Raw genomic sequence first — 72089 nt, 5'->3', positions numbered from 1 at the left:
CACCGAAGTGCCATTCAAATGATCCGTGCCTATAGCCCTAAAATTAAGGGGTCAGCGCATATAGCTTTGACATGACACCGCAGCGCTTATACCCTAACCCAAGTCTTTAGCCAGCAAGTCTAAGGGGTGGTCCGTGCCTTTAGCACGATAACCGAGCACGCGTTGTGCTATCCGCCAACAATTCATTTCCACCAATCACAATCTCATTATCATCGATCTCAACCACCATTGCGCAATGATCACAATACCCATCATCATTCTATCAAACAACATATAATCAACAATAACAATCAAGGTATAATAGCAACGATACACACTACACATAAATTCCTAGAACGGTACTCAAAACATCATACGAGACTCATAAACATCGAACGGGGTATAACGGGACACAGGAAAACAACAAACGGTTTAGACTATATATATATATATATATATATATATATATATATATATATATATATATATATATATATATATATAGGGTAATGTTATTACTAGTTGGGCTAGGAATAACATTTGGGCTTAACTCATTTATGGATTCTAGGGATAAAACCATTTAGGCCAAATAATATTTATTGGGCGTGTAGAATATATCTACTATACTAATAAGAGCCCAAGAGAGTTAGGTCTATAATGGGTAGAAAAATTGGCGGTCGAATTTTTTATTAAATGAATGGCTCAGATTGATCAGATTTTAATTTTTCCTTAAGATTTCCTAATTTATCCTTAATGAATATGATAATCCGTTAACTTTTCCGTTAAATATTATCTTTTTTCGTTAATTTCTGTTAGTTCACCGTTAACTTACTCATTGATTTCAATAAGAAAGGTCTTAGGTTCGAACCCCATCCCAATCAAAGTTGGCATAATTAGTACTCTATTTTACTCTTATTAAATTAAATAATAATTTAGTAGCTACAACAAAAAATAATACATATGCATTTCTTTAATTTAGAATTATGTGTCTACAATGTCTTTATTCAAAAAAAAAAATATTCATTATCAATAAATTAAATAAGAAAAATAATTTCAATAGTTATATTGTATTTATTTTTCTCTCATATAAAAATTCTTTACATTCAAATTCATCAATGGATTATATTCGCTACATTGTCCCTACAATGTCTTTATTAAAAAAAATATTCAGTATCAATAAATTAATTAAGAGAAATAATTTTATTAGTTATATTGTCTTTATGTTTCTCCAATATAAAAATTCTTTACATTAAAATTCATCAATTGATTATATTCACTACATTGTCTCTGTTTGGCAGAGCTTATTTAGGAGTTTATAGCTTATTTTAAGCTACTAATATAGCTCTGTTTGGTAATGTTCCCAAAATAAGCTCCTAGCTTAAAATTAGACCTTATTTTGGAACTCTACCTTAGGTAGCATTTCAAAATAAGCTCCTAGTTTCCTAACTTCTTTTTCATATATATCCTTATTATTTTAAAGAAATGACATAATTTACCCTTCCCAATTAAAACTCTTTTCTCTTCTCCTTTATCCGCAACTTTCACCACAATTATTATTATTATTATTATTATTATTATTATTATTATTATTATTATTATTATTATTATTATTATTATTATTATTATTTTGAGATTTGCAACAATATTGCTACTTCATTATGAGATGCTAGATCATGATTATGCTAATAGTTTTATTTCAAAATATTAATTTTAAAGACAACATGTTACATTTTAATATGTAAACAAACTAATTTAAATTTTATGAAGATGTCCTTTTTAGTCTTTTTACATTTATCAGTTTATGAAAAAGCTAATTTTACCAAACACTTTCAATCATAACAGCTCTTCAGTTTTCAGCTCCGAGCTTATAGCTTTTCAACTTTCAGCTCCTAGCTTATTGCTTTTGAGCTAGGTTTGCCAAACAGAGCCATTGTCTGTTATCTTTTTTTTTTTTTTTTGTGCACTATTTTTTAATTAAATATCAAAGTTATAATACAAAATAATGCAATATATTTATTTACCAAGTATTTTATTAATACCATGAAAAAATTTTAAAAATATAATTAATAAAGCCAATTATATTAACTACTTGAGGGATTTCTTGACAAAGAGAGTATTCAAATCACACAACAAATTGAAGTGAGAACTACCTCGCAATGTCCTTATTTGACAATCAGCAGTTAGCGGTTAGCGTTAGCTGATTTGACCAGCGGATTATATCAACGGTTGGTAAAAAGATATTTGAAAAAATTAGTTGTTTAGATTAACATGTAAATGACCTAAGGGTATACATATATTTAATAATAATAATAATAATAATAATAATAATAATAATAATAATAATAATAATAATAATAATAATAATAATAATTGTTTTTAAAAAGTAAAAAAAATTAAAAAAAAAATATAATTAAGCGAATCATATTAACTACTTGGGGATTTATTGACAAAAAGAGTATTCAAATCACACAACAAATTGAAGTGGAAAACTATCTCGCAATGTCCTTGTTTAACAATCAGTAATTAGCTCATTCATATTATTATATATTTAATATTTTATGCGCTAATTTTTATTTGCTCTCCCTTATGTCCCGTATTTGGTTTCAACCATACCTATACAATTATTTTATTGACAATTATAATCAATCTTGACTATATTATCTTGCATTTGTAAACTTAGAATTGCCTATTTAAATACACAAATTTAACATTCAATTCTTTATGCATGGACAATTTCAATATAATCTTGTCTTGATATACTTTAAAGTACTTATTTATAAAAATTAAAAAAAAAACATTGGACATTATCCCAATCGCGCAATGCGCGTAAAAAACTAGTGTCTATATATAGGGTGGGGTTCAAGTGTAGCTAATTGCTTAGGTAAGGATTACGGTCAAATGACAACCATTGGATGACAGCATCTAACGGACCAGATTGCACAATTAATGAAATTAAGATTCTAGTAAATTAGGGAAGTAACGGATGGTTTAAGTAATAGTGGGGGTAAAAGGGTAAATTGAATATTGAATGTGCAAGATAAGAATGGAAGGAGCAAAAGAAACGGGTCTCTTCAACTAGGGCTAAAACGACGGAATTCAAGGGGGCTGTACGCATTGCACAATCGACCAAGAGATAAAAGATCTCACAAGCGACGACTAGAGGACTAGTTGACGACGACGCAACTGCTACACAAACTGGAACCATGGTCGACGCAACACCGAGAAGAAGTAAGCGATGAGCATCCATTGAAGCGACGAGTAGACTACGTAAGCAAAGCCTTGATTATTTTTGTGATTATGTTTTTGATTTTGATTCATTGCCTGCAAAATGTATTGAGTGTTTGAGAAATTGCATGCTTGTAGACCTTGCTATTGTGTGTTTTTTTGTGTTGTCTGATTTTTATAAAAATCGATCGCCGATGGGTATTGAAGGACAAGATTGTATTCCGCTGTGGTGGAGTGCGGATGGGTGTGTGAGGACGAAAAATTGACGGCGGGAGAGAGGGTGTGGATTCCAAGAAGAGCCGTATGAATGTGGAATTGAAAGGGTATTTTTTTGGTTGTATTTTTTTTTTTGAATTTTTTTTTAAAATAAAAATAAAAATTGGGGGAGGTCTATACTTCTTTAATAGAAGAAAACAATATTGAAGTTGGGCTATTGAAGTGTAAGTGATGGCTGTTGAGAGTACATTGACATAGCATTGTATACCGGAAGGTAAACTCTAGATACAGTAAATGCACAAAAACTTAGGGAATAAAACTATATGTATAATAACTCAGGAACATAAGACTATATAAAAGGAGACCAAACAAACTTAAACAGAGGGATACACAAAGGCCAAAGTATGGACTAAAGAGGTATCAGTAGTGGATGCGATGTTTAAGATAATGCAATTACTTTGTGTGTATTAAAAAAATGAATTTGTCCAATGTATAGTATAAGCTCTATGAGAAGTAAAAGGCCAAAGTATGTAGGAATGAGGTATAAGTAATGGAAGTGTAGTCTGTGCATGAGAATGTATTAATATAGGTCTGTGCATGCCAAGCATTAATACCAGTGCACAGCATCCTATGTTGGTCCGTAACTGATTTAGGGAGTCTGAATGTGTGTTAAGTCAATGTGTGTGGTGAGGGTTGGATAAAAAAAATAGGGGAGCATTGTTTTTGGCTAGTGGGTTAAAGTGTTTAAGTGTTAAAAGTCTAAATGTGAAAAGGAAACTTAATAATTATTACATACAGATAGTTTGTGTCATTCTGTGGAATTTGAATGTGTTAATCTGTTGGTAATAAATGGAATGAAATAATGACTAATATGGTTTTCAAACTATTTTCCAGGGAAGAAGGCAACAAAACCCATACGGCAACCACAAAGATCAAATGACCCCAACCCTGATGATGACTTTGAAAGTCCACCGGTGGTCGCTAGACAACCAGAAAGACCAGAAGTGAATGGAAAGGAAGCGTTGTTTCCAAGATTCACGATAAAACAAATAAAAACTTGCTAGAATTTAATTTAAGTAAAATTGTCGATATAGCGATATTCATGATGTAGAAATAGTGCTCCTGCGGTATATGCTATTGTGCAAAAATGCATAACATCTCAGAATCGGTCCATGTAGCAACATGGAATTTATTTGTTTACAATTAAATTTAAGATAAATGATTACCCACACTTCAGGAATTGTACAATAATTCCTTAAGAAAGAAGTGCAAATTAAATGATTATGAAGTAGTACGACCGGATTGTGCAACGTAAACGTTTATATTACTGCAACTTTAATATAAACACCTAACAACTGTTAATATACCTACATCTTGGTTTTAAAAAACCTATAGCCGAAACAGAATGTGCAACAATAGAATATTCCATTGTGCAAAAGTGTGATAACATGAAAAATGTTAGTCTGCGTTTCTAATAAATGGGAATGCATTAATCCTAACGTCCAACTTGCAGCCGTTACATATTTTGAAAAGCATTTTTCACGCTGAAAATTTTCAAAGCCGTGGTTGTGCGTCCAATTAGTAGAAAATTACGCTGGAAATTTTCAAAGCCGTGGTTGTGCATCCAATTAGTAGAAAATTGTGCGAGTATGTTATAGTGACCAGAAGAGCTATGCAACTCTACACTGATATTGTGCAAGCACTAAAGAATGCAACGGAAATTTTAAAACCAACAAAACATGTCATTTATTTTAATACCAAACAAAATTCCATAACAGTACAAAGTGCAGGGAGCACTAAAGCACAAACAATGTGCAAAAAAAAGGAGAAAACATATAAAAACTTTAGAGGCAATATAATTATATTTTTTCATTGCGCTTTGGGCCGGTATGACTGTTATGGAACCAATACCATAACAATGGCAAATGTGACATCTCTTCTATGATTATCAATGCCAGTAAATGGAACCAATACCATACCATACTTGCAAGAGATAACAACAAATCTAATAAGCATTACAACCTTGTGCATTAAAAAACTGCATGCACAATTAAATAATACCAAACTGCATAATTAAGAAGCCTATACATGCACATTACGTATCAAACACACCCACCACAAAACCAAAAAAATAAATACTATAATTATAGAGAAAATACAATGGTAACACCCCACAAACCAGAACGTTAACAACTTAAAAAAAAAAAAAAAGGAACTTCTTGGTTACATTAAACCATAATTACAAATGAAAACAAAATAAACCATAACACTATAACAGACACAGTTTATATATATGAAACCCACAATCCCAATAAACAAACAAAATGAAGAAAATGAATAGATTTAAAAACAATACACAACGCTACAAGACGAATGAAGCCAGCGAAATACAAATGCACAAAAAAAACTGCACAATACTTATATATTAAAACAAACGAAAACACAAACCTGGAGAATCCATAGCACAGAGAATGAAGCAGGAATAAATAAAAGAGTCTGTAATCTTCGCCAAAACACAAACAAAGAATATGAAAAAGAGGCAGTATATAAAGATGAATAAAGAATATCTTTAATTACCAAATTTAATATCCCTAAAACTATGGCAAATCAGTCGAAAAAAAAAAACAAATAAAGGAAACAAAAATGCAAAGACTAATGAGCCCCTAGATCAAGATGGTGTGAAAAAAGGGAAAAAGTAAATCCAAAAATAAACCAAAAAATAAGAGCCATAGATCCAACCAAAATCAAAGGTCAGATTTCGACCACAGACCACATGACCTCATATGATCCTTTGTCTATATATATATATATATATATATATATATATATATATATATATATATATATATATATATATATATATATATATATATATATATATATATATATATATTGGGCTCAGGATTTGGGCAAGGGTCCATGGTCCATTGTGGGCCACGTCAATCAATTAGGGGAATTCTATCCTTTCTAATTGTTCTTGGTGGAATTAATTACATAATTAATCCCGGGTTTGAAGATCGTAACACGGGTTGTTACACCACCACCCGCGGGTACCAGGTCTGAAGTGGCGGGCAGTTCACTACCCGCCAAACCACCCGCTGGTATGGGTGGGTAGTTTGCCTCCTGCCGAACCACCCACTGGTACGTTGGTGTTTGGCCTCCGATTCCGTTGACTCGTTGTGTACTTGTGCGTCTTGATTGATGTCTCGTAAGTCTAGAGCGGTGTATTAAGTATCCTTTGGTAGGATTTGGAGTCTTAAATCGTGGTTGTAATCCAATCTTGTGATTCGTTGGATTCAAATGAAGTTAGATCAACCCCTTAAGAACTCTTCATCATCTGAGAACTCTATATCATCAATAATTCCATAAATTCGGGCTTGTCTTGCTGAAAAGAAAACGTCTCTGTCTGTGACAACCCGAAATCCAAATTCGGCTAAGGGATTAATTAAGTAATTAATCCTATTTCAATTTGTAATTAATTCCTTAAATTCTTGAAATTTAATAGTCGGGGACTAGTAATTCACTAGTCAACCCCATAGTCAAAGTTGTACCAAAGCTTTGTAAGGAGTTCCCTTGTTCCTTACACCTTTCCATGTTAGTAAGGGTATTCTTGACCTTTCACCTTGTGTTAGTATTGTAACCTAACCTAGTGAGAACACCTCATTTCTATCCTTACACTTTCCAAAATCCTAGCTCCATCTTCTCTCTAAAAAGGTGGATAGCTTTTCTTCCAAGCCAAGTTGGAGCTTTGTCAAGACTTCAAGAGTTGTCTCCAAGACTATACCTTTCATACATTTGGGCATCTAGGAGGGTAAGATCCATATTCATCTTGTGCTTTTAGTGTTTTCTTAGATGTCTTTTCTTAAAGATAGGATCTTTATGATCTTTTGGTATGTTCTTGAAGTGGGTTTGGAAGGTGGGCTTTGATAGGAGCTTGGTGTGGTGTTAAGTGAAGGTTTTTGGTCTACAAGAAGTAACCTATGCTCTACAAAATCTATTTTGCTTACCTATGTAAATATTTCTTGGATTCTACATGTGTTTTGCTATGAAATGTGAGTGTTTATGCATTGTCTTGTGAAAATGCATATCTAGAGCTTGTGTTTAGGGTTCTTGTATGCCATTGCTTGGCTATTCCTTTGATTCAAGTCACTTTGTTGTATTTGGTGAGATTTGGCATGTTTTGGACTTGAATTTGAGCTTGGAGATGAAAATCCCCGAAGGGATTATTTTGGGCACATGGATGTACCTGCGGGCGGAACAGCGGGCAGAGCCCTACCCGCCGCCCCACCCACGGGAACGTGGCTTGTGGGAGTTGGTACCCGCGGGCAGGACCACGGGTAGGGGCCTACCCGTGGGTCCACCCGCGGGGTACACTTTGGTGTACGATCGAGATTTCTTCCCCGTGATTCTTTTGACTCGTTATTTGGTCTTTTGACTTCCCGATGTTCTTTTGTGGAACTATTTGAGCGTCTTCTTTATGTTTCATATGTCTAGAACTATATGGTAGGAATCCATGTAGGTTTTGGTGTCTTGAATCGTGCTAAGTGTTCAACATTGTGTTTCGTTGAACCATGATGAGTCTTGTGTGTTCTTCGGAACTACGTTTGGTTTACCCGTTTGATAAGCATGCTAGTTCGGTGTTTAAATGCTAGCGTGTGTGTTGTTTGTACTTTCCTATTGGTTGATGATAACTTGTGTTATTCATCGTTGTTGTTGTTGGGCTGTGACCCATTCCTTGATTGAGTATGGTTTCATATCTTCGTTGTGATCCGTTGATTGATTCCTGTTGTGGTGTGATGTGTGTGTGGCGTTACCTGGATTGCACGATTAGTGGTATGGGACACTAGTCACCAAGGTATTGCAGTGGTCCTCGTGGAGGCCATGACGTGATTATGGAGTTGTGACCTTTGTGTAAGGTTCACGTATTTCTTGGGTGGCATGTGTTGCCGTGTGTGTGATCGGTACCCTCGTGTACTATGAAATTGGTGGTCTTGTTGGTGGTTTGTTGGTGGGGGACGACGGTCCCAGAAGGGAAAAGGTTGGACTAAGAAGTACAGGGGTCCTGGAGGTAATGGTTGGAAGAAGATATAAGGTTGGGGGTAGGCATAAGGTTGGAACCGGGCATAAGGAAGGCATCCCAATTCGTGATGGGTGATGTCACGAGGGCTTGTGTAGCGGTTGTTGTGAGTTCTCTTCTTGTGACGTGTGTAGTCACAAATGCATGTGTTGTCTTGGCATGTGTTGCCGTTTGTCGTGTCTTATTCCTTTGAGTTATGCATGTCGGGTATTAATCTATTGTGTGATGATAGATTCTATCTCGAGACTTCTTGTGAGTCGTTGTTGTTCCTTGTGGTCTTGGGATGTGTTCCCGTGTTCTTGTTGAGAGTGTTGAGTCTTGTGTTGACTATTACTCTTGGTTTTTGACTTATATATATGTATTCCGTTTCGAAAATGGCTTTATAAACCTATATCTTATCTATGTATGATATTTCACATGTATTGGTGGGTTACCAGCATTATTCGCTGACCGGGCGTCGTCCCATGTTTTATATGTTTCTTTCAGGTGATGCTTAGACGAGTGCGCGGTCTAGTGCCTGCTAGCATAGTTTCCCCTTTGTGTTTTGTGGCCTGTGAGCCAATATAGATGTAGAACTCTGTTGGATGGTTGTAGATGTAAACAATGCAGATTTAGCCTGTGTATTCACCCTTGGGTGAGCGTGGCATAGCACCCCGTTTCCTCGTTTTATATATATCTTATCTTTCAGTCTTCCGCTGTGTTTGGTGTTTTGGTTTAAGTTATCTGCATGTTTTAAGGCTTTAAATAGCGTGGTTTTAGGGGGTGTTACACTGTCCATGTCTCCTGATATGATCGAGGTAGGGTTGCCGGTTCTTTGTGCATAAATCTCTGCGATGTGTTCACGCAGTTTCAACGCTTCTTTCGTTCCAAGAGAAGTTCTCCTGCATGACTCTCAAAAAAAGAAGTCCTAGGTTGATGGATCATTACCCTGATGATATAACAAAATATTCCTCTAGCTAGCATGAAAAAGCGAAGACAAACGATAGAATTGAACAATCGTACATGCATCTTTTGGGTATTGCATATGGCTCTACAATAAAATGGACCTTGAACCCTCCCTTCCATTGAAGAAAGAGAAAAAAAAATAGAATCTATTAGAACCAGATGGGTAAAAGATCAAATTGCCACCCTTCATTTCGGAGAAGTTTAAAAATATGTTATTCGCATAAGTCTTTGTGACTACCCCGTTGGCTTGCATGCTAGTTACGTTGCTTATTGGTACTAGCATGTGTTTTCCTTGTGATTATCATCTTGACTCTTGATTGAATTGGTACTTGAGCCTATCTATTCGTTGTAATCCTTTGATTGGAATCCTTGATATAGTTGTGTAGCCTGTGGAATATCCTATTCGTATCTCTATGGTGAATTCCTTTCTTTGTGATCTTTTGTTGTGAAATTGTAAATTCGTTGTACTCTATCCTTGTTGATTCTTGATTAAGCTATTGTTGAGCTTATTCGTCGTCATGCACAGTTCGTATGGAATCTATGCTTTGCTTTGTATCCTTAGATTCCTTGTGTACTAACTCTTGTGGTGATGTTGAACTTGTGTTGTGATGATTATGTTGGGATAGTGGACAGTGTGTGGACTTATTTGTTATTGATATGTGTGGTGAGCCTCTGCCTCTGTTTGCAATGGGTCATGTTGGTGTGGGAAACCCTTGACAGATCGGTGGTGTGGAAAGCCCAGATCAACCATTGTGAACTGATACAGTAGAGTGGAAAGCTTCGGGTTGCGTTTGGGATATTTGTGATTCGTGGGCAGCTTGGGAAACGTATCCCGATTGATAGAGATAGTAGCTAACCCGTTGGTACTGGATCCCGGGCACAAGTTGGGATTGGATTAAACTTGGAAGTATACTCCCTCAGAGCATCCGTGATCAACTGGCTGCCTTTTCACTATGCGAGGATGAGGATCAGACTGATCGAATCAGCTGGAAAAGAGAGAGAACGACAAGTTCTCTGTTACGTCAGCCTACGAGTTGGTAACTATGTCAGCTGATACTCCCACTAACCCAGCATGGGGTAACATCGGGAAAACCAAGGTGCCAAGCAAGATCCAAACACTGCTATGGCTTGTTAAACATGACCGCATCATGTCTAATGTCACTAGGATGAAACGGGGTTTCATTGAATCTAGCAGATGTGTAGCCTGTGGTAACGATGAGGAGACAACTGAGCACATCTTTTGCAATTGCCCAGAAGCAGTAACTGCTTGGAAGGCAGTCCGATAAGTGTCAAAGACGCACACTTTTAAGGTTTATTTAGGGTGAATTCTAGGCTAAAAGCAATCCTTTGTGTAGCAATATTGTGCCAATTAGCTATGTTTTGCATTATATTGAAAATTACCATCGCACTTTACATTTTACAGGTTTTTAGGTAAGTTTCGGGTTTAAACAAGGTAAAGTGGCACAACCGGAATGAAAGCGGGATAAGAAGACAAGCTATGACCTAGCAACGAGTCCACAACGTGTGTTGCAGCACACGTTGTGGAGAGACACAAACTAGGCTGAAATTCTAGAAACTTCCACGCCAAGAACAACGTGCGTTGTAACGCACGTTGGGCAGAATAAGTTCCGCGTTGTCCGGGCATTGAAGGGGTTGCGAAAGGAAATGAAAGGGGAGGCTATTTAAAGTGGTTTAGATCAGATTTGTAGAGAGAGACACAATTTTAGAAAGAGAAATAGATAGCTTAGCATTTAGAATTAGAGAAAAACACTTTTGTAGAGAAGATTGGATAGATCCAAGCTAGTTCTTGAGAGATTGATTGAAGGAAGAGCTTGACAAACTCCATTTCAAGAGATCTTGCAAGACTTGATCTCATTTTCCTAATCTAATTTTGGGTATAATTTCTACTCTTTTCTATTTCTACTTGTTTTGCTAGGGTTAGATCTATGAATGCTTTTATGATTTCCATGTCGATTGTAGGCTAGTCTTGTTAGGGTTTGGATTGTGAAAGTGTGTGTTGATGATGCTTCCATGACTTAGTTCTCAAATTAGGGATTGATTGATAACATTGCTTCTATGTCTTGTTGTTGAGGTTTGTCATGTATTGAACCACATGTCCGTTACGGGAGGGGCTATATGTGCACCATTTTGATAATTGAGGGGTAACATTTACACCACTCATAATTCAGGGGTGACATTGATAATTGGCATATTATAGAGGGGCATATTTTATAATTTTGATAGGAATTTTAACATAGAATTATAGTACGAATAGGAAAGTAGAAAACAATATATTTTTAGTGTAAATACCACCTATAGTCCCTCGAGTTTGGTGGCATCGCCATCAATGGTCCCTAACTTCCGTAATTACCATCTGTCACCCTCCGAGTTGCGAAAAGTTACCTTCTAGTGTCCTTCCGTTACTTCCTCCCGTCTTAGCCGTCAAAATGGAGGGTAATATTGTCATTTGACTTATACGAAAAGAGTGAATACCAGCCAAGGTCCCTCGAGTTTGGTGGTTTGGCCATCTTTAGTCCCAAGTTTGGGTGCTCAAAGATGGAATTGGATATCTTAGCAAGACTCTGTTGTCAAACTATGGCAGACATTTCGATGTCCGCCATCCAAAAGGTTGGAGGCTGTTTGCTGACCTCTTGGAGAATGCTACTTATGGACTGGAGATATTGACTCCAGCATTTCCCCATCTGTTTGTACATATTGGTGCGGTTGCTGGAGCAGGGAGATCAGCTGCTGCACTAATACAGGTAAATTGTTCAACCCAAGTGTATTTCTCTGCACATATATTCCACCAAATGGGTATTGTCACTGGAGAAATGCAAGTTTTGTTCAATAATGCACTCTGATATCTCTCTTCTGATAGGCTACTACGAGGAGCTGTTTTTATGCTCGCTTTGCTGCTCAAAGGAATTTTGCTGAGGTGAATCCTCTGCTTGGTTATTATCTTTTGATTTTTAAAGCATTTGTCTGTTCCACAATACCTTTCTAAAGATTTTATTTCAGTTGATTATTTTCCCAGTGATTATGGAGGAAACTCTACAGAACCTATGGGAAGAAGTTCGGGATCTAAACCTAGGCATGACTTCTCAAATCGACCGCCTCCTCTGTCCACCTACGCCTCTTCATTTCCTTTGCGACTACGTTTCCCCCAACAAGCCATGCCTCATCTCCTCTGCCATCAACCACTGGCCGGCCACCACTCTCTGGCACTCTACCCAGTACCTCCTCGACGCCCTCTCCTCCTCCACCGTTTCCCTCCACCTTACCCCAACCGGCCGAGCTGACTCCGTTACCTCCCTTCCTACCTCCCCTTCTTCCCTCTGCTTCGCCTCAGCACATGTCGAGCAGGTCCCTTTCCCTGACGCTCTGTCAAAGGTTTTCCAATCCGACAACAGTTCCACCATCGCTTACCTGTAGCAACAGAATGATTGCTTCCGTTCGGAGTATGAGGCTCTCGGTTCGGACTGTGAGCCCCATTTTTCCTGGGCATCCGAGGCCTTAGGATGCCTTCCTGATGCCGTGAACCTCTGGATTGGGAATGATTTGTTGGAGACATCGTTCCATAAAGACCATTATGAAAATCTATACGCCGTGATCACTGGGGAAAAGCATTTTCTGCTTCTTCCTCCCATGGATTTCCACAGGATGTATATTAGAGAGTATCCAGCTGCTCAATACCACTATTCCCAGGTTTAAGTTTCTTCTCTCATTATCATATCATAAAATTTTTTGTGTGTGAATCTATATGAATTCTGCTAATATATAGCCAATGTCGTTGAGAGAAATTGAAGAGGAGAATACTATACATTTGTAAATTTTCTTTAATATTGTATAGGAGAAGAGGGAGTTCGAGTTGGAAGTTGAGAAACCACCAACTTTCTTTAATATTGTTTGACCAAGTTTGGGACTAAAGATGGCCAAACCACCAAACTCGAGGGACCTTGGCTGGTATTCACTCTTTTCGTATAAGTCAAATGACAATATTACCCTCCATTTTGATGGCTGAGACGGGAGGAAGTAACGGAAGGACGCTAGAAGGTAACTTTTCACAACTCGGAGGATGACAGATGGTAATTACGGAAGTTAGGGACCATTGATGGCGATGACACCAAACTCGAGGGACCATAGGTGGTATTTACTCTATATTTTTATTAGAAAGAGAGATTTTTTAGGAATTGGGCGGGAAGTTAAAGTTCAGGATTTTGTTTTTATATATAGTATAGATATAGATAGTATAGAGGATAGTATAGAGAATTAATGTACAAATAGGAAAGTAGAAAATAATATATTAAAATTTGAGAATTTTGAACGGGAAGTTAAAATTTAGGATTTTGTTTTTATATATAGTATAGATTTCACTTTTTAATACTTCGATTTTACTTTTCGAATATCTTGTATTCGAATTCGAGTGGAATTCTTTGTCGGAATGTCCCCTGTTCCCTGTATTTTTTGTCTATCTTTTTTTCTTTTTTCAGATGATTCGCAAGTTTTCATTAAGACTATATATTTGAACCAAATTTATTTTCAAATATACCTTAAGTTAAAATTTGGATAATTTGAATAATGCAAATCTGGCTACTAGTGTTTGTTTCAGGATGATTAAAGTAATAGCTATCAGTTCGCATTCAGTTGGTCACAGTGATGAAATTTGAATACAATGACCCGAGATCGAGTCTCACCAGCCACAGTGTGGAGCAATATCTCAAAGTGATGGGGTTCCTTGTGTATAGTAAGGATACGATTTTTGAGTTTTTATGTTTTTTTTTTTGAGTGACGAGAAAAGCTCGCAATCAATACTCTAGGGTGTGTACTAGGTAAACCCCACCTTCTAACTCTAGCCGACAAAGGATCATAAGAAGGTAAATCAGTCTATGTGCTATAGTTGACCGGCTCAAACTAAGAAGACTGAAATTCGAACTCGAAATTTGTTTATATATATAATTTTTATTAATTTTTAAAAACGAAAAAATTAATATTAATATTATTTTTAGACTTTACTTATTTTTTTGAACTTTGAATTAATATTAGTTTTTATTAAGACTATAAAGTTGCATTGTAAATTCGCAATGTTTGTATTTTTAAACTTTACTCTTTTTTTTTTTTTTTTTTTTTTTTTTTTTTTTTTAACTTTGAATTCAACAAAGACAAAAGCTTTAAAACAAAAAACCGCTGGTCGGTCCGCAAGGTGGATTAGGGTTGCATGAATCCTACCTGGCGGGCCGACGCGCAAAAGCCCGCAAAAAATTAGGCCCGCGGTGGGGCGGCCAGGCCCGCTTTGACAGTATTATAATATATATATATATATATATATATATATATATATATATATATATATATATATATATATATATATATATATATATATATATATATATATATATATATATATATATTCCAGCTCAAATTTAAGGGCAATTAGTAATATCAATGTTATGAATAAATTAGGAATAAAATTAATTGGGAATATTAATATTAATATAATGACTTGATTAGGAATATCAATATAATGAATTGATTATGGCAATACCTTAAATAAATGAGTTAATTTCAGCAATGGTCCTCTGATTATGTTGATTTTCCATAATTAGTACTCGACTTTTAATTTGGACAATTTAGACACTTGACTTTCGAAATATTTCCAATGTTGGTCCTTCCGTCAGTTGAAGGTTAACTGGACGTTAGTTTAAGGGGTAAAGTATTCATTTCACAATTAATTTTTATTTTTAAAGTAATTTTATTCTTTGCTTTTTCTTCTTCTTCTTTGGCATCATCATCACCAAGTCCTTGAGATTCTTTCCCTGCCATTTTGCGGATGTTGATGAGTTCGCTGCCATTCTTTCCCTGCCATTTTTTTTCTTCAGTTTTTGAATCTTGTTCTGGTTGTTCGATATGGGTTTGAAGGGATTTGTTGAGGGAGGGATTGCTTTCATTTATTGCCGGGTGAAAATGCAGCTCCAGGGCGAATCTGCGACGGTGGTTCAGACCCGTGATTTTCACACCACTGCTGCCCATTCTGGTCATATTCCTATTCCTCTGTCGCCGCGCTTGGGACCCATTGCGGTGGGTGTGAGGATCATTCGACCGGTGATCGATTTTCAAGAAGCTAAAGAGGCCACTTCGGCAGTGCGCCTACTCTCCAGGAAGCTAAAGAGGCCACTTCTGAACTCAAAGAAGCCATTGAGAAGTAACATACTTTACATTTTCATATATATATATATATATATATATATATATATATATATATATATATATATATATATATATATATTATTTTCCCTCATTTAATTATAAATATTTTTTTATGCATTATTATGTAATGAGTAAGAGCAATCTCGCTTAAAGATACAATTTTTACATGATCACAATCTCATATTCCTTTATCTCTTGAAATCTTTCTTTGTTTACACTTTACAGGCTTCATGTGATGTTTTCTGTGAGTTTGTGTTTTACCTATGAACTGAAACTTGCATATTCCTTACACATTTTTGTTGTTATGATGTCAATAACACAGACTGGAACAGTTAATAGAAACATACACTCTTACAGTCTTACATGAAGGTGGAGCTGGGGATGGCGTCGAGATAAGCCTGCATTTCGAACCAGATTTGCAGATTTCTTCAAGAAATAGCAACCTGGATGTGAGGGCTGTTTTCCGGCGTGTCTACAACCTCCCTCCACCAGACGCTCTATTCGACCGGGCTGTACGACATGATGAAGCAGAAGTGGAGTGACCCGAAAACGAATAACATGGGTTACATGGCAATGTCTAAGAAAATTGGGGTCGGGCTTATCACCGGTGGGGTCCGAGCTGCCGTGGGGAACCCCGCAGACGTACCGGTGGCATCGAATCCAGTGGACGTGCTGAAAACGAGGATGATGAACATGAAGGTGGAGCCGGGGATGGCGTCGCCGTACACCGTCACCCTTGACTGTGCCTTGAAGACGATCAAAGCAAAGGGCCCCATGGCTCTTTACAAGGGCCCTTCATCCCCACCATTTCACGCCAGGGACCCTTCACTGTGGTGCTCTTTGTGACATTGGAACAAGTCCGCAAACTTCTCAAGGACTTCTGATTCCGAAGAAGAAGAAGAAGAAAAAGCAAAGAATAAAATTACTTTAAAAAAAATAATAATTGTGGAATGACTACTTTACCCCTCAAACTAGCATCTACTTAACCTTCAACTGCCGGAAGGACCAACATTGGAAAGATTTCGGAAGTCAAGTGTCTAAATTGTCCAAATTAAAAGTCGGGGACCAATTGTGGAAAATCAACATAGTCGAAGGACCATTACTGGAATTAACTCTAAATAAACACACTTTCCTTTTGAAAAATCTTACAAATTTATAATTCTCATATTTTTCACCTATAAATACGATGAGTTGATGACTAAAAAAATTATGAGTCTTCATTTTACCTTGCATCCATCCCTCTTTTCCCTTGCAGAGATGATTCTCTCATCACTTATTTATCAATTTAATCATTGTGGTTCAATAGTCACTCAAACTAATATGCATATTTCAAAGCATTAAAGGTACAATTTCTCTTCTAGCTATTTTTATTTCTGTGAAAAAAGTTATTATTTTTTCATTTACATTCTTTATTATGGATTTGTTCGGGTTGATGCCACTCCACACCAGCTGTAGTTGCTCCGATTAAGCCGATGCAAACAAGTTTAATTTTATTAGAAAAGTATTTTTGTCGTATTATTTTTGTCTATAATTGATCTTCCGTAGTTTTGAATTATTGTTTTGTTTTTAATTATTGGTTTGATTTAAAATTTTGCATTCTATGTATTTTTTTTCGTATTATTGCTTTGTTTAAAACAATAATTTTGTAATATTGTTTATATATTTTATTTCCAAGCACGGTTTTTGTTATTTGTGCGATGCAATGGTTACAGAGTTAGTAAGGGATACTACCCGAGTTCACTGTTTTTTGGTGACTTTGTAGGTAAGAGAGAAGCGAAAGCTACGGTCAAGAAGACCATCGCAAACAAATTAAAAAAAAAAAAAAAAAAAAAAAAAAAAAAAAAAAAAAAAAAAAAGAAGCAAAAAAAGGATTCAGCTTTAAAACAAGTTATAGAGAAAAAAAAAATGTCGATGGCAAGATTCAGAAGAATGTGGTGGAATGCGGTTCCTCTTCATCTGATGAAGACACTTCTTCTTATTCTAAGAAACAATTGAAAGCCAGTAGATTAAAATATCCATGTATGTGTATGCTTGAAAGTACCATTTAGTATTTTTTGTTTTTATTGACCTAAACTTGATTTCATGTAATTAAATTCTTATAAAAAAAAACCAATGTTCTTATATTTTTTGTTTTTAGAGTATGGATTATTTGTTCCATTCAATTTTTTTAAAATATATTGTGGGTTGTGTTTTAAGTATTGAGTATCTGATGATGTTTTTATTGTTCTCTTTGTGTTATGCATGGGGATTTTATTTTTTATTAATAGAATAGATTATCATATGATTAATAATACTAAAGTAAGAAATTTATATATGACATATAATTATGGTAACATTTATTTAAAATATAATGAAATTAAAATTTCTATACTATTAATACAAATAAAATTCTCCTGTGTAATTTTCAGCACAAACTTTTATTAATAATATGGTTATTTCCCTTAAAAGTGAAAATGGAGAACAATCAGTAGTATCAAGAATTTAAAATAAAGATTGTGCAAAAATAATAGAACCAAATTGAATATTAATAATTAATCATCCAAATTTAATAATAATAAGCTTATTAAAACAATCAGTAATCTATACTATATATACAAACAAAATCCTATATTTTTTTATTTCAAATTGGAGGGGGGAAACCCCAAAAAACAAGAGTTTAACAGTCTGTATTTAGACGCCACATAGGAACCTGGTTCAGATCATCTAAGAGCAGGCATTTAACATGGTCTGGAGGATTTTCTAAAATATAAAGACCTCTATGGATACGACGAGCCCAAGCTGCAAGTGCGTCGGCCGGGCGATTACATTCACGAGCAACCCATAGAATCTGCTATTCGACAAAGCTTTTGAGCTCCTGCTTGCAAGCCAAAAGTATGTTGCGAGCTTGATTATTGGGGAAGGAATTATTGTTGATACTTGCGACTGCCTCACTAGAGTCGCTTTCAATCTGAATTCTGGGGAATCCCATAGCCGCCGCTAGTTGAATCCCCTTCTATAATCCCCATGCTTCAGCTGTTAGAGGATGCGAAACCCCAATGTTATACATGAATCCCCTGCGCCATTGACCTGTATGGTATCTTATTAGCCCCCCACAATCCTGCTTTTCCTGAGGACAAGTCCACTGCTCCATCCACGTTGATCTTTACGAAGTTTTCCGGAGGATTATTCCAATGAAGGAGTCTCCCATGCGGTGCGTTATCCGAGATCTGTGCGCCCTTAGCCTTATCGAAGGCTCTTCTTGCATCCTGAACCTGCATTGCAATCCATTAGCTTTTAGCATTAAGATGCTTTTCAATACCGTTGAAGGTGGCGTCGTTCCGCCATTTCCAAACTCACCAAGCTGTTATGGCAAACACAATACTGTCGTTGTGGGGATTAATGCCACCAAGAATGCCTTCAATCCCTTTGTCTAGCCAACTGGAGAAAAGGACTAAGACAGTGTTGCAAGCAAGTTGAGGGAAAGATGCACTTCCAAACTTCTGCCGTTGCTGGACATGTACGAATTACGTGCTCTGTATCTTCAATCTGATTCAAACAGCGAAAGCACTTGTCACAGTCCGACATGCCACGCTTGCACCTGTTGCTATTAGTCATGATCCTGTCATGCTTTACTAACCATAGAAAAGATTTAATTTGGTTTGGAACCTTGATATTCCAAATATTCTTCCACTTGGTCGGTTGTGATGGGTGCGCTGCCCCAATTATTGCCAATTCATAGGCCGAAGTGATAGAAAATTCGCCATTACTTTCGTTCGTGCACCTCAAAGTATCGGTTGCTTCTGGGTCCTCGCAGAGCACAACTGCTGCAATTTTATCTAGTAATTCAGCCGGCAAGACTTGTTCAAGTTCATTCCAATTCCAATCAGAATCGTCAGTCCAGTAGGTAGCAACAAACCTGTGAATATCATATGGTAAAACCGAGGAGGTGGCTAGGCTCAGTAATGGTTGATCAACTAACCAGATATCTGTCCAAAATTGAGTACCCCAACCATTTCTCACTTATTTGAAGATACCTTTGCTCAAGATTGGATATGTCTTGAGTATTCCTTTCCATGCATTAGACATCGTCGGTTTAGGCTTCCAGGTTGTAAGGTCTGATGGTAATGCTGCATATTTGGCTTGAAACATTTTCGACCAGAGGCAATCATCATTGTTAGCCAATCTCTAACCAAGCTTAGCCAAGGAGGCCTTGTTCATCTCGTCTAGTCTTCTTATACCTAAACCACCATTTGTCTTGCTTCTTGTAACCACATCCCAACTAACCATGTGGCAATTCCTGGTGTTGCCCGTATTACCCCAAAGAAATCTTCTAATGAGTCTCTCAATAGCCGATGTTACTCCAACAGGAAGTAGAGTAGTCTGCATAGCAAAGTAGGGGATAGAAGAGAGGACAGATTGTATTAAGACATGTCTTCCAGCCAAAGAAAGGTGCTTAGATTTCCAGCCTGCTAGCTTGGTTTGTACTTTCTCAAGGATGCCCGAGAAAGATTCGTTTTTGAGTCTGCCATGGATTGAGGGAACTCTGAGGTATTTTCCCATGTCTGTAACTCTAGGGATACCTATAAAATCTGAAATTATCATCTGCAAATCCAGCTGAGTGTTCTTTGAAAAGAACATGGTAGACTTGTGGAGATTAATCTTCTGACCCGAGCAGCAACAGAATCTATCAAGACATCTCTTCATTTCCTCGGCTTGTGCAAGGGAAGCTTCTCCAAAGAGAATCATATCGTCTGCAAAAAAAAGATGGCTAATTAGTGGACAGTTTCTCTTAATACTAATGCCCTTCCAACGACCAGAGTTAATAGATTCATGAATCAAATGGCTTAGTCTCTCAATGCATAAAACAAAAAGTAAAGGGGAAATAGTGTCTCCCTGTCTAATTCCTCGGCCTGGTTCAAACCATTCGGACTGCTCTCCATTCCAAGTGATTGCAAGTCTCGATGTAGTAACACAATTCATGATGTTTCTAATCCAAGACTGGTTGAAACCAATATCGCGAAGGGTATCTTCAATAAACTCCCATTTCAACCTGTCATAGGCTTTCTCTAAATCGATCTTCATTAACATCTAACCCTTGGCTCCTTTCTTTACCTTCATTGAATTCAGAATTTCCTGGTAGACGAGGATGTTATCTATGATTTGTCTCCCTGGCACAAAGCTGGTCTGGTGAACACCGATTAGGGTCTTCGAGTTTTCCCTTAGTCTATTCGCCATCATCTTAGTCAATATTTTGTAGGATACGTTACACAATCCAATGGGGCGAAGCTGCTTTACCGTTTCTGGATTCGGAACCTTGGGTATAAGAGTAATCAATGTTTCATTGCTCCCTTCTGGAAGCTGCCCAGTATTAAAGAAACTTGTGGCGAACTCAAACAAAGACCTGTTAACGGTGTTCCATGAAGTCTGATAAAAACCTGCGGTAAATCCATCGGGGCCTGGTGCATAAGTTGCGTCCATGTTGAATAAGGCTCTCTTGACTTCCTCTTCTGTGAAAGGCTTGTTTATTGTTCTCCAATCGTCTTCACACAACTCTGGAAAGCAGCCGGTAAGGGGAGACTAGACGGAAAGCAATTGATCCCTTGCAAATAATTCCATAAAATACTTAGAGATGTGTTCCCTGACTTTGTCTTCATCCACAATCCAAAGGCCATCATCATCCTTTAGCTTGGATATCCTAGCGGAGCTGTTTTTTAACTTAGTAGCTATATGGTAGAATCGTGTATTTCGGTCCCCAGACACTATCCATTCCTCTCTTGATCGTTGATACCATAATAACAGCTCCTCTTGGTACAGAATTTCTTCTAATTCCAGGCCCAGTTTCTTCTCTAATTTTAACAATTCAGCACTTGCACGTTCGGCTAACCTTCTTTGTATTCCACTAATCCTTGCTAAGATTTTCTTTTTCTTGTGGAACACATTCCCAAATACATCTCTATTCCAGTCTGTTAGAGCTCTAGCCATACTAGCTTTGTTTGATTCAATATCCCTATTTTGATCCCAAGCTTGTTGCATAAGCGAGTGAAAATTCGGATGAGTGGCCCAAACCATGTTGTATCTAAACCTCTTGCAATTAACCGAGATCTGAGCTGACCTTGTGGTGACAAGCAAGGGACAATGATCAGACTGTACCAAAGGCAGATGCTTCACCTTGGCATCCGGGAATGCTAAAGCCCATTCCAAATTGCCAAGAGCTCGGTCAAGCCTTGCGCCTTTAAATGTGGTTGATTGCAGCCCCCTCATCCAAGTAAATTTAGTACCAAAGTAGCCAAGGTCTACAAGACCCTCTCGGAAAATCCAGTCGTTGAAGTCTGAGCTTCTGGCGGACGAGTAAGTTGCTGGATTGCTCACTTCATCAGGACCAGCTACAGAGTTAAAGTCCCCGATTGTCATCCAAGGGGATTCCTGACCTGTTAATTCAGTAAAGAGATAACTACGAAGGGTTAGGACTGGACTTGCATAAACGAACGAAAGACACCAAGGTTGATTCATCCTATCGTCGACCTGCAGTGTCACAGATTGAGGGTGAGTGTCAATAATATCCACAGACAACGCACTCTTCCAGAGTATCCAAATTCCCCCTAAATACCCAACTGCTTCTATTGTAACCCAATCCGAGTAATTAAAAGAGGAACAAATGCTATCTGCTTGGGAACTCGAGACTTTGGGTTCAAGCAACGCAACAATATCCGGTTTATGGTCCTGGATAAACATTTTAAGAGTACGGCCAAACGCTCGTGAGGCCGCCCCTTGGCAATTTCAAGACATGATAATCATAACAAACAAAAGCAAGCAACACAAAAACGCCCAAGGACGCAAAGAAACCAAAAAGAAAACAGCAGCTCAGGAGCATGAAAGGGCATTTTCCCCAGGGCCAATGAGGCCATCACATTTATCAGCATCCGCCATAGCTTCGTCAGGTGGCTCAGCCAGCCTATCGAAGACCTTGGCGATGTCCGGAGGGTCGTTTCTGCAGGTGTTCTCGAGAACAACCATCGGCGAAATATCAGACTGGTCATTCGCATGATGGACAACCGCTCTGGAGATGTCTCTGCCATGATTGGTGCCACGAACCACCGTATGCTCCGCCTCATCCGCCGCCCTTCTAGGTGGCCCACCTCTGCCTAATCTACCCCTAATAGATCCGTGTTGGGCATGGAAAGGGGCCCTAAGCTGTACGGCCGGTTGTCTGGCCATCTGAGCACCACCAACATCAGGCTGAGATCTTGGTGCTTGACCTTGCTGGAAATTTGTTCTAATTCTAGGTAACATCAGAACTGGAGCTTGAACCGGTTCCATGGGGGTCTGATTGTCATGTACTGGTTCCATGGGAGCCTGATTGTCATGAACCGGATCATCTTCATTGCCATCAAGGTCAGCCAGCAGGGTGAAGCATGACTGATCTCCCATCCCTTCAAACTCTGTTATTCCTCTTCCGGTTGGGCCTTTGTTAAAAATTCCTGGAGGTTGTATTTGCCGGTTCTCTGGTTTATTCGTCACCCTTCGTTGATAACACCTTTCCTTTCTTTGCACCAGCATCCAAGATCCATAGTTGCTTGCGTAATCTTGGTTTGATTTCTTTAGGTGTGTCTTCTGAACTTGACCTATCTCCTCAGGACGGAGATTCTCGTTCATCTGCTCTGCTCCAACTTCCTCCGGTGCAGTTCTGTCCTCTGAGTCAATTTTGCCGCAATGTTCCAGTCTATGCCCATATAGGCCACAACCGAAACATATGAGGTGAAGCCCCTCGTAGACAATTGGCCAGACTGTGTCACTCAGCGTGTACTTGGCCAGGAGCGGCTTTGATATGTCTACTTCGATACACACACGTGCAAATTTTCCTTTGGAAATCAAACTCGTTGTATAATCCACCTTCACGGGACGTCCAACCTTCATTGCTATTTTATGAGGAATTCTTCTTCGAAATACTCGATTGAGACCGTCGGGAACGTAACCCAGGCAAGTATCTTCTCCGTTACATTGTTTCTTGGATCAAAATTTGGCACCCACTCCTTAACAGTTAGGTAGTGATCAAGAATAACCCATGGCCCTTCATATTTGGCGATGTCATAGTCTCTCATAGATTCGAATTTCGCGATATAGTATTCGTTTTCTAGGGCAATTAGCTCGAACGACGCCTCTGGTTTCCACAGCTTCTGGAGCCTTTGAACAAGATATGCGTAGCCTACTTTCCTTCCGAAAACCCTATTTATTAGCGTCTTCCTCCATGGACGTCGGATTCGTTCTTTCTCCTCTCTTGTGATTGGGATTATCGGACAGGTTGGGTTGCCTTCGTCGTCCATGCCTTCATCATTCGAAACCTCGAATGTGTCATTCTGATCGGTGGCGAACAGTCTTGCCCAAGTCTTGTTGGGCGTGTCTGCCGGAGTCTTCCACTGGGCGGATTCCGGCGATTTCAAATCGAACGCATCGGGGGTTCCTTGAGCCCCTCCTCCTAGCCTTGATGGCGATGGTGATTCAAGAGCACTTCTGTCTCTCTTCGACTTCTTGGCACTTCTTTCAGACATTGCGTGATCCTCCGGCGATCGATTGATCGCCGTTGATGAGGATTTTTCAGAGAGGGTTTCAGCGATTATTTCCATCGGACCATTAGTACAAAATCCTATATTTTAATTCCCGCACAAAAGACTCCTACAGTATTAAGGTTTGTCTAATATTGTAGAATATATGGTAATACAATTTCTTCTCCCAAAGGTAATACAATTTCTATTCGTACTACAATGGTACAAATATGGTAATACAATCCCTACTACAAATATTCTTTCATACTTTCCTATTCCTACTACAATTCTAAATTAAATTTGATATCAATTTACATTATGTAAGATATCATATGACATCAATATATTCTTTCCTCTTCTGTTTTTCTTATTCTATTTATTTATCTTTTTTAATGCCAAATAATTACCATAAATAATTATTAATAATTGTAAATTTATATTGAGAAATTATATTAATAATTAATTATTAAAGCAAGTATAATTTTTTTGTACTGTAGACGCATTATTTTTAATAATTTTAATTTAAGCTACTCAAGTCTCTATGTTTTTCATATACAAAGCTATAATTGTAATACTTTCATAATAATATGAAATAAATATTATCCAAATATTTAAATTTATTATTATTATTATTATATATATATATATATATATATATTAATCTAATATAGTGATGATTAATACGAGCAAACCATGTAAGAGCATAATCTAATATAGGAAAACATTCATTACTAACCATATATAACTTAGGAAATAACTAAACTTATTGAAACTTAATTATTTATAATTTCACCTTTAATTTAAATATGTAGTTTTAATATCCGAAATTAATACATCAACAGTGTTAACAATATGCACCAACAGTGTAAGAAAAACACACCAAAATGAAATGCAATAAAACATCAAAAAATACACAACAGACCCAAAAAAATACACCATATAACTCATCACCCCCAATGGTGTATTTCCGAACACTGTATGGTGTTTTTACTCACAGCTAATGGTGTGTTCTTGGTGATGCGTACCTAATTTGTCTCTATTTTTGTTGTGTATTTTCCTAACGTTGATGGTGTATATTTGTTAAACTATTGGTGAAGCCGCACCGCCGCACCGTAAGACACCGCCGCACCTAAACTCGCCTATATATATAGTCAATTAATTAATTATGTTATTCGTAATACCGCGTAGAACAGATATTAATTAGGTAGTAACATAATAGCGTAATGGGTAATAATATGTATGGTAGTTTATAATGTAATTGGTAATATAATTATTTGGTAATAACATATTCAGTCAGCTGCACGAATAAGCATATAGATTTTATATTTAAAAATTTAAATTTATGTCTTTTGTTTAAATTGAAAGATTTAATGGTTTTACATTACTTTGAATATTCATTTGTTTTATTCGTTTATCGACACCATGTTCATAGGTGAAACTATAGTATTTAAAAGAATATTTAAAAAATAATTATTAACTGAGAATAAAAACGACACGGAATTTAGGCCAATTAAAATAATGAATGACTGTTAATAATTGACTGAAAATTAAAAATGTTTCAAAATTGACTCAAATGCAAAAAAAAAAAAAAAATGGAATGAATAAATTACCAAACACCCCATCACTTTGAGAGGTAGCTCCCACACTACCGCTAGTGAGACTCAATCCCTAATCATTTTTCCAACTTTTCACCTCTATGACCAGTTAAGCTGCCATGCGGGTTGGTATAAAATGTATTAATAAATATGTAAAATGAAGTTTGCATCATAACGTTTAGCTAAAATAGAAAGAAATATTAATCTCGATTATATATTTTATAAAATGTAAAGTTAGTAGAAATATATAAAAAAAAAACTGTTATTAATAATTAACTAATTAATAATCTACAATGCAAAAGCTCTCTTGTTCCATAAATAAATGAGAATAACACAACCCGTAAAGCTATCAAATGCGGCTCTCTCTCTCTCTAAGCCGTTCTAGAGGGTTTTTCTCCCTAGGGTTTCTGGGGTTTTGGGGTTCTTTGGTACGCCGGTGTTTGCCTCGTGTTCAGGTTTGCGTTAGCAATGGATGTGCATGGGTTATCAGATGATTGTGCATTGTTATCGTTGCATGAGGAGGAGGAGAGGGGGGCTGGCGGCACCGTCAGTAAATCCGGGAAGCAGTAGTGTCACATATTTTGAACTGGTTGGCCGGTTGGTAACGGATCGGGATGTCAAGTATGATCATATGGAGCAGGTCTTTGCGTCCGTTTGGAAGCCGGTGATGGGGGTGAAGTTCGTGCCGTTAGATCATAATTTGTTTGTTTGCCAGTTTCCGAGCAAGCGGGATATGCAACGAGTGTTAGATGATGGGCCGTGGTCCTATGAAAATCAAATCTTAGCAATCAAGCAGGTGCCGCCGGGGGTACGGCCTAAGGCCGTAAGTTTGGGAACGGTCGATCTATGGGTCCAAATCCATGATCTCCCGAATCGGTTTGCGTCCGCAGATTTCATTGAAAGCATTGGGAATTATGTGGGGAAGTTTGTCATGATTGATGACAATAATTTTGGGGGTAATTGGAGGAGTTACCATCGGATTAGGGTTATGCTAGATGTCCAGGTCCTGCTTCGTCGTCGTATGAAGTTGAAGTTGGCTAATGATGCCTTCCAGTGGGTCAACTTCAGATATGAAAGGTTGACAACATTTTGTTTTTGCTGTGGCCTCATCGGCCATTCAGAGAAGTTTTGTCGCAAAGCAACGGAGGATGATATCCTCCCTAGGGATTATCCGTATGGAGCCTGGTTAAGGGCTGGGGGCAGGCGACAAGTGAAACCAGTGGGTGCTCGTTGGATTCTTGCGGATCTCCCCGACCGGCCAGTTTGTGTGCCAAATACGCCAGCCATTCCAACTGTGAATCCAGTTATGGAGGAGCAGTCGGTGGTTTTGCATGGTGAACATAAGCGCAGGAGGGAGGAGGACACTAGTGGTGGTCATCAAGATGAGCCTGATGTGAGGATGGCGGACGCATCAATAAACTTGGAAGCGGCGGGTTTGGAAGGCCAAGCCCGCCCTCATCAATGAGCACGATCAGTTGGAACTGCAGGGGGTTGGGTGGCACCCGTACAGTTCGAGAATTATTAGGCTTCGTGGCCTACAAGCGACCCAACTTCTTTTTTCTTATGAAAACGAAGGCGCAAACGAGTAAGTTGGAGGAATTACGAGTACGTATGGGGTTTGATGGTTTGTTTGTGGTGGAGAGGAATGGGTTGGGAGGAGATTTGGTTGTACTATGGAGGGATTCTGATATGGCCACTTTAATTGGGTATTCTGATAATCATATTGACGTCGCGGTGTCGTTGCCAGGTGAGCCCCCGTGGCGTTTAACTTGATTTTACGGCCACTCAGAAAGATCACATCATCACCTTTCGTGGGCATTGCTGCGTGAATTAAAAACACGGTCTAGTCTGCCTTAGGTGGTGATTGGGGACCTAAATGACATAGCCAACCATGATGAGAAAAGGGGTGGAGCACCACATCTGAATGGGCTTATTGCGGGTTTTAATGCGGCATTACAAGACTGTGATTTGTTTGACTTGGGGATGGTTGGTCACCTGTTTACTTGGGTTAAGGGAAGAGGTACTGCGAATTGGTTGGAAGAGCGCCTTGACCGAGCTTTGGCCACGCCGGAATGGTGTGAGATTTACTCTTCAGCTACAGTGTTGAATATGCTAGCTAACTCCTCGGATCACAGCGCTCTTTATCTTGATCCGAAGGGAATTGCTATTAGAAGAACTTCCCGAGTTTTCTGGTTCGAGTCTGCATGGCTGCTAGACGTTAAATGCAAGGATGTGGTAGAATCTTCATGGCGTCGGACTACGAACTTGAGCTTCCTGGATCGTATAGACGTCTGCGGACAGAGTCTGTGGCGTTGGGGTAAGGAACATTTTTGGCTGTTTGGCAGGAGAGTCCAACAATTGCGGGATAGAATGGAGGTTTTACGAGGCAGTTCCGCTGTGGGGGATGTTGCCATGTTCCTTAGGCTTGATGTTGAGCTTAGTATCTTATTGACGCAGGAGGAATTATATTGGCGCCAACGGTCTAAACAATTATGGTTGCAGGAAGGGGATCTAAACACAAAATACTTCCACCATTTTGCAAGCCATAGGAGGAAGTGTAATCAGTTATTGCGGTTACGTGGCCAGTCCAGTGTTTGGGTCGAAGGGGGGGAGATGAATTCAGAGATTATGACTTATTATTCTAACATTTTTCAGGCTGCTAGTTGTGATCTCGGGATTTTGAGCAGGTTCCCGGCCAGAATTACGGGGGAGTTGAATGCTAGATTACTTCGCCCGATAGAGCCAGCTGAGGTCAAGGACGCCCTGTTCTCTATGGCACCGGATAAGGCGCTAGGCCCGGATGGTATGTCGCCTTCGTTTTATGAATCTTTTTGGCACATCGTGGGACATGATCTTACAACTTTTGTTTCGGATTGTTTTGCTAATTGTTGGATGCCGGATGGTATTAACAATACTAATTTAGTCCTTGTCCCTAAGAAGAAAATCTCGGAGAGGGTTGGGGACCTACGGCCTATTGCGTTATGTAATGTCGCTTATAAAGTACTAGCGAAGGTCATTGCAAATCGCATGAAGGAAACGTTAGATTATGTAATTTCACCATCTCAGAGTGCCTTTGTGCCAGACAGGCTCATTACGGATAACGTCATTGTCGCAGGTGAGGTGGGACATTATTTGCGATTAAGACGGGCTGGGAATGTAGGCTGGGCATCGTTGAAGTTGGACATGACATACGGGTGGCGAGAGGAGCACTCGGTTGGGTATGTTGACCGCACTCGGTTATGCTAGTGGCTGGGTTGAGCTTATCAGAATGTGTGTGGAGTCGGTTTCATATACCATAATGGTCAATAGAAGTGCAGCTGATACAGTTAAGCCCACAAGGGGTATTCGACAGGGGGACCCCCTATCCCCATACTTGTTCATTGTGTGTGCGGAGGCCCTTTCGTTGTTGTTGCAGCAGCAAGAGGCGAGGGGTTTGATTCATGACATACGGGTGGCGAGAGGAGCACCGCCGGTTTCCCACTTGTTTTTCGCCGACGACAGTCTGCTCTTCTTTAGGGCAACGGTGGATGAGGCACAGGAGGTAAAATCCTGTTTGGCTTTTTATTGCAGGGCTTCTGGCCAGTTGGTGAACTTTGACAAGTCCAGCATCATGTTAAGTGCCAACACGAGGGAGGAGGTGCGTGGTCATGTAGCCGGTATTTTTGGTGTTATGCAGATGACTGATTTTGGCCGGTATCTAGGCTTGCCTTCTGTCCTGGGACGGAAAAAAAGGTTACTTTTCCAGTATATTGAGCAGAGGTTGAGAGATCGTATATCTTTGCGGCAAAAAAAGTTCCTGTCTCGGGTCGGGAAAGAGGTCCTGGTTAAGAGTGTTGGCCAAGCAATGCCAATTTTTACCATGTCGGTTTTCTTGCTCCCTCATGCTGTTTGTGATTCTATAGAGAAAACACTCAATCGGTTCTGGTGGAATAAGGGGTCCGGGAATGTGAGGGGAATTCATTGGCTTAGTTGGACGCGCATGACAGTTCCAAAGAGGTTGGGGGGATGGGGTTCAAACGAATACGTGAGTTTAATGTGGCATTGTTGGCGAAGCAAGGATGGCGGCTTTTAATCAAGCCATCATCGTTGGTATCCAGAATTCTGAAAGCCCGTTATTTCCCAAGGTGTAGTTTTTTGGATGCTTCTATTGGGAGCAACTCGAGCTATATTTGGCGTAGTATCTTAGTTCGAAAGGGGCTGCTTAGTGATGGTTTAGCCCGCAGGATTGGAGATGGTAAGGATACTCTAGTGTGGGGTGCGCATGGCTGGCGGATAGCAGTGATAGTTTTGTTTCAACACCTTTAATAAAGGAGTTAAAGGATACTAAAGTATGTGGTCTTCTGGATAATGCAGGGTGTTGGGATTTGGAGCTGCTACGGGATATTTTCAATGAGGCGGATGTGCCTAGGATTCTAAATACACCTGTCTCTATACAGTCCTCCGACACATGGTACTGGAAGGTTGATCTGCGTGGCCTCTATTCCGTTAAGCACGGCTATAATACCCTCATGCGTGAACATATGAGTCAAGAACCAGGCCTGGAGTTTACTGATTGGGGTGTGATTTGGAGCCTTAAAATCCCGCCGAAGGTACGTAATTTTATGTGGCGTTGTGTGAGGAATATTCTGCCCGTGCGTGAGGTGTTGAGTCGGCGAGGGGTTCAGGTGGTGGGGGGTTGCCTGCTTTGTGACCATTTTTCTGAGAGTGTATCGCATTTATTTTATGGGTGTGGGGTCATAAGGTAGCTTTGGGAGGGATTTGGGGCGGTAAATTGCAGCACTTTTATTCAAATGGTGCGGCATTATCTAACTTGCAGTAATGTTGATATGCATGTCCAGTTAGCAGCTAGCTTTTGGACGGTGTGGTTGGCAAGGAATGAAGCTTACTAGAATGGGAAGAGATGGAATTTTGTTGAATTAAAGCAGAAACAGTGTGCGTTTGTCTTGGAGTGGCAGCAGGCCATGTAGGTGGGAAGAGGACAACAACCACGGGTAGCTACCCCTACGGCGTTGTGGTGTGTACCGCCGCAAGGTTATTTAAAATGTAACATTGATGCGGCGATTTTTGATGAGGGAGCTGGGTATGCCGTTGTTTTAAGAGATCATTACGGTGGGTTTGTCGCCGCAATGAATGGATGGTTCATGTCCGTACGGGATCCGTACCAAGCTGAAACGATGGCGGTAAAAGAGGCTCTAGCTTGGCTCAAGAGATGCAATTTTAGAGTTAATACCATCTGAGGTCCTCTGAGTATAGTGGTTTTGTCACGTTTAGTCCTAAACTTTCAAAGTGACCATCTATGGTCCTTCGACTTTCAAATTTAACCATTCGTGGTCCAAGTTAACCACCTATGGTCCTTCAACTATTAAATTTTAACCAACCATGGTCCTTTCAAGAGGACCACGACTGGTTAAATTTCGAAACTTGAAGGACCATGGATGGTTAACTTGGACCACAAATGGTTAAATTTAAAAGTCAAAGGACCACAAATGGTCAATTTAAAAGTTTAGGACTAAACGTGGCAAAACCACTATACTCGGAGGACCTCAGATGGTATTAACTCTGCAGTTTTAATAATGTTATTGTTGAGTCTGATTGTCTTAATTTTGTTAATAATTATAATTCCGTAGTGCAGGATTTGTCTTATGTTGGGTCTTTCGTTAAGCAATGTCGTACCATTGCTAGGGACATTGGAAACGTTGTTGTTCGCCATGTCAAGAAGTAAGCAAACCACGTAGCTCATGTGCTGGCACGGGCAACTAGTTCTTCTTCTGATCTTGGGGTTTGGGTTGTTAACCCACCGAGTTGTATTTCGCGTTTCTTTGATGGTTTAATATAAGCTTTGGTTCTCCAAAAAAAAAAAAAAAAAAAAAAAAAACTAATTAATTAATATGTATTAAAAAATAATAATTGACTGAGAATAAAAATGACAAGAAATTTAGGCCAATTGAAATAAGAAATGACTATTAATGTTTTTTAAAAAAAGGAAAAAAAAAAAAGAAATGACTATTAATAATTGACTAAAAATGAAAAATACTTTCAAACTGACTCAGTATATAAAAAGAATATTAATCTCGATTATATATTTTATAAAATATAAAGTTAAAAAATAACTAAATTTATTGAAACTTAATTATTTATAATGTCACCTTTAATATAAATATATAGTTTTAATATCCGAAATTAATAAGATTTTTCTTCATATGGATGCATATATTTTAAATAATTTCAATTTAATAATATTATACCTGCCTTATATATATATATATATATATATATATATATATATATATATATATATATATATATATATATATATATGTATGTATGTATGTATGTATGTATGTATGTATGTATGTATGTATGTATGTATGTATGTATGTATGTATGTATGTATGTATGTATGTATGTATGTATGTATGTATGTATATATATATATATATATATATATATATATGTATATATGTATGTATGTATGTATGTATGTATGTATGTATGTATGTATGTATGTATGTATGTATGTATGTATATATATATATATGTATGTATGTATGTATGTATCTATATATATATATATATATATAGGGAAGGGATCATGTGCATTTGTGGCTTCCCGTGCGGATGTGCGGTGGATTAATGTGCGTGAGGTTTATACTTAATGTGCGTGAGATTTGTACTCAATGTGCCTGAGATTTGTACTTAATGTGCGTCATGTTAATATGTGTGAGTTTTGTACTTAATGTGCCTGACTATTGTGTTTAATGTGCGTAGGAGTTTTGCTTAATGTGCGTGAGTATTTCAGAATTACGAGCTCAGAAGGAAGCAGAACAGAAACTCACGCACATTAACGCCCAAGCTTCTTGTTACTTCTTCCTTCAATTTGGCCATGGATTCTGGATTATCAGCTACCTTCAGTGCAGTTGAATGTTTATATAAATGACGCACGCATGGTAAAATTTGCACAACAGCTAAGTGTGGATTTCTATTGTATTATTCCCATAATTCTTAACCACCATAGCCCGCCTGCGCATCATCATCATCAGGGAGGGGGCAAATGGCTACTGGGGATGGGGAAGAAGCTGACATCCGCACTGGAAGCATTCAACCGCACGGGAACCTTTCACTATATATATATGTATATATATATATATATATATATATATATATATATATATATATATATATATATATATATATATATATAAAAGTAAAATCCTCCTAGCCAAGTTTTTCCTCCAAAAGCTAAATCGAATTGAGGGCTGAGAACGTTGTAGATGAAGGCATATTTTCATCTTACTTTGCCTTTTTCTAGAGAGAGTAATAATGTGATGTTGAGGAAAGAGAAAAAGGGAATGGAGAGATTTTTTTTAACCAGAAGTTTCTATGTTTTTCTTATACAAATTTATAATTGTATATTTATATTAATAAATAATTATTAAGGCAAGTATAATTTATTTTATATTGTGGACACATTATTTTTAATAAATTTGATGTAATAATATTATACCTTAATTATAAAAATTCTACCTAATAATTTTAGTATTAAATGTCATACAATAATTACCATAAACAATGTTTAATAATTGACAAATTCTATTAGGCAATAAAAATTACTATTATAAAATCTTTGGTAATATGTACACATTATTTTTGATTATTTCAGTTTAATAATATTGTATCTTATTTATAAAAATTTGAAATAATAGTTTTAGTACTATTGAATATTGATTGACTAAAAATTGTCTTAATTATTAAGGCAATTAATAGGTATTTAGCTTTTAAAAGTTTTCAAATATATGAATTATACATAGTAGCATGGTATCAATTAGTAGGACAATTATATTAGGTAATCTAATTACCAGGACTATGTGGTCTAATGGTATCCGGGTTGGACTTCCATTTGGAAGATTGTGAGTTCGAGCCTCAGTGGAGGCGTTATTGGCTCTTTGTGTTTCAGTAGGTTGAGAAAGTATATGAACAGATACTACAATGTAATAGAGCTAGTAGCATTCAAAAAAATATTAGGTAATCTAATTAATAATTTACTTTTTAAATTATATCTCATTTTTAATAATGAATATTTTCTTAAAGTATATACACAGGTGATAGTACTAATTCCACATAATGCGGTCAAAGTAAATAACACGACCAAGTTAAAGCAAATAAAGTCTTTTATTGATCGTGAAGAAGGACCTAGTACAATCTAAGTGGCTATTCCGAGGGCTGACTGACTGCGGTCGGGCTGCTCTGTAAATAGCCTATCGATCGTCCAAAAGTCCCCCACACTGTTGTCGCCGTGGGCATTTATAACCGCTGGGCCGGAGACACAGCTCCGGCCAGCCGGCATGTAACCCACGTAGCAACCACGTGTCTTCTCCCCGGAAACCATGCCTGTCAGCACGTAACACTGCCACGTGCCTCTTCTTGGCTCTCTCGTCTAAGGGCTATCGATCGGGAGTTGAAGACGCCGGTCGGGTGATGCACCGGTCGGGTCCGACCTGTAACCTGCATAAACAAGAATAAAACACGAGGCATGTTTGTTGGGGTATTCCCTACCAAGAGCCCCCCAGCCCAGGCCTTTTTAACCGCCTAAGAAAAATGGGACGGGATGAAGAAGTCCAATCATCCGCCGCCATCCCGACCAGACAGCTGTCATTCTTTCGTGCCACGTGTCGGCCTCTGTGCGCCTCTGAGACTGCAACGGTCGCCTCGGAGTCTGGAGCGGTCGCGTCGCGCAAGTGGGCCGCTTCCCGCCCAAATGTTCTCCTATAAATAGGCTTTCTTGAAATTCATTTGAACTTTCACCAACCATTCTGAGTCGATCGGAGCACCCAGAGCATCCCGAGCTAGCACCTCATAACGACGGTCGAGCAACTTAAATTCAGCTTTTCCCAACCAACTGCACTCATTCGGTAGGTTCTCTGCTTTTTAGCCTTTTATTTTCCTGCTTTACATTTCTTCTCAATGGCCAACTACGGGCCTTAACTGACCACGACCCGACCATACCCTAACTGACCACGACCCGCCCGGCCTTTAGGAAGACAAAATGTCAGACACGGACAGTCAGAACGTCTCAAGCGCAGACTATGACGACGCGGTCAAGCAGATGAGCGAGGAGGTAGATATCATTGGGTCTTCACCAGAGGTCGTTCAACGACCACAGAAGGCCTCCGAGCGACAAAGGTCGACAAGCTTGGAGGGATCGTCTAGCTCGAGCGGGTCGAGCAGCGCAAGCGACAGAAGTGATGAGACTACTGCGAGCGGGCAAGGCACCCCGACTGAAGCCGCCCAGGAAACGCCAACTCGGATTATTGGGGCGTACCCCCAAGCCGCCCCTCCGATGAACGATCGGGAGGCAACACCAGACCCAGTCAAAGAAGACCCGGCCGCACCGGCCGCTGACGGGTTCGTATTCCTGAACAGCGAGAGTGTCGAGCGGCAAGCAAGCAAGTTGACGAAGGGGGAGGCGGCGAAGATCGCCGCAAGGCTTAGCGGTCGGGTGCAGTTCGACACTAGCCGCCAACTAGGGAATATTCTCGAGCGCCACCAGGGAAAGTGGATCGGGATGCATTTCGATTCACTGATGGCCCCGATCACATTCCCCTTCTCAGCCCTCCTGACCGCGTTCCTGGGATACTATCAAGTAGTCCCAGTCCAGATCTGCCCGAACGCGCACAGGATCCTGGCCTGCTTTCCCCAGATCTGTGCTCGGCACAAGGTTGCGTGCACGATGAAGTTGTTCAACTTCATCTACCAGGTGAAGACCCTCTCGGCCAAGTATGGAGGCGGGTTTTTGATGATCCAGTCCCGGACGGACTTGTGCACGATCGAGAGCTTGCCCGGGAACAACAAGGGCTGGAAGAACAGGATCTTCTCGGTCAAGTATGACCCATGGATCCTCCCGGTCGAGAGGGTGTGGAGCACCCACTACAGGAAGATAATTAAGTTTTTTCTTTCAACTTGTCTTGTCCGGTTTACTTTTTATGCGTTTACTTTTGTTTGTTTGTATGCCGGTCGTCCTTTACCCGACCCTTTGGCCTAATGGCCTGGTCGTGGGTGTCCCGACCCAATGGCCTTTTGGCCTTTCGAAAACTCGAAGAACTTTTTTGGCCTGTCCGTTCGAGATTTTCCCAATCGCCCTGCCTTGTGATTCGAAAACTCAAAAAACTTTTTTGGCCTGTCCGTTCGGGGGTTTCCCGATCGCCTGGCCTTGTGATTTCCTTCTTTCACCCTAGCCCCCACACTGTTGTGCACACAAGGCACGAGTGAGTGCGACAATGGAAAGGAGTTGGACGGATCAGGGAGATTTTGATGTAGCTCTGGTTTCCCCGATCGATGGCATGACCCGAGCGTCCGCCGAAGATGAGCGCAATAGGTGGTCGTTAGAATTCGACCGACTAAGAGATAGATGGCTATTAGAGCCAATTAGGCAGATGGCTATTAGAGCCAATTTAGCTGTGCACCCCAATCGGTCGGGACCGAGGGAGAGGTGTTTGGTGGGGCGAAAAGCCCCTCTTGAATCGTTGATGCCGAGTCTCGATCGGGTAGATTTCGAGCACGACTGGTTGGCGAAGCAAATTTAAAACAATCTAATTCCTGCTCAAGCAACTAAAATAACCGATCGGGCCGCCGTATGCAAACGGTCGAGCAATCAGCGATCGTATATACATTAATAACTCCCGTTCGCAGACGGTTAATAATTTACAAACTTATAAGCGATAAACGATGGATGGGCACACTCGCAGGTCTAAGCCCCCACTCCATCTACTATTACAGAAAGACTAATGCCTAAATAGGACGAGGTGCTCGGAATTCCACGTGCCCTCGATCTGTCTCCCGGTCGTTGTCTCCAACCGGTAGGTTCCCGGCCGCACGACGGCCGTGATGATATAGGGGTCTTCCCCATTTTGAGCTAGCTTTCCACCTTCCAAAGGCTGACTTGCCTCTCGATGGCGTAAAACATAGTCTCCAACTTGGAAATACCGAGGGTTGACCCGAACATCCTTCGAACTCTTCACTTTCTTCTGATACTCGGCCATACGCCGAGCGGCTAGCTCCCTCTTCTCCTCGACCCCGTCGAGATCCACGACCATGGAGTGTTCGTTTTCCTCAGCGTTATAAGATCGCTCCCAAGCGGTCGGGATCCATACCTCGATCGGGAGACGAACCTCGGCCCCATAGACTAGGACGAATGGCGTCTCCAAAGTTCCCCACGGACGGCGCCAAAATGATAGTACTAATTCCACGTAATGAGGTCAAAGTAAATAACACGACCAAGTTAAAGCAAATAAAGTCTTTTATTGATCGTGAAGAAGGACCTAATACAATCTAAGTGGCTATTCCGAGAGCCGACTGACTGCGGTCGGGCTGCTCTGTAAATAGCCTATCGATTAATGTACAATATTATTAGTACAAAATCAATTATACTTGCCTTAATAATTAATTATTAATATTATTTTCTAATAATTATGTATTGTCACCTTTTGCGGTGTAAATATTATGGTAACTTATATACATACATATATATATATATATATATATATATATATATATATATATATATATATATATATATATATATATATATATTTATACTTAATGTATAATATTATTGGCACAAAATAAATTATACTTACTTTAATATATAGATTATTTTTTAATATAATTTCCTAATTTTTATTAAAAGTAATTATTCTCATAATTTGTCTTTCCTTCTTTTGTGCAATTATTTTAGTAATTTTATAGTAATGTATTTAAATATTGGAAGAGAACAAATGTTATAATTAATATAATTAATATAATTAATGAAATTATTATGGTAATTACCAAAATATTTGATAATTATAATTAATATAATTAATAAAATTGAGAAATATAAGATTTCTTCCATAGAAATATTTGTGACAATTTCCTTAAATTATAATTAATAAATGTGAAATATAATTAAATAAATAAAATTATAAAATTAACAAAATATGAATATTTATAATTATTTTAAATATACATACATATATTTTTTAAATTTCTAAATATAATTTTGTGAGTATAAATCTATCAATATAAATTATATTTAATGAAATTATATTATAAAATTTCTTATATACATATTAATAAATATTATGTGTATATTGATAGAGATTATATTAACCATATCTATACAATCATATAAAGATATTATGTGTTCGATTAGAGTATATTTATTCATACAAAATTTAGAATTTACATTTTTTATTGATTTCTAAGTACAATTTTCTTAGTTATTATTATTCATATTTTTTAGAATTATAATATATATGAAATACAATTTGAAATAAATCAACTTAATTATATGAATTTTTTCTTTAAATTTATCTAAATATGTACATGATTAGAGATTATATTAACCATACAAAATTTAAATTCTAATTTTGTATGTTATGAAAATTGATACTTGACCAAATATATAAAAGTCCAACTATATTATTATATTGTACATTTTAACATGTTTTTATTTTTTTCTATTTTAATTTTAAATTCATAATAACAAAAAAAAAAAATTAAATTTGTGCAACGTACAGGTAAAACACTATATTTTAAAAAATACAATTTGATAAATATTATAAATTAATTAGTACAATATCATTTATGTTTATAATAATTAAAGAAAAAAAATAATAATTTAAATATGTGAACCAATGATTTGAAAATGAAAGTAATATACAGTTACAAATAAATATACCACGATAAGATTTACTTTAATTAGTTTTAATTTCCTTAATGATATGATTTTTCTTTATCAGTTTTTTTATGGGAGATTAAGAGAGTGTTTGGGTTGCTGAAAATTATTTTTTTTTTAAAAAAAATACTTACTAATAAAAAATAATTTTAAAATATTTTTTAACCCATCATAACATGTGTAAATCTTATATTTTTAAAAAATACAATTTGATAAATATCATAAATTAATTAGTATAATATCATTTCTATTTATAAATTAAAATAATTAAAAAAATTCAAATATGTGAACCAATGATTTCAAAATGAAATTAATATACAGTTACAAATAAATATACTATGATTAGATTTACTTTAATTAGTTTTAATTTCCTTAATGAAATGACTTTTCTTTATCAGTTTTTTTTATGGGAGGCTAAATTAAAGGAGTGCTTGAATTGCTGGAAAATATTTTAAAATAAAAATACATACTAATAAAAAATAATTTTAAAATATTTTTTAACCTCTCATAACATGTGTAAACGTTATACTTTTTTAAAATACAATTTGATAAATACCATACTTTCTGTTTATAATAGTTAAAGAAAAAAATAAAGTAACAATATCGAATGCGTATATCTACACGTTAGCTATTAATTGGACAATTATTTACTCGAATACAAGAATTGATAACATCATAAAACATAATCGGTGCAACTCAATTCTTGAATTATATTATATAATATTCGATGTTATAATTTATACAATTGTATATCGATCTAAATATTTTTAAAATATTATAACAAATTCATTCCGTGCAATGCACGTCTATACATATATATATATATATATATATATATATATATATATATATATATATATATATATATATATATATATATATATATATATATATATATATATATATATATATATATCTACTATACTAATAAGAGCCCAAGAGAGTTAGGCCTATAATGGGTAGAAAAAATGGCGGTCACAGATTTTAATCAAATGAATGGCTCAGATTGATTAAAAGATTGATAAGATTTAAATTTTATATTAAAATTTCCTAAAATACCCACACACCGTTACTAATTCCGTTAAAATTTTAAGAATTGCCGTTAGTTCACCGTTAACTTACTCATTGATTTCAATAAAAAAAAAAAAAAAGTCTTAGGTTCGAACCTCATCCCAATCAAAGTTGGCATAATTAGTACTCTATTTTACTCTTATTAAATTATATAAATAATAATTTAGTAGCTACAACCAAAAATTATAGATATGCATTTCTTTAATTTAGAATTATGTGTCCACAATGCCTTTATTCAAAAAAAAAATTATTCATTATCAATAAATTAAATAAGAGAAATAATTGTATTAGTTATATTGTCTTTATTTTTCTACAATATAAAAATTCTTTATATTCAAATTTATTAATTGATTATATTCGCTACATTGTCCTTACAATGTCTTAATTCAGTGAAAAAAAATTATTCATTATCAATAAATTAATTAAGAGAAATATTTTCATTAGTTATATTGTCTTTATTTTTCTCAAATGTAAAAATTTTTACATTCAAATTCATCAATTGATTATATTCACTACATTGTCTATTATCTTTTTTGTGCACTATTTTTCTAATTAAGTATCAAAGTTATAATACAAAATAATGCTATATATTTATTTACCAAGTATTTTATTAATACCATGAAAAAATTAAAAAAATATAATTAATAAAGCCAACCATATTAACTACTTGAGAGATTTTGTGACAAAGAGAGTATTCAAATCACACAACAAATTGAACTGAGAACTACCTTGCAATGTCCTTGTTTGACAATCAGCAGTTAGCGGATTATATTAGCGGATTTAACCAACGAATTTATTTAATTATTAACATTGAGTAGAAAAAATGACCACCAAATTATTAAATCAAATGAATACAGATTATTAAATCAAATGAATATTAAAGTCTTAATAGAACTTAACCACAAATCCTAATGTCGAAATCTCCTCATATATTTAATATTTTATGCCCTAATTTTTATTTGTTCTCCCTTATGTCTCGTATTTGGTTTCAACCATACCTATACAATTATTTTATTGACAATTATAATTAATCTTGACTATATTATCTTGCGTTTGTAAACTTAGAATTACCTATTTAACCCGCACGGGCTTAGCTCAATGGTTTAGTGGGCAGCATTTGGGAGAAGAGACCAAGGTTTGAACCTCGGCGGCGGCAGTGCGGGAATTATGTCCAAAATGGGCAGATTCCTTGTTCGCACCGGCATTTGGTCCTGTCTGCTGAACCATTGAGTTACCGTGATTTACAACTTCCCACAATGCTCTGTCGGGTCGGAGTGTGGGGGCCCTTGGGGTTGGGGACTCAACCTTTGGGAGAAGAATTACCTATTTAAATACGCAAATTCAACCTTCAATTATCTATGCATGAACAATTTCAATATAATCTTGCCTTAATATACTTTAAAGTACTTATTTAAAAAAAAAACATTGGGCATTATCCCAATCGCGCAATGCGCGTAAAAAACTAGTGTATATATATATATATATATATATATATATATATATATATATATATATATATATATATATATATATATATATATATATATATATATCAAAAGAGTGCTATTCACAAAAGGATTTTATAAAAGTATCAAACAATTAAAATTTTGAAGTATTCAATTCTTTTCATTTTCCTACTCATTTTTTTTTTTTTAAAATGAACCAAACACACAAAGATAGTTTTCCGTTGTGTAGCCAAACACCGGAAAGGAAAATATTTTCTGGAAAAATGATTACTTTTCCAATAAACATTTTCCGGAAGTCATTTTTCGAGTTTTCAAACGCACCTTAAGTGAAGCTTCACACACGGCAAATTTTGGCAAATTATGCTGTGGAATGTGTCCACCTTGTAAGGTGGATACGATTTCAATACTGTTCAAAATTATGAATATATAGTTCAAAAATTATGAACATAGAGTTGTGAACATAATTATGAATATATAGTTCTGTAATTATGAATATAGAGATTCAATAATTGTAAATATGAAGTTCAAAAATTATGAATATATAACTTTATAATTATGAACATAGAGTTCTGTAATTGTAAATATAGAGTTCAACAATTATGAATATGAAGTTTAAAAATTATGAATATATAGCTTTATAATTATGAACATATAATTCAGTAATTATGAACATAAAACTGTAAGGTGGACACGGTTCTACACCATAACGATTGGCAAATTTTACTGTGGGCAATGATCCTTGTAATAGTGTGGTCTATGAAGTAAGTATCATTCTAATTACACTCCAATTTCATTTGATAATTTTGCTCTGTTTTTCAATTTCATTTTCCACACACTAGTTTCATTATAGCAATACCAAAGTATCATTTTAATTCTACTACAGTTTCATTTCATAATATACATTATTGCATGAGTTCTATTTTGTAGTTTCATTTTCCCCACACACACTAATTTAATTATAGTAATATTAGAGTATTATTTTAATTACACTCTAGGTTCATTCGACAGTATAAGTTACTGTATGATTCTGGATTTTAGTTTCATTTTACATACACTAATTTCATTATAACAACAGTAAAGTATCATTTTAATTATACTACAGTTTCATTTGACAATTACGATGTTAAATGAGCTCTGTTTTTTAGTTTCATTTTCCACACACACTAGTTTCATTATAACAATACTAAAATATCATTTTAACTCTACTACAGTTTCATTTAAGTACAAAAGTCCACGTAGCACAGTGAACCATGATCCACTATATAACAATTGCTTCACACAATGTCTTCCTTTGTTGGACTCACTCGCTCGTTCACTACTTCACTCTCGTGTAAGGCAAATTAGGTCCACACAGTGTTATGTAAACCATAACAAAAAGTACATTTTTAATATATTGAAGGGGAAATCGCACTTTTGGTCCCTCAATTAGTGTCCAATCTGCAATGTCATCCTTAGTTTCCAATTTGAACACAATTGGTCCCTCAATTATTCGACCATTAAGCAGATTTGGTCCTTCTGTCTGTTTGTGCGTTTCAGACCGTTTAAATCATGGGTAAAAATAGAACTTCACATAGCATTGATTTTACTTACTAGTTTTCAGCTCATTCCTCCACCTTCTCAGCCATTTCCGCCACCACACTTGAAGAAGAAATACTCCGACTCTGAGGAAATGCTCCTCTTCAGAGTTCTAGCAGAGGCCGCATAAGAAAACACGGAGACAAATTCCTCAGATACAATATGGCGTCAAAAGTCCCAAGACTGTGATTGTTATAACTCCCACCTATGATCAAACCTTCCAGACTTTGCACCTCACCGGAGTGATGCATTCCCTGATGAACGTTCCGTACAATGTCATCTGGATTGTTGTGGAAGCCGACGGAATCACAAATGAGACCGCCTCGTTGCTAGTCAAGTCGGGGCTCCAGACTATCCACATTGGATTCCGCGAGAAAATGCTTATTCTATGGAAGCATCGCCACAAACTGGAGTCCAGAATGCGAGTTCATGCTTTGAGGTATGCAAAATTGAAGCTTTATTGGCTCCACTTTCATGTTTGCATTTCAAAATTTGAATTTGGATTTGATAGAATAAGTGTTGTTTGTTTTGAATTTTAAATTTTGAGCACACATGTAAGAAATGAAAAGCTAGATGGGGTAGTGATGTTTGCGGATGATAGTAATATGCATAGTCTGGAGTTATTTGATGAGATCCAAAAGGCGAAATGGGTTGCTGCAATGTCTGTTGGCATTTTTGCTCATTCAGGTGGTGCCGAGGCAAAGCATATGCAACTGCTTGTTCAAGGTTCGTCTTGCAATTCGTCAAACAATCTAATAGGTTGGCATAGGTTTGATCTGTCCCCCTACGAGGAGAAGAGTGCAAGGTACATTGGAGAAAAGGCAATCGTGCTGCCCGGGAAGTTCGAATGGGCTGGCTTTGTGTTGAACTCTAGGTTAGTTTGGAAAGATGCCGAAGACAAGCTGGAATGAGTTAAAGATTTGGGTAATATAGTGGAGGCTGGACAAGATATTGACAGCCTGCTATGATGCTATCTTTGCTGAAGGATTCTATGTCGTGGAACCTCTAGGAAGGAGGAGTTTTACCATCTTCAAACCCAGTGGTGGCGGAAATAACAACCGGGTAGAGAAAGGAGAAAAAACTAGCTTAATATATTCAAGGCTATGTAAAATTTCAATTATACCCCTAATTTAAACAGAGTTAAACTGATGGTCTCACAGAAGGACCAAATCTAGTTAATGATCGAATAATTGAGGGACCAATTGTGTTCAAATTGGGAACTAAGGATGACATTGCAGATTGGCACTAATTGAGGGACCAAAAGTGCGATTTCCCCTATATTGAATGTACATTATTTTTGTACTGAATGTATATTATACAATATAATGTACACTCAGTACAAAAATAATGTGCATCCCTTAAATACAATGTAAATTATTTTTATACTGAATATACATTATTTTTGTACTGAATGTACATTATTTTACACTATACAAAATATGGTCCACACAATTTGTATGGACCATGGTCCACACAATAATGATTGTTCATGTAATCATCGGGCATTCACACAATGTCTTGCTATTCGCTCGTTCACTACTTCACTCTCATGTAATCATCGGGCCACATCTCACACCACACTCTCTTTCACCTTCCTTCTTCTTTCAAAAGGTTGAATCTCCAACTTCAAGGGCATCTCACCACAGCCTAAAAGAGTATTTGAAAGGATGTAAATTACAACGACTCAATAGCTCAGCAAACAGAGCCAAATGCTGATACGCAAAAAGAATCTGTCCACTTTGGACATAATCCCTGTACTACAATTGCCGAAATTCAAACTTGAATATTTTCTCTCAAATAATACCTACTGAACCAGTGAGGTAAGCCCGTGAAGACATTGCATTAGGTATGACTGCCCCATAGCATTGCACCTTTTGGTGTGGAGGTGTTACCCAATAACGGGCATTGTTTATTCGTGCTATATATTATTACGCTTTGATTTGAGGGTAGAGGTCCTACCCAATACAGATAATTCTAATTGATTAGCTTAGGAAAGTTGGGGTACATCACATCACCCAATTAATTACGGAGTACATTAATATTAGATCCATTTTACTAGCTACTACACAGTAAGGCTGTGGTCCAAGTGAGCAAATGTTATCGTTGCCTAACTGCCAGGGAAAATTATCATTATTTGATGGAACAAAAGAATCAAGACAGAATTCACACAAGTCTACATTTTTTGATCCTTCGAACTAGGGTGGGTTATGCATGGGTAACTTTCATGCAATCAAACCAATTAGTGGCACTCCATTTACGTTTATAGACAAGCCAAAACTGGGAGGGAAACACTCTGATCAACTCCATTCATGTGTTTACAAGTCGAAACAAATATACACCGAATTTCGAGCTACATGATTTGCACACAAGTTTTAAAATAAAATACATACCAAGAGAAAGAGGGCAAGCAAGCTCTAGCATCATTATCACTGTCACCACCAAGCTTAACCTGATTTGAAGAGAAGCACAGCTTTTGAATCCAAGTAGAAATAGACAAAGTGGTTTGTTTCGTGAGTCACATAGGAACCTGCAGGGAGGATAAAAAAGTGCAAAAAATGAAGTGGTGGCCCATCCAACGTTATCTATACATCAAAAGGTCGGATTCTATCACTATCTATGAAGAAAACAAACGATTTATAAAGAAGCCAAAACAATAACAAGAGTTGAATGTGCTAATAAAGCTTAATGATTGAGGGATAATACAGGTCTTTGAAGGGCAAAGAAAGAAACATATGGTATACCATGACAGCAAACAAATCCTAATCCTGTTTTCCTCCATATTGAAGTGACTTTGGGGGCCTCTCTCTATCAAGGTCAAATTCATGCTTTTCCAAATGTGTAGTATGCTTATCAGGAAAGGGGACCAGACAAAATATCTCCTTCAAATAAAATATCTTGGCAAATATTTATTCAGACCCATACTTTTTCAGATAAACAGACCATATTTCATCATTAAAACATCCCGAATCAAGAAAGATATAACAGACTTCACTCAGAGATTAAAGCTTCACAGGCAAGGGAAAGAACTACCCTTCAGAACTAAAAGAATGTAGTCTTTAACAGCCACAATCAGCATATATCATTGACCACAATGTCAATGTACAATCCAACTGTTATGCCTCACAGCATCCAAGCAACAAGGAGTCAAGGACTACCCTTTATGACAAAGTTACAAAGTACACAGTAGAATATCTAAATACTACAGGTAGCTATCAATTTGAACTGGCTTTCTCTCTATCTGTCCCAATTTCCCAAATTATAATATCACTATGTCACCATATGAGTTCAGGATAATATTTATCCAAATGCCAGCAAATACTCTATTTGGTATTAAGAGATTGTAACAACACCAACTTATCTACTCCCTCCGTCCCACTCCATTTGTTTTACTTTTCTTTTTAGTCCATCCCAAAATAATGTCCACCCTCCTAATTTAAACACCACTAACTTTTTACTTTTTCCAAATTGCTATTTTATTCCTTTTAACTTTTTGGTGTGCCCTATTTACATCTTTTTAAAGACAAAATTGGAAAAGATCATCTTATTTGTTTTCATTAAACAGTGCCAAACACAAATACCCCATACAAAATGGGATGGGAGGAGTATAAAATAACATAGACTTGTAAAAACAACCGTATTAAAATCCAGAATTTAATGCCCGGAACAAAATGCAAATTAATAATAAGTCCAATAACAAGTTCCAAAGCACACCTTTAACAAGAAAATATGATCTAAGGAAGACCTACTATTAAATTGGTCTGTAAAACAATTATAAACATGCACATGACAACACTTGGAACTTGGATTGTCCTTTGAGGTAGCAAGTTTGAAGTAAGCTTGATATCATTCCAAGACCTCTTATTTTCTAGAGACCAGATAAGTTTAACTATGTAAAATTTTGGGTCTAGAGGTAACTTCACAACCCTCCCTATCTCCCCAATGACCATGCACACAAAAAAGCCTAAACAATTTGGGAAAATTCATAGTTACCTTTTCTTGTGTTTTCTGTTTGTTTCACCTGATCAGATTGATCTACTTCTCAAAATTTGTAATAGTAAGAAACATTTATAAAGGGTAGTAGGAAAATGTTTGATCCTTGATGCCAAGAAAATTATGCTCTACGTGAAATCAAAAGATAATGAACACTAAAAATTCAACTGGTCCTCAGTAATACAGCTCAAGATTTTAGCAGAAATATTCTAAGAATAGGTACTTCGTGCTTATGGGTAACCATCAATACTGCACATTTGGCATGATGTGATACCATAATCCTCACTGAGAAAGTTACAATGTCCCTTCACCTTCAATGCACAACTTGAAAGATATCCAATTATATAAGGATATAGATGCATTATTAAAAATTTATAGGGACTGCACCATAATGTGAAACTTCTTGTTTGACTATCCTAGTACAATTGAAATATATAACCCCAATTTGGCCTTGTGCATCTCTACAACTATTACATCTTAGGGCCAGTTTCACATATTTTCTCTTAAGATCAAGTAGATACATGTTTTTTCGTCTCAGCTTTGCAAAGTCTAGTCTGGGAAACCATTTGAATAACTGCATTTAAGATATGTTCTTTTCAATAAATTCGAAACAGTTCATGTTGATTTTTCCATTTTAACTGGTATTTCAGAAAGCAATGTTATACCATTCCAAAAAGCTCCTTGAAATAGCTTATGGAAATAAGCAAGCTCCTTGAAATAGCTTATGGAAATAAGCTAAGGTCAAGTTTGGATAAAAAAGATAAGATAAGCAATTTCCAATAAGTGTTTTTCAATAAGATTAAAAAAGCTTATATGGGTTTGTCATTTCAACTGGCATGCAAAAAGTTGTTTTCAGCTTATTTTAATAAGGAATTTTTCTAGTTTATAGGGACAAGCTAGAAAAAAATATTTTCACAAGGTATAAGCTCTTTTCTATCAAAAAACAGTAAGAAGTTAGCCTTAGTATAGATAACATTAGATAGGATAAGATGAAAATAATTTCATCCAAACTGGGCATAAATATAACAACTTAGTTGGAGGACATTTGTCTGGAAACATAAGATACCATATCCATGAAACAAGCTTGATGCAATTTAACCACTTGGATTGATAGAATAAATTTTATTTATTTGATAAACAGAGCAAGTGAATACTTACACAAAAACAAAAGGGTTTAGCACAGTTAGTGAGCACTCCTTACAACCAGTAAGTTGAGAGTTCAAGCCAACACAAAGGTAAGTGGGGAACCAGGAACCACTACCAATCCATATCTCTAAAACTAAATAGAATATCATATATCAATTTTACAATACTAGCTATTAGATTATCAGCTATAGTTTTGTGATTAGAATGTGCACAAGGCTAACCACTAAGCTAAGGCATTTTGGATTTGAAAATCTCAAGATCATTATAATCATTCAGAGATGTACTTGATACATGCATCATCATTAACCCGCTTATAGTTTAAAATATGCAATTAAAGATTTGTAAAGAATATTAGATCCCCCAACATTTCCATATCCACATCATTTTCCATAGCCATCGCTCGCATATCAACAATTGGGACAGACGGGAAAAACAACCAAGTGCAAAATAATTCAAACTGTATTCCCTAATCATTCAATGTTGCACAGAAGAAAATGCAAAGCATATGAAATAAAATTAATTAAAAGGAGAAAAAGCCAAAGTAAGACTACCAAAATTTTTGCCAACAATGCAATGCCAAGTCGGGCCATGCTTCTTATCGAACTCCTTCTTTATATGCTCAGCTACATCCTTCTCCACGTTGTTCTTCTCGAATGCCTGCACGTTCACGCACATACATATTACGCCGATAAGAACAATATATAACTGATGAATTTAATAATAATAATAATAATAATAATAATAATAATAATAATAATAATAATAATAATAATAATAATAAAAGAAATTGATGGAGAGAAAAGAGGAAATTACTTACCGAAATAGCGATATCGACGGCCTCTTTCTGCATATCGTCCTTCATATCGGCACTTTTGATGATGACCTTCTTGGACACGGTAATAGAAGACGCCGGCGGGGATGCGGATTTCCGATCGTCGGCGGCGGGCAGCTTGGCCACGAGAGCTCCGCCATCATTTCTCTTGGAATCTTCGCTCATATTTGTTTTTGTCGGAGATTGGGATTTGTGAGAACAGAGGGAGGGCGGAGGTGATGGAGTTGGGGGAGGGGGTGAATGATTGTGTGTGGTGTGGTGTTAGTGGCGGTGGTCCTCTTTCACTGAAGTTGCCACTTTATTTTACTGGCAGCTGCGCTGTAGCTAGCCGATGCCTCAATTTTACTTTTTTTTTTTTTTTTTTTTTTTGTCTATTATACAATTTTATTTCTACTTTAAAGTTTAAAGTATGCCTAAGGATCTTATCGTGTATTATAAGATTGAGATTATTTAACAAAAATAGCATGATACTTTATTATAATTATTGTTGTTATGTTAAGATATTAAGAAGTATTAGTATTATGAAATTATTGTTATAAATATTATTATTGTTGACATTATTATATATATGGTAGCAGTTGTAATCGATAAGGTTACTACCTTTTATATGTATTCATTACCTTATATTTGTAATACCTTTGTATAAGTATTCTGGATGATGAATGAGAATCTGGCCTTACCTCTCCATTCTCTGTATAAATTCATGTACTAGTTAGTCTGAACTAGAAGATAATCTGTTTGCGATATTAGCAAATAATCTGCCAAATACATCTATTAATCATATCATAAAAGAGTGACTAGGTCCTGTGTATCTTTCCCAACTAGGACCAAATATATCTACCGATACTCCTTGACACTAGAACTGTAGGAGATCTATCGGTGTAAGAGATAAGAATCATTATACTAGATCTAGTAAATAAATATTGTCACTCTTGGAAAAGTTTGAATATTTTAGTCCTGGAGATGCTCGTCCAGATGACGAGAAACCCTAGTCAATTCATAGGTGCACCAAACAAACATAATACTAGGGATGCGAGACAACCACATGTGATTTGAATAGTTGTGGGAAATGTCTAGAATCTTGTTGACTTAAATATTGCCATGAACAATTATAAATATGGGAGAAATTCTTGAAAAATGTTATAAGTTGTCGACAACACAATTGCCTTCAAATTGCTCATATTATATGACAATTTGGATCGAGAACTAGGTGCCAGAAGCGCCTAGATTGATTAACGTATAAAGTGAGCAATTAATAAAGGCATATACAGCTCAACTCGCTAATATATTCCTTTCGTACACCATTGAGGTATTAACCCTGTAGGTTACAAATGGTGTGGAAGGGAAAAAGAATAACGAGGTGATAAGATATGAAGCGAGTCTGTAGCCTATGGGTTCACGCAGAAACCTTTAATTGATTTTAATCAAATATACTCTCCCACGATAAATGGCATTAAGTTCCGCTACATAATATTATTGGCAGAATAATAAACTTAGATATGCAACTAATATTAATTTCAAAAGTCCCCAAAGGTTTTTAAGTTCTCAAAGTGAGAAAAAGTGAAAATCGCAACATTAAAATATTAAGGTCTTTATTTGGCCCGAAATAATTAAGAATTGGCTAAGTTTTTTCCTCTCGAAGAAGGAATATGTATTTATGTGTCATTATTTACTCTTTAAAGAGTTGCGAATGGAGTTATTATCCTCTTTAAGAAGGAATAATATGTACCATTATGTGCTCGATAAATAGTTGATAATGAACTTATTTATTATTTATTATCTCAGTCAATATTGATAGTGTAAACATCAATGGAATATCTAAAGAGCTTTATGATATCAGTTCATGTCTGAAGACGGAGATTTTTCTTAAAGCTTGGGAAAGCTAAGTATTATCTCGACTTGAAAATCAAGTTTTTCCTTTGAAGAAATTTTTTATACATCAGTTAGCCAATATATGATTTTTGATTGGATACTTAGACAAGCCAATATACAATGGGTTACTTGGGTACTGACTATTATTTTTGTATCCCCATAATGCCAAGTTTCAAAACTGGGTGTACTATATTTACCCACATTTTCCCATAAAGGGTCAATAAATATTGTATTGCACAAATGATAAAAGGATATAATGAAATCTTTTTGACTAGAGATTATGATGTCAATATTATACCACGTGAACTCGAGAAGAGTCACAAGATTATTATAGAGTATATTTATTCCATTGACAATTGTACATGTGTATTTACAAAATTCCCATATACGTTTTGGAAATTTAATGTATAGAACTTAAAGATTGTTATCTTGACGGGGAGTATCATTTTGCATGAATCATTCCTGAAGATTGGGTCGTGAAGACTAACTGATGTACTCTTTTCCTTAGTTAAGTTTTTTCCCACGGGGTTTTTCCTTAAATCTAAGGTTTTTAATGAGGCAGCTAATCTAAAACAAGAATACACATACATCATGCACTCTTTTGCTCAACTAGTTTTTTCCCACTGGTTTTTTAGTGAGATTTTTTTAACGAGGCATGAGTATGATATAGTAATGTAAATGGGGAAAAGTTGCAAAATAATTGCTTAAGTAGACAAACCCCAAAATCCTGAAGATTATGTCGATTGTGCCCTGAAGGTTTTTGGTTGTACTCTTTTTCCTTAACTAAGTTTTTCCCACAAGGTTTTCTTAAGTTAAGGTTTTTAATGAGGCAATCAGTACAATATATGTTCTTACAAATATCATGCACTCTTTTCTTCAACTAGGTTTTTCCCACGTGGTTTTCCTATTGAAGTTTTTAACGATGCATGAATATATACTTATATACTCTTTTATCTAGGTTTTTCCATAGATTTTTCCTAGCAAGTTTTGAAGAGGCAGGATCATGTCAAATAATGTCCAAGGGGGAGTGATATAAATATTATTATTATGGACATTATTATATATACGGTAGCAGTTGTAACTGATAAGGTTACTACCTTTTATATGTATTCATTACCTTATACGTACCCGCGGGTAGGCCCACGGGTAGGCCTCTACCCGCGGTTCCGCCTGCGGGTATAGGCTGCCCGACCAATGTACCCCGTGGGTGGGCGGCGGGTTGGACCCTACCCGCCGTTCCGCCCGCGAGTACATCCCTGTACCACAATACAACACTTCACGAATTTTCATCTCCAAACTCAAATTCAAGTCCAAAACATGCCAAATCTCACCAAATACAACAAAATGAATTGAATCAAAGGAAATGCCAAGCAATGGCACACAAGAACCCTAAACACAAGCTCTAGATATGCATTTTCACAAGATAATGCATAAACACTTACATTTCATAGCAAAATCACATGTAGAATCCAAGAAATCACATATAGGTAAGCAAAATAGGTTTTGTAGAGTATGGGTTACCTCTTGTAGAGTAAAGACTTCACTTTACACCTCAACAAGCTCCTCTCAAGGCTCACCTTCCAAACCCACTTCAAGAACATACCAAAGATCATAAAGATCCTATCTTTAAGAAAAGACACCTTAGATAAAACCAAAAACACAAGATGAACTTAGATCTTACCCCCCCTAGATGCCCAAATATAAGAAAGGTTGAATCTTGGAAGCAACTCTTGAAGTTTTGGCAAGGCTCCAACTTGGCTTGGAAGAAAAGCTACTCACCTTTTAGAGAGAGGGTGGAGCTAGATTTTTAGAAAAGTGTAAGGAGAGAATGAAGGTGGTCTACTAGGTTAGGTTACAATACCAACAACAAGTGAAAGGTCAAGAATACCCTTACTAACATAAGGAAGTGTAAGGAACAAGGGAACTCCTTACAAAGCTCAATGTACAACTTTGACTTTGGGGTTGACTAGTCAATTACTAGTCCCCAACTATTAAATTTCAGGAATTTAAGGAATTAAATTACAAATTGAAATATGATTAATTACTCGATTAATCCCTTAATTGAATTTGGATTTCGGGGTGTCACAGCCATTGCTTGGCTATTTCTTGGGTTCAAGTCATATCATTGTTGTGTGTGAGATTTTGGGTGTTTTGGACTAGAACTTGGCCTTGTTGTTGATTTTTCCCGAAGGGAAATTTCGAAGTACAGTAGTGTACCCCGCGGGCAGGACGGCGGGCAGAGGCCTACCCGCCGCCCCACCCGCGGGGAATGTGGTTGCCTTGTGGGTGTGTACCCGCGGGTAGAACCACGGGTGGAGGCCCATCCGTGGCCGCACCCGTGGGATACGTTGTTGGTTGATGTCGGGGATTTGTTCCCCCTGATTCTTTCTTCTCGGTATTGATGTTTTGACATCCCGATATTGATTTGTTGGGCTATTTGTGAGTCTTCTTGATGTTTCGTATGTCTAGAACGGTGTATTAGGAATCCATGCAGGATTTGGTGTCTTGAATCGTGCTAAGGGTCCAACTTTGTGATTCGGTGGGCTAACGTGAGTCTTTGTGGTTCATTGGAACTAATTTTGGTTTACCCGTTTGATAAGCATGCTAGTTTGATGTTGATATACTAGTATGTGTCGTTTGTTCCGTCTTATTGAGATTGGCAACTTGTGTTCACAATCATTTGGTGAAGGATTGTAGTCCTTTGTTGTTGGGTAAGGTCTCATGTCTTTATTGTGATCTCTTGATTGATTCCTATGATGTGAGTGTATGCAAATCGTTGTACCCTTTGTTAATACTTGATTAAGGCTATTGTTGAGCCTTAGTCTTCTTGGTAATGATGATGACATTGTGTGACTATGATTTAGATTGGTGGTTTGTTATACTTGAGCTTTGCTCACGAGTTTGGCGGTTTTGTGATTATGATATTAATGGTACCCTCGTGTACTGAGAGTTCGGCGGTAATGTGGGTGGTGTAGGTGGGGGGCGACGGTCCCCGGAGGCAAAAGGTTGGACTCAGAAGTACAGGGGTGTACTAGGAGGTAACGGTTAGAACTGCGATAAGGTCGGGGGTAGCATAAGGTTGGAACGGGGCATAAGGTTAGAACTATGAAACTTGTGACATGTAGTTGTCACTGTGTGATTGTGATTTCCTTGCTTATGAGCATGTCTTGATGTGTTCTACCTTGTGAATGGTAGGATGCATCCTGAGTTGTGTTGTCTATGTTGGTTGTGGTCTTGTCTTTGTTACGAGGTTGATGATCCTCGTTTTTGTTGAGAGTATGATGGTCTTTGATGTTGACTTCCCTCTTTGGTTTTAAAATGATATATATTGTATTTCCTTTTCAAATGGCTTTGGAGAATATCTATCTATATTATGCTATTTAACGCGTATTGATGGGTTACTAGCATTATTCGCTGACCGGGTGTTATCCCCATGTATTACAGGTTTTGAGTAGATGCCGAGCGCCTAGATGTGAACGCTAGATAGAGTAGCTACTATGTTTAAACGTTTATCTTTTGTTGGCCTATGTGCCTAGATTCGCGGCCTGTGAGCCTAGACTAGTGGCATGTGTGCCTAGGCTTATGCTACCTTTTGATGATTGATAATTTTTAGCCTGTGCACCCATGGTTTATGGGTGTGGCATATCATCTCTCCGATTTTAATTAGTTTCCACTGTTGTTTATCTTGATGATTAGATGTTTACCTTTGAAATTAAGTTTTCAAAATGTTGAAAAATCGGGTGTAACACCCCAGATTTTCAAGACTTTTTAAAACTTATAATAAAGGTAGAATCTTATTAAATCCCAAGATATAATACAAGCGTTCGGGGTGCTATGCCACACCTGGGCTAGAGAACCCAAGTGCACAGGCTAACTAACTAATATCCTCGAAGTGTGATTACATAAACGTGGCACGCAGGCCGAAAGGGAGACTATCTACTTCTACACTCCAAGTTCTAGCGCGCTCCAGTGACTTAGTCTTCTGCCTGAAAGCCAAATATATCTGTTCAGCGAGAGATGCTGGTAACCACTCCAACGCGTTGAAATACAATACATATAGAGATATATATAGATATACGAAAACCATTTTGAGCATGAAGATATATCCTACGAACTCTAGTTTTAAAACTGGGAATGACTCGACAGACAAGGCCAGACACGAGCAACAGTTATAACGAGCATATGCAGTTCACAAAAGACAAGGCAGACAAGGCAAGCATAAACGATAATCATAACCCAACATGAACAATCCCCAATATAAATCCCTTAGTCACATCCCCCAAGACACTCATAATCACAACTCATCCATATCACAACACATAACACACTTTGTTGGCGCCACAGGACCAATCGCATGCCCATACATGAGGGTCAGCGCATATAGCTCTGACACGGCCCCGCAGCACCATGCCCGTATCGCAACACGGGGAGGTCGATCGCAACCGACCGATGAACCGCAGCTCATCATAATGTTTGATCGCAACCAAACAGTGGACCGCAGCCCAAGAGAGTGTCATCTGACCGCAGCCAGGATAAAGGACGAACCACAGCTCGTATAGAAACGTTTGATCGCAACCAAACGGTGGACCGCAGCCCAAGAGAGTGTCATCTGACCGCAGCCAGGATAAAGGACGAACCGCAGCTCGTATAGAAACGTTTGATCGCAACCAAACGGTGGACCGCAGCCCAAGAGAATGTCATCTGACCGCAGCCAGGAATACCAAGCTGACCGCAGCCAGCTTCTGAACCGCAGCTCAGGATAACCAATCCGATCGCAACCGAATTGGGGTAGCACACACACATAACACATAGCAAGCACATGCAACCCACGTTACACATCGGGAAGGGGGATGAAGCGTATAACAAACCTATGCGTGATCCATCACATACTAAGAATAGTCCTAAGGGGTTCATACTTCCTTCACCTAGGTCAACGGGATACCAATTCATCTAGCATGCGATATAACAGACTCATAAACCTACGAACGGTACCCGAAACATCAAACTAGACATAGGCACGACAAACGGGGTCCGTTGGGACACCACGGGGATCGGGGAAACATCAAACGGGGAAGCCGGGAGCCCGAGGTAGTGTAATTTCCAGCGGGTAGCCGGTGGGTGGGGGTCCACCCGCCGGCTGCCCGCCGGCTGCCACTGTTCCGGGCAGCGGGTGCCCGGCGGGCAGCTGCCCGCCCGCCGGCTGCCCGCTGCCGGAGCTGCCCGAGAATGCCACGGGTAGGTGGCGGGTCCCCTACCCCCACCTACCCCCCACTGACTCTTTTCATCACTTTTCGCCCCGGGAACCGTTGTGGAACCCGAAACCATGCTTAGACACCTTACAACGCAATTAACAACAACAAGTAGACAATTAACGGATCAAATACGGGAAACGAACGGCACATGGCCTATCATGCTTTTCTAACCATAATCAACACCCAAACATGCGATTTCCCACCCGATAATCCAAGAATCAAAGCATACGGTACAACCTAGGGTTCTAATCACTTTTATATCAACAAGAATACGATTCGTCTTTTAATTGCAAGATTCGGTAGGAACAACACATAATCATCAAGGATACCAATTAATCATCAAGAACATCATAATCATGAAGAACAACACATAATCATCAAGAATCCCAATTAATCATCAAGAACATCACGATTATCAAGAAACTCTCAATATCAAGATTATCAAGATTCCCCATGGAATCATTAAATCAACATCAATAATAATCATAGTAATTCGCCATTCACAATCATACGGGGGGGGGGGGGGGGGTGAAACCCTAAGGGGAAATCATAGCTATGAAAATAAGTTTTGTTGAGACATGGGTTACCTCTTAGCCTTAATTAATTCCTTGGCTATGAAGGATCTTTCTTTAAGCTTCCTTGCTTTCTTGATTTCTCCTGAGGGGATTCTTGGAGCTCTTTTGGGGTGGTGGGGCGTTAATCTTGTGGGGATTCTAGGTGCCTCCTAAGTTCCCTATTTATATATTTAAGACTCCTAGTTAGGGCCTGAATGGTATGCGTTTACTAATTATATTCCTTATAGGGCTAGGGTTTGTTTTAGGGATAATGGTCCACGGTCCATAGTGGACCATATTAATTAAAGAGGATCCTAATCATAATCTGAATAGTAAAAGGCCTACTTCCATTATTCCTAACAGGCTTAAGACTCTTATTCGGGCAAGGGTCCACGGTTCATGGTGGACCTTACTAATTAATTAAAGGTGAACCTAACATAATTAAATCATATTTAATTATTATTAACGGGATTAATTAAATAATTAATCCGGGATTGAAGGCCGTAACACGGGGTGTTACATCGGGGGTGTTACAGTTGGTATCAGAGCCTAGGTTTGAGCCTAGGATGTTAAGAGTTGGACTTTAAGAAGTTAAGTGTGATTTGAGACCGTAGGTTGACCTTTAAGTACCTAAGTGTTAGGACTTAAGATTCTTAAGACGCGCGGTGAGCTGTGAGTTGATTGTTGTTTGTTGTGTTTGTTCCGTTGCTTCTTTTTAGTTTTAGCGTTCTCGTCTTTAGCGCCGGGTAAGGATGCGCAGCTTTCTTGTGCCTTCCGTAACTGTGTTGTTTCTATAGAGTCTCGTCATGGCTCCGCCTCGTCATCGTGCCCGTACCCCTGAGACGCCGACCAACGAGCAGCTGGCTCAGAACCTGCAGCATTTGACCCAAATGACGCCCTCTTGAACAACAACAACCCTCCTTCGCCGCCGCCTGCTGGGAATCGAGACGTGGGTCGCTTAGTTTCAGGGCATAGGCCGCCTGTCTTTTCTGGAGAGGAAGTGTAACACCCCTGATTTTACCATAATTTAAAACTTAGTTGTAAGAGAAAAGCAATCTAACAAACCATTAAACAAAAGCGGAAGCAAGTCTATACGGGGGCATTATGCGACATCTCAAATACCAAAAGATGCATAGGAGGGAAAACTAAACCATTCATCAAAGTCTAAAGAGTCAAGGCACACATGCCGCTCAAAACACAACGTCTAGACAAAGGATAAAACTATCTAAAGCTCCAGTCTAGCGTTCTCGGTCTCTACTCAAAACCTGTAGAACAAGGAAAACATAACATATATACGCGGATAACACCCGGTCAGCGAGCATTGCTGGTAACCCATCAATACACGTTAAATAGCATATATAGAAAAGTCAAAACCATTTTTGAAACGGAATACAGTATATAGCATTTCAAGAGCCATAGAGAGAAGTCAACTTCAGATACTCATTAAACACTCTAAAAAAGGAGAAGGAAGTCAACATCCTTCCGACAACAACAAGACAAGAATACCAACTGTAAACAATACAACTCGAGATGCATTCTACTTATCACAAAGTAGAATACATCAAGACATGCTTGAAAGCAAAGAATACACATTCACACATTGGAAACTACATGCCACAATGACAACTACATGTCACAAGTATCATAGATCCAAGTTCCAACCTTATGTCCTGTTCCAACCTTATGGCTACCCCCGGCCTTATTTCAGTTCCAACCATTACCTCCGAGTGCCACCCTATACTCCTGAGTCTAACCTTGTACCGCCAGGGACCGTCGTCCCCACTCCAACATAGCATCCAACATACCGCCGAACTCTCAGTACACGAGAGTACCATTAATTTCAATCACATAGCCTCCAACATATGAGCCTACGCTCAGGTAACACACTACCAATTTCAATCATAGTCACACAAGTCGTCATCATTACCAAGATGACAAAGGTTCAACAATAACCTTAATCAAGCATCAATCAAAGGGTATAACGATTACATACGTTCACATCATAGGAATCAATCAATGGATCACAACGAAGATATGAAACCATACTCAACAACGAAGGATCACAATCCGACACCAAACGGTGGTCAACACAAGTTGCCAATCTCAATAGGAAAGAACAAACCGCACACACTAGCATTTTAACATCAAACTAGTATGCTTATCAAACGGGTAAACCAAAAGTAGTTCCATAGAACATACAAAACTCACATTAGTCCAACGAATCACAAAGTTGGACCCTTAGCACAATTCAAGACACCAAATCCTACATGGATTCCTAACATACCGTTCTAGAAATACGAAACATCAAGAGGACTCACAAATAGCCCAATAAAACAACATCAGGAGGTCAAAACATCAATACCGAGTCAAAAGAATCACGGGGAACAAATCCCCGCACATTGTCAACAATGTTCCCCACGGGTGGACCTCCACCTGTGGGTACACCAACCTACGAGCTTCGTTCCCCGCGGGTGGGGCGGCGGGTAGGCCTCTGCCCGCCGTTTCGCCTGCGGGTACACCTGTACTCCAGAAATAATCCCTTCGGGGATTTTCAACAAGTCCAAATTCAAGTCCAAAACACCTAAAATCTCACACCAAACAACAATATGACTTGATGTAACACCCCCGATTTCCATACCAAATTTAACCTTAAACATGCAGATAACCTAACCATAAAACATACACAGCGGAAGACTAGATATGAAATAGATGGAAAACGTAGAGTGTCATGCCACGCTCACACAACGGTGAACGCACAGGCGTAAACATCTGCAACATAATCTATCAATCCCAAAAACAAAGTCAACGACATGACGTCTAAACTTTAATCAAAGGCACGCAGGCCCAAATCATCAAAAAGAAAAGGGGATATATTTTAACAGCTTCTAGACCGCGCCCTCATCTAATCAGTACCTGAAAGAAACACAAATATATATATATATATATATATATATATATATATATATATATATATATATATATATATATATATATGGGACGACGCCCGGTCAGCGAATGATGCTGGTAACCCACCAATACATGTGAAATATCATATGTAGATAGTTTATATGTATACAAAATCATTTTCGAAACGGGATATAGTATATATCAATTTCAAAAGCCAAGATAGAGATCAACACAAGACTCTATGCATTCTCAATAAGGATAAGGGAACACATCCCAATACTACAAGAAGCAATCATGACTCACACGACGGCTCAAGGCATAATCTACCATCACACAATAGATTAACACCCGACATGCATAACACAAGAGAAAGAAGGACTCAACCATTGGCAACATATTGCCTTTATGACAACACATGTCACAAATAGAGAAATACACACAACAACAGCTACACAAGCCTTCGTGACATCACCCATCACGAATTGGGATGCTTTCCTTATGCCCGGTTCCAACCTTATGGCTACCCCCAACCTTATGTCTAGTTCCAAGCATTACCTCCAGGACCCCTGTATTTCTTAGTCCAACCTTTTCCCTCCTGGGACCGTCGTCCCCCACCAACAACCACCAACAAGACCATCGATTCATAGTACACGAGGTACCAATCACACACACGGAAACACATGCCACCCAAGAAATACGTGAACCCATCACTCAGGTCACGAACCCCATAATCACGTCATGGCCACCACGAGGACCACCGCCATACCTTGGTGACTAATGTCCCATACCATTAATCGTGCAATCCAGGTACAACCACACACACCATACCACAACAGGAATCAATCAACGGATCACGACGAAGATATGAAACCATACTCAATCAAGGAATGGATCACAGTCCAACAACAACGATGATTAACACAAGTCATCATCAATGATAGGAAAGGACAAACAACACACACGCTAGCATTTAAACACCGAACTAGCATGCTTATCAAACGGGTAAACCAAACATAGTTCCGAAGAACACACAAGACTCATCATGGTTCAACGAATCACAATGTTCAACACTTAACACGATTCAAGACACCAAAACCTACATGGATTCCTACCATATAGTTCTAGACATACGAAACATCAAGAAGACACTCAAATAGTTCCACAAAAGAACATCGAGAAGTCAAAAGACCAAATACAGAGTCAAAAGAATCACGAGGAACAAATCCCCAACCATCATCAAAATACGTACCCGCGGGTGGGGCCACGGGTGGACCCCCACCCGTGGTTCCGCCCGCGGGAACCTTGTTCCACCGGCCGTGTACCCCGCGGGTGGGGTGGCGGGTGGAGCTCTACCCGCCGTTCCGCCCGCGGGTACACTACCCTGTACCAAAATATCCCTTCGGGGATTTTCAACACCAAGCTCAAATTCAATTCCAAAACATGTCAAATCTCACCAAACACAGCAAAATGACTTGAATCAAAGGAATAGCCAAGCAATGGCATACATGAACCCTAATAACAAGCTCTAGATATGCATTTTCACAAGACAATGCATCAACACTCACATTTCATAGCAAAACACATGTAGAATCCAAGAAATCATCATATAGGTAAGCAAAATAGATGTTGTAGTGCATGGCTTTGCATGCCCTGAAGGGTCTTCGTCGCAGCCACCGAAGAAAGGGAAGATACGCTGAGAAGCTCCGTACACGAACTAAGCTGCCGCCGGAAGAGAAGCTTCGCCGGAGGTTCACGCCGGAGAGGAAGGGCTCGAGTCCGCCGATCTACCTCTGTTTCGCTGGAGTTGCTAGCTGACCGGAGAAACCACACAACACCAGTGCCGATCCATTTCCAAGGCTATCTTCACCGAGATGGAACCACCGCTCCCTACTCCTATCTAGCTACTATCGACGGCCAAGGAACACGGAGGAGAGGCTGCCGGAACCCCACCTGCTACGCCGGACTACTCCACTGCCTCATGCTGCTGCTTGGTCGAGAAGGAGGGGACGAGAGGAGAAAATGGAATTGTTGGCCGGTTGAACAAGAAACGGCCGAAGAAGAAGGAGAAGTATGAGACATCTATTACACCCCATCTATTTTGGGTAGGTTAGAATTCTATTTGTGGGGTTGGTTGGGCTTAGGCTTGATTGGATTAGGGAATTGGGTTGGACTAGACATTTTGGACTCACAACATATCACTCATATATTTACATATACACTCATGGGCTTGGTTATTGGGTACAAGACTCATAATAAATAGTTATAATTTGGGCTTAAGGAATTTGGGTACAAAAATACTAATTCATATGATAAATAGACCCGAGCCCGTTTTTACAAATAATTAGGCCTATATAAATATTTTAAAGAAAAATATTTACTATCGGGACTATAATTTATTTTTAGGAAAATACGGAGTGTCACACTTGAACCCAAGATATAGCCAAGTAATGGAGTACAAGAACCCTAAGAACAAGCTCTAAACATGCATCACCACAAGACAATGCATCAAATCTCACAATTTCAACACAAGAATCACAAGTAGAAGCCAAGAAATCATCATATAAGTAAGAAAATAGGTTTTGTAAAGCATGGGTTACCTTTGAAGCCTAAAACTTCTCTTTCTCACCCTTAGAAGCCTCTCCTAAAGCTCTTCTTCCACACCAACTTCATAAACAAACCAAAAGACAACAAAGATTCTATTTTTAGAAAAAGACATCTAAAAGGAGGTTAAAAACACCAAAAGATCAAGGATCTTACCCTCCCCTAGGCTCAAGATAAGGAAAGTAAGAATCCAGGAAGGCAACTTGTAAGATTTAGGATACCCAAATTTTAGCTTGGAGAAGAAGCTACCACTTCTTAGAGAGAAGTTAGAGATTTTGTGTTTAGATTGTTGGTGAATGAAATGAAGAGATGTTGCTAGGTTAGCTTGAACCACAAACCTTAGGTAAAAAGACATCTTTGCCCATACTAAAGTTGGAAGAATAAGGAAACAAGGGCACAACCCAATAAGCATAAGGTACAACCCTTTGACCTTGAATGACTAGTCAAAATCTAGTCCTTCGACTATTGAATTTTCAAGATTTTTAGGAATAAATTAACAAGGAGACTAGGGTTAATTCTCTAATTAATCCTGGATTAGAGTTTGGATTTACGGGGTGTCACAGGAAGACTCTGTGCTTCTCGAAGAATGGATCAGATCCCTGGATAAGATCTTTACGGTTGTGGGTTGCCTAGAAGATCGCCGCGTCGAGTTGGCTTCGTTCTACTTTAGCCACGAGGCCGACCTTTGGTGGGTGCATGAAGGCCCAGCGTGTCAAGAAGAGCCTGGTTTCGATTGGAGAGCTTTGAAGGATAAGTTAAGAGAGAGGTTCTACCCATCCCACGTGAGATCGGCTATGTACGAAGAGTTCTTACATCTTCAACAGGGATTGTCGTCTGTGGTGGAATACCACAAGCGCTTCCTCGAGTTGGCCCGCTTTGCTCGGATGTTGGTTCCCACCGAGTTGGCAAAGGTGGAGAAGTTTGTAGCGAGACTCAACTACGAAACCCGAAAAGCTTTGACTGTGAGCAAGCATAGGACGCTTAATGAGGCTTGCCTGAGCGCAACAGATCTGTATCGAGTGCAATAGCTTCAAAGGGGATCTTTTGAGTTCCCCAAGAAGAGAAGTGAAGGAAGTGGATCTCACAGTTTCAAGACGAGGCAAGATTTCAGAGCCAGACACGCACCTCTTCCGTCTCAAGGATCGACTCGGGTCGAGAATGGAACAACAGGGAGGTCTTTCGGATGCAAGAGATGTGGGAAGGACCACGTTGGGAAGGATTGCCAAGGGAACGCGCTTCGGTGCTTCATGTATGGGGAAAGAGGCCACAAAGCCTTTGAGTGTCATCTCCAATCCAACCAGAGAGCCTTGCCACCTAGCACGAGACTCAGCGGACCTTCAAGAGGGAGTTCCGGTCAAGGCCCGGGAGGGACGAAGCCTTCGGGCAGGGTGTTCGTGATGAGCCGGTCGCAAGCCGAGGCCGAGGGTTTAGTGGAGGAGGAGCCTGGAGGTAACCTTCTTGAGCTACCTTTCTTCTTATGAGTGTACCTTTTTCGTGTTGTTGCCTTTTGTGTGATCCTCCTTGTTATCTTTTTGAGTAATCTTTTCCTTGGTGATTTACTTGTCCCTTTTGAGTGGTTAACTTTAGTTTTAATTCCAAAGTTTTATGGGTATCCATTTAATTAGGACCTCACCCCTTCGTGTCACCCAAAGCCTAAACCGTTACCTTCTTGAGCCTACCTTTCTTCTTGTGAGTGTACCTTTTTCGTGTTGTTGCCTTTTGTGCGATCCTCCTTGTTATCTTTTTGAGTAAACTTTTCCTTGGTGATTTGCTTGTCCCTTTTGAGTGGTTAACTTTAGTTTTAATTCCGAAGTTTTATGGGTATACATTTAATTAGGACCTCATCCCTTCGTGTCACCCAAAGCCTAAACCGTTACCTTAAAGCTTAGAATGGTCAATTATTAGAAAATCCTTAAAAGTTAAGCCTAAAGAGTTCGTAGCTAGCAAGTTTCAAACCCAAGTCTTTTAGTTTCCAAACCAACCCTTAAATCATCTAGACCAATTGTATTTCTTAGACTTTATCCCACCTAAATTCCTTTTAACCTTTATTTTTTTAATCTAACCAAAAATCCCAAATTAAAATCTGTTTCCCAATTCTTTTCCCAAACCCTTCCCCCTTTTTCTTTCTCCCACCTGTGAGTAGCAGCAGCCGAACCCACCCCCCTGCTCGTCGCATCTCCTCCGTCGTCGACCTCCAGGCTCAAAGAGAGCATTCATCACGCCTCTGAGTAAGAAAGGTCAAGCAGACTTTTAGGACAATTGAGGATTTTACAAATTAGGCCATTAAAAAAAACAGTAACTTCAATCCAAAAAATTCAAGCAAACCATTTTCTAAAGTTTTTCACAATCTCGCTCCCATTGAAGAAATTCAAACTCAACCATTTATTGAGTACAGGTCAAAGGATTCTTACCCAGCTTTATGGTGTATGAATAATATAGGAAAATCGAAATTAAAAACAAATACATAATTAATAGTAAGAACTAACATTATTATAGCAAATTAGCACTTCATAAACAAGGTTAAGTAGGTAACATATAAATCTTCAGTCTTCTATATTTCAACTAATTACAACTTCAGCAGGTTAATAAACAATAACAACTAAGAACTAACATTATTATAGCAAATTTGAAATTCATAAACAAGGTAAGACTAAATCTAGAAAGAATGCATATAAATATCAACGCTGCCAATCCTACTATGCTAACTACAGCCCGATGCTGAGGCAGCAGCCGGCCAGTCGCCACAATAACTACAACGCTGCAGTGGTAACTACTAAATCTCAACAGCCGTCGCCGCCTCCACAGGCTGCAGTAGATCGCCACCACTGCAGCAGATAGACTAGAAGAGTAAGAAGTAAGACATACCTATCTACACCATCACTACCTCCTTAATGTTCGATCGCCCCGTCGCCGCCACCAATCGAGGTCCTCGCTGGTTGGTCGTCGCTGCCTAGCTCAATATCTTTGTCGCAGTCGTAGGAACTCCAAGTCTCTAGGAAGGCGGAAGTAGAAAGAAAATAATTGATTTTCTAAATTGGGAATTAGGGTTAGAATGGTTTATAGAAAGGGGGTGCGACCAGTGAGAACAATGAACCTGGGGGTGAAGACTGAAGATGGGGCCAAGCAACTGGCAACAATTGAAGACAAAGCCGAGCAAAGTGGCGAGGCAGTCAGGCAGAGGCAGAGACGTAGAGCGATGGCCGGTGATTCGCGAGAGAGAGAGAGAGAGAGAGAGAGCGACAAAGCGGTGAAAGCTACGCTGAAACTTCGAGAGAGGGAGAGAGAGAGAAAGAACGACAAAATTAATATATATATATATATATATATATATATATATATATATATATATATATATATATATATATATATATTAATTATGACACCCCAAAATATTTTACTCCAAATTTATATTTTATAAAGTTTCAAAATAAAATTTATCTTTATTCCTACGATGATTTAGCCAAAATGCGTATAAATAAAATATTTTTAAATTCTTATTTCAAAATGATTTCCTACAACTATTTATATAATTATTTATGGTTTCAAAAGCCCTATTTGAGAGATATATTTATTTATCAAAATCTTGACCCAAAAGTCAATTTGAGAGGAACCTGTGAAATTGATAGCCAAGTTTTTGACTCATATTATTTTAGGTTCCTAAACCCAATAATATTTCATGAATCAATTCCTATAACCTTAAATCTCTAACCCATGTCTTCTACCCTAAAATCCAACATTTACATTTTTACCCCTCTGAAATCATAGCTATAAAAGAACACTATTCAACCCTAACCCTTAGTCATTCTTCTACTTCTCTTTGGCAGCCACAATCTCCCTCTCTCGTGACTATCTCTCAAGCTCTCTCTCTCTTTCTCTTCTTGTTTGAAGCTTCATCTCTCAAAACTCTAGGTTCAAGACTTGGTAAGTTTCTTCTCCCTTTCTCCCATTCCATCCTCTAGTATAAGTCATTGAAATGATGTATTTATGTGAGTTGTTTTTTGTGTCTTTGAGTTGGAATGGTGAAGTTGTTTCTATGCTTTGGTTGGGAGAAGGAAGATAAAGGGTGTAGAAGAAGAGCTTAGGAATGGATGTTGCTAGAAGAAGATAGCTTGAGGTATATAACCCATGGATGTCCAAATCTATTATTTTGTCCTAAGTTATGTGATATAGTTGTTTATGTGTGTATATACATATTTTGGGTATTTAGAATGATGAAATGTAGGTTATTTGTTGTTGTGATGCTATGTGAGTGTTGTGGGATTTTTGGGTATCTGTTGTGTTGATGTCGAGAGAAGGCAGAATGCAGCAGAGATCGAGTCACGGTACTAAGTATAGTTCCGTGACAAGCTCTGTGATGCACCCATAGAACTAGGCTAGTTATATCATCATGATTTGTGGTGGCTCATTGGTTTGGGTTTCAGCATGTTTGGGAAAGGTCGTGAGGTTAAACCTTTTTGCTAACATTTTCTTAAACCCCTAATCTCATAGTTAATAATTAGAGTGCCTTCCAATTAAGCAACTTCAACCCCACCCTTTTTCTTCTTATCCTTTTTTTCTTTGTTTTGGTTGCGCAAAAATCCAAACTAAATTCCCCCTTTCTTTTTTCTCTTGTTACGCCAATCTGTAAAGAAAACAAAAAACAACAAAACTAAGTTAAATGCAAAACAATTATTATAACCTAATGACACATTTAATTAAACCTAAATATTAAAACACTTATTATCTAAAATTGATGATATAATAATAAAAGTGCAACATTAGCCTAATACTTATTAAACCCAATCTAAACTAGTAACATATAAATAAATATAATATTTATAATAAAATCAACTTTAAAACTAAATTTATTTATAGAAACCACTAACTAAAATTACTCTAAATAATGACTAGAAATTAAGCTTATCAAACTTCCCCACACTCAATGCTTTGCTTGTCCCCAAGCAAACTTATGCAATGAGATAAAACTACCAACCATAACCATGTCAACTAGGCATTCAACTCAAGGAAAGGGTGAACATATAATACTTCATGACAGTTCAAAGTCATATGCACACAAGACAATAGAGAATAGTAGTCCTCATGGTTGTTCACTCAATCTCTCATATATATATGTATAAGAAAGGTACACACCATCCTCTATTGAGAGTGCACTTGCCATAGGCTTGCTTGTCCACTAAAACTCCACTACCAAAATTATATTAAAAACACGAGTCAAAAGGTCTTTGTTTCTTGGTTGTAACGAGGCCAAGGGTATGTGCTTTAAGAAAGAAAGGATATAAGGAAACACAAATAAAGTCCAAGGAATCAGTAGAGCCATAATTTCACCATATCAAGAGCAAGAACTTGTATTCTACCAATACAATGGACTCTACCAAAACAAGCCATCATTGCTTCATTCTCCCTCATCCTTTTCACTGATAACTTCACAAAACAACTTTCAAAATCTCATTTTCATCCTTTTTTCATTTTTTCTGTTTTTTTTTTTGTTTGTTTTCTCTCCTTTTTATTTTTTTTTTGGGTAAAACCAAATAAATAGATTTCCATTTCCACACAACCCTCAATGGTATTCTTCCCATAATCATCAAATTTCTATCATGTCTTCATTGCGCATAAATCATTTTAAGAATAAAATGAGCACAAAAGTTTGGGCTAACAAGATTTTTCAACCCACAAATTAGAACATATCATTTTGTTATTTTTTTCATTTTCACCCCCTTTGATCACAAACAATTCTTCACCCAAAGCAACCCAGTTGTAGAATCACCTTTCCACTCCAATCCCACCCATACTTCATCACTTTTGGCCATCTTGCACAGATAAATGAAATAATAACATCCACTGACCCAAGGACGGGTTAAGAGGCTTCTTTTTATGAGCTAAGGTTCTTTGAGGTTGGCTAATGAAGAAAAATGACTTATATTCATTATAAAGCTCAAAATGGTTCACTAGGGGAAAAATAACATGTATGAGGATGTGGTCATTCTTAAGGCTATAAGGCTAAATCCTAATGCCTTAATCATTCTCGTGTCATCATATAACATGTAGCTCTGAAATGGTATGAAGCAAGTTCTAGAAGTAACACAATCAAAGAGGACAAAATAAACACTCAAAATGAAAATAAGTTGTAGTGGGCAACCTCTAAGCTCAAAAGCTCACGGTGTGACAGAATTTGACTACCAACTCTATGCACGCATACATATAGCCAAACACATTCATTGATATTATGCACTCCCAAAATACTAGAATTTATATCCCAATCAACATAGTCATTAGATAGCATTTTTTAACTTTATTTTGCTAAGAAATTACAGAAAAATGAAGGAATAACGCATAAAATTCCAGGAAAATGCAGAAAATTACTGTAGTAAAATGCAAAAAAAAAAAAAAAAAAATAGAGAAGATGCAAAAAATGTTGCAAAAAAAATTGCAGGAAAATGCAGAATTTATTTTATTTTATTTTATTTTTTTATATTTTGCCTTATTTGCATAAAACTTGCAGAAAACATCCCCTAAATTTACTTTTCCTTCCCCACACTCAAACTCAACATTATCCTTAATGTTAAACATAAAAGGAGGTATGAGAAAATGAAATAAACAGGAAACTTCCATGTTAATTGTCAGTTTCTTCTAGGACTGTCTTTTAGTGCAGCAACCATGAATGGTCTCTTTTTATCTCCTTTAATCTCTATGGCCTCATAAGAACGAACTTTAGGGACAATGGAAGGACAAAACCATCTAGACTTCAATTCCCCTAGAAAAAACTTACGACAAGAATGTTAGTGTTTTGATTAGTTAAACCCCTAATATGTAATTGGCTTAATTATTATGGCAAAATAGATTAGGCTTAGTCAGAGTCTGAAGGTTAGAAGATGAAGACCTGATTGATCAGGGAATCCATCAGAAACATCTATGAAGATTTGAAGCTGATAGAAGACTGTCTATCTGAGGAGTGTATGCACCGGCAGAAGGCCGTTAAGACTCGAAGTGATTTTACGAGAAAGACATTGGTCATCTAAACACCTCAAAGGGGTATCTATGTAATCTGACTTAGAAGCTGTTGGATGTCACAGATTACGGATACCTCCTTGAACCGGAGAATATATACTAAGTGTTGATTCATAGAGAGCTTAACCAACTATTCTACACACTCTTGAATCAAAGAAAGCACTTGTGTTCTATGTTTTCTCTCTGGTTTTCAAAACTCTTCTCAAGACTGGTTGTTCATGGTGATCTAAGTTGATGAACTTGAGGAAAATATACTGAGCTTAAACCAGTGGACGCTAAGATCACGCAACTGTTGGATACAGTGAAGGACTGCGTTAAGAAGCGGACGGTATCAGAGACTAATCTCCATTGAAGGGACTTCCATGGACCTCTGAGTGCGTAGCTCTCCGTCTTCAATAATCTACTAAGTTCATGGTAGATTGGGTACTTACCTTATGTAGCACACTCAGGTGAGATTGTACTTCTCCACCTTTGTACTTTGAAGTTGAGTTAGTGGTTTGGATGCATCGGTGATCGTCCCCTAGATGTAGATACACATTGTATCGAACTGGGTAAACAAATCTTGCTTTGTTTTGTGGTGTATGTTTTTAACACCCTAATTTTAAAAACATTTAAAGCCTATGAAATAAGGGCAAATCCATCATTAACCATCCAGACAAAGCGGAGCTAACAACACAAGTATCGGGGTGCTATGCCACATCTAGGTTTGAGAACCTATATGCATAGGCTACACTAACTAAACAAGCATAAACTACAGTTAATATCCATAATACAATCCAAGGCTCACAGGCCATCTAACTAATAATAAACTATCTGAGCTAGGTCCTCGTGTCCCTCTAGCGTACTCTGAAGCTACTGATCTGTACCTAAAAAACATACGGTGTAACAACCGTCAGCGAATAATGCTAGTAACCCACTCCCACGCGTTAAGTACAATATAGGTAGATATAAGAAAACCATTTTGAGACTGGAATACATATATATAATCCTAAACAACTCTAGCTTTAAAACCAAGATCAAGATTCGAGACACAACAATAGGTTTAGCATTACGAATCATCATAAAGATACTAGCATGCGTCCTAACTCGAAAGATAAGATAACCACAAAGCTCAGCAATAGCAAACAGTAACAACAATAAGGCACAATGACAAACAAAGGCAACAACAACAATAGTTAAATTGTTGTGGATAATTATGATAGAATAATGAGGAAATGATCGAAAATGAATTATTAAGAAGTTGATAATGGTAAAAACATACTGGATGATGACGACATGATGGTTCGGCTATGGTGTTAATAATATTATTAATATTAATATTAGTAATAGTTAAATTAGATTAGTTTGTTTTGATTCACAGGTCCCATATAAAGATGGCTAGAATGCTATTTTAAGTGTTGATACGAATTTTGAGCTTCGAGGGTAAGATTTTATGTTCACCAAAAATTATCTTTTTCCCGTAAATATTTCATGTTGTGAGAATATGAGTATGATATCCATGATTATATGTACATAAACTATTTGCTCCAAAAATCAGTGTATGCGAACTATGTGTTGTATGATGTGAGTTATAATGTTCATGTGATCACAAGTGCATTGTAATGTTGTGAGTGGTGATTCTCGAAGTATCGAGAATGGGTTTCGACGTGTCAAACCCGTGTGTTGTGTAAATGCTTGGCTTGGAATTTTTTGTATTTATATATATTTAAAAAAAATGATCAAATGAGATCAATTTGCAAAAAGTGTTTTTTTGACAAGCTACACCATTTATATATGTGGTGAAATCTTATTATTATTCCACGTTCATATTATTACCAAATAAAATTTGGAAAATAAATATTTTGACATGAAAATATATATATATATATATATATATATATATATATATATATATATATATATATATATATATATATATATATATATATATATACATATTTCAATCTTGGAGGATGGTGATATTTGGTGCTGGTGTGAGCCGGAAAACTCACAACCAACTGATTGGAAATTTGGTCATTCTACCGGAGTGAGCCGGGAGAACTCACAAAAATATTTTTTATTATACCGGAGTGAGCCGGAAGAACTCACAAATTTGAAATTGATCTCAGATATGGAAACCGGAGTGAGCCGGTAGAACTCACATTGGAATTCTAAATTATTTTCATGATTGGCTTATGAGATGCCTCTTGGTGGTTAAGTTGAGAGCTTAAAGACTCTACACTTGGTATCTACTCCTCCTTGATAAATATGTTATATTTTGGAAAAATGACGTGGAATATTTTGAAAAAAATAATAATTATTTATTAAGTAATACTTGGGAAGTCTCTACTATGTTAATTGTACAAATGTATACATATATTTATTCATATATGGTTTGCGAAAGTATAAGAGTATATAAGTATTTTAATTTGGAAATTGTATAAAATCCAAGCCTATTATTTTACGGGGTGAAGTGAAACTTACTTAGCTTATGCTAATTTTTATCTACACCCTATTTTGTTGCAAATTATTTTTACAGGTAAACATGGATAAGAATTCAAGATGAATTCAAGTTAAGAAGGAATTAAGAATAGACCTATTGGAGATTTATTATTTTTGAAGCTTTATGGTTGTATATCATTATCCTTTATTGTATTATTACTATAGAAGTTGGATTCGGGTTGAGTTTATTCGATGTTGTAATTTTAGCCTTAGCACTTAGGTTGTTGGTTGCCTAAGTGTGGCGGTAACACCCTTTATTTTGGTTAGTTAATGCTTCCGCTAGAGTATTATTGAACTTTTAATTGAGAAAAAGTATTAAAATTAAAGAAAATTTTGTTATAAAATTTGGGGTGTTACAATCACAATCCAGCCTTATACCAAGTTCCAACCTTTACTCCTCTCCATCCTTATCAGTTCCAACCTATACCTCTAGGCCACCCTTATAATGCCACCCCTTTATCCCTCCGGGGCACTTCATGGCTCCCCTCCAACATATCTCCAACATGCCACCGATCTGATAGCACCGCAGTGTCATTTGCATATCCGTGCCTCTAGCACCACTACCAAGGGGTCAGCGCATATAGCTCTGACATGGCACTGCAGTGCTTATAACTTGATCTATGCTTTTAGCAAACTAATCAAGGTTGGTCCATGCCTTCAGCACAATAATCGAATGGTCTGTGCCTTTAGCACAATAACCGGGCACTCGTTGCGCCAAACTCCAACAATTCTTTTCGACCAATTACATCTCTTTCTCATCAATCACTCAACATGCACAGCAATGCAGTGGCCACCGCTCAATAACAACAACAATCAATACACATCAACACATAGCAATGGATAGTCAAAAGGGAAGGCACAACAA

The 72089-nt window shown here is 37.7% G+C and overlaps 3 protein-coding genes, 2 long non-coding RNA genes and 1 pseudogene across 8 annotated transcripts; 4 read left to right on the top strand and 2 right to left on the bottom strand.

Annotated features, from left to right (window-relative positions):
* Positions 1–3016: 3016 nt before the first annotated feature.
* LOC109179538 lies at positions 3017–4671 on the top strand. Its single transcript, XR_002053918.1, has 2 exons — positions 3017–3246; positions 4315–4671. It is a non-coding gene; the product is annotated as an uncharacterized LOC109179538 (long non-coding RNA).
* Positions 4672–12481: 7810 nt separating this feature from the next.
* Positions 12482–13322, top strand: LOC109179537 (annotated as a pseudogene).
* Positions 13323–15572: 2250 nt separating this feature from the next.
* LOC109179536 lies at positions 15573–24008 on the top strand. The gene is made up of 3 exons (XR_002053917.1): positions 15573–15641; positions 20099–20106; positions 23998–24008. It is a non-coding gene; the product is annotated as an uncharacterized LOC109179536 (long non-coding RNA).
* Positions 18220–24259, bottom strand: LOC109179535. 4 transcript variants are annotated; one of them, XM_019329043.1, is made up of 3 exons: positions 19542–24259; positions 18983–19449; positions 18220–18897 (listed from the first exon to the last, which is right to left on the bottom strand). In XM_019329043.1, the coding sequence occupies exon 1, from the start codon at positions 22355–22357 to the stop codon at positions 21203–21205; it is 1155 nt and encodes a 384-aa protein (XP_019184588.1). In that variant the 5' UTR covers positions 22358–24259; the 3' UTR covers positions 18220–18897; positions 18983–19449; positions 19542–21202. The 4 variants fall into 3 exon arrangements, with proteins under 4 accessions (XP_019184588.1, XP_019184587.1, XP_019184586.1 ...); XM_019329042.1 differs by having other exon boundaries at positions 18983–19541; positions 19660–24259; XM_019329041.1 differs by having other exon boundaries at positions 18983–24259.
* Positions 24260–27371: 3112 nt separating this feature from the next.
* Positions 27372–28423, top strand: LOC109179546. Its single transcript, XM_019329051.1, has 3 exons — positions 27372–27507; positions 27646–28317; positions 28416–28423. The coding sequence occupies exons 1-3, from the start codon at positions 27372–27374 to the stop codon at positions 28421–28423; spliced, it is 816 nt and encodes a 271-aa protein (XP_019184596.1).
* Positions 28424–44823: 16400 nt separating this feature from the next.
* Positions 44824–48856, bottom strand: LOC109179533 (dynein light chain 1, cytoplasmic). Its single transcript, XM_019329038.1, has 3 exons — positions 48538–48856; positions 48272–48377; positions 44824–45111 (listed from the first exon to the last, which is right to left on the bottom strand). Exons 1-3 carry the CDS (start codon positions 48715–48717, stop codon positions 45029–45031), a joined length of 369 nt encoding a protein of 122 aa, XP_019184583.1. The 5' UTR covers positions 48718–48856; the 3' UTR covers positions 44824–45028.
* Between the last annotated feature and the right edge of the window lie 23233 nt (positions 48857–72089).

The sequence above is a fragment of the Ipomoea nil genome, unplaced genomic scaffold, assembly GCF_001879475.1.
Source record: "Ipomoea nil cultivar Tokyo-kokei standard unplaced genomic scaffold, Asagao_1.1 scaffold0927, whole genome shotgun sequence".
Taxonomy (NCBI): Eukaryota; Viridiplantae; Streptophyta; class Magnoliopsida; order Solanales; family Convolvulaceae; genus Ipomoea; species Ipomoea nil.
This window is presented reverse-complemented; position numbering and strand designations above follow the sequence as displayed.

Coding starts and splice junctions, on each gene's coding strand:
- LOC109179535 (XM_019329041.1), bottom strand. CDS start 22,357: ATGTTTATCCAGGACCATAAACCGGATATTGTTGCGTTGCTTGAACCC.
- LOC109179546 (XM_019329051.1), top strand. CDS start 27,372: ATGGGGTTTGATGGTTTGTTTGTGGTGGAGAGGAATGGGTTGGGAGGA. Junction 27,508..27,645: donor CGTCGCGGTGTCGTTGCCAG/GTGAGCCCCCGT, acceptor TAAATGACATAG/CCAACCATGATGAGAAAAGG.
- LOC109179533 (XM_019329038.1), bottom strand. CDS start 48,717: ATGAGCGAAGATTCCAAGAGAAATGATGGCGGAGCTCTCGTGGCCAAG. Junction 48,378..48,537: donor CCGTCGATATCGCTATTTCG/GTAAGTAATTTC, acceptor GTGAACGTGCAG/GCATTCGAGAAGAACAACGT. Junction 45,112..48,271: donor CATTGTTGGCAAAAATTTTG/GTAGTCTTACTT, acceptor TCCTCCCTGCAG/GTTCCTATGTGACTCACGAA.